This window comes from Loxodonta africana, chromosome 22 (assembly GCF_030014295.1).
Source record: "Loxodonta africana isolate mLoxAfr1 chromosome 22, mLoxAfr1.hap2, whole genome shotgun sequence".
Taxonomy (NCBI): Eukaryota; Metazoa; Chordata; class Mammalia; order Proboscidea; family Elephantidae; genus Loxodonta; species Loxodonta africana.
In genome coordinates, this window is record NC_087363.1 from 29,901,035 (window position 1) to 29,961,982 (window position 60,948).

A 60,948-nucleotide genomic window follows, 5' to 3' on the forward strand; every position below is an offset into this window, starting at 1 on the left:
CTTTGTAAGAAAGTAGCCAAACTCTTTTCCAAAAGTGGCTGTACCTTTTTTCCATTTCCACCAGCGAAGTATGAGATTCCAATTGCTGTACATCCTTCTAAGTACTTGGCCATTCTTGACAAACCTTTCAAGTATTTGGTGTGGTCAGTCTTTTTACTTTTAGTCATTCTAATAGGTGTGCAGTGGTATCTCATAGTGGTTTTAATTTGCTTTTCCATAAGAACTAATGATGTTGAGCATCTTTTCCCGTGCTTATGTGCCTTCTGTATACCTTTGGTTGAACCCTGGTGGTGTAGTGGTTAAGAGCTACAGCTGCTAACCAAAAAGTCAGCAATTTGAATCCACCAGGCACTCTTTGGAAACTCTATTGGGCAGTTCTACGCTGTCCTACAGGATCACTATGAGTCGGAATTGACTTGAAGTCAACGGGTTTGGTTTTTTTTTTTTTTGGTTATACCTTTGGTGAAGTGTCTTTTCAAATATTTTGCTCGATTTTTAAAAAAAATTTTGTGGTAAAATATATTTAACAAAAAGTTTGCCATTTGAACCATTTTTAAGTGTACAATTCTGTGACATTAATTCCATTCACCATGTTGTGCTACCATCATCACTATACCCATTTCCAAAAGTTTTTCATCATCCCAAACAGAAACTCAGTATGCCTTCAGCGATAACTCCCATTCCTCTCTCTCCCCAGCCCCTGGTAACCACTAATAAATTTCTGTCTCTATACATTTGGCTATTATAGATTTTTCATATAAGTGGGATCATAGAATATTTGTCCTTTTGTGGCTGACTTATTTCACCCAGTATAATGTTTTTAAGGTTCATTCATGTCATAGCATGTCTCAGAACTTCATTGCTCTTTAAACCAAAAATATCAAACCCAGTGCCGTCGAGTTGATTCCAACTCAGAGCGACCCTATAGGACAGAGTAGAACTGCCCCATAGAGTTTCCGAGGAGCGCCTCGCGGATTCAAACTGCTGACCCTTTGGTTAGCAGCCGTAGCACTTAACCACTATGCCACCAGGGTTTCCATTGCTCTTTAGGGCTGAGTAATAGTCCCTTATCCGTATAAACCACGGGGAACGCTGGTGGCATAGTGGTTAAGAGTGATGGCTGCTAACAAAAAGGGATTTACGATGGGCCTCTCCATTCAAAAATGCCAATTCCAAGGATTAGAACTAGGACAAGGCATAAAATCAAGTTTGCCTAAAAGTAAGGACTCCTCTGTATCCCAAAGCAGCTGACCAACATACAGACCATGTCAGGCAAGATTCATGTCTTAGGTGTTCTTGGGGTGGGGAAATTTTTTGTAGGGTCTTGCACATCATGTCTCAAAGGCAGCATCAAAGATCTGTTGGGTGCTCATGTGTCAGCACTGCAAAGGGCATTTGAAGGAGACAGACAGGAAGGGGCAGGAAGGGGGGGGATGGTAAGCAAGATGAGGACTTAAGAATCCTACAGTCAGTATTAGCCCACTAGTCTCCCATTTCACATACTAGCCCTGAAGTCACATATCGGCATCTCCATACAGTCCTACAAAACTTCTTTGTGGTCTTCACTCAGTCTGCCCAGAATACCACACAGTAACCCCCTTTCTCTTCTAGGTTCACGACGCCACAGGGCTTCTTGGTCTCTATGAACGGTATCCAAGTTGATCTTGTTTGCTATCAGTTTTGATATGGTTGTTTTGATATGGTTGTGGCTTGTCACCTTTGTATCCTCAAGGATGATCTAGAACCTCACAGAGTCACGGGATGGCCAAGAGAACATCATAGGGTCCTTTCCACCTGTGTTCTTTCTTGGGATTCTTTTTCATAAGACCCTGGATCCTCTGGAAGAGATGTGCAGTGTGGAGTCTAGGGCGGCCTTGCAGCCTGTGCTGCGAAGGAATCCAGGACACAAGTGAGTACTTGAAAATAAGAATGCAACAGAGAAGTAGAAAGCCTCTCGGAGTTGGAGTGAAACTACTAGAATATCAGCTGGATGATGACTTTGAAATGGCCTGAGCCCCAGGCTCTGGTGGATTGTGAAATTGCACCTCTAGAATTCATCTTGATCCTTGGAAGGGCTTCAGACCACTTAGAGTCTGCTTATGGCAAAATTTTACTGAGCTTTGCTTTTTCTTTTTTTTTGCTTACTGCTGCAGTTTCACTTCTATCTCACCAGAGCTTTAGAGGTTTTAGGGGATGTGTGGACTGCAATTTATATACATATTGGAAAATCCCTTAAAATAAAAACATTGATCTGAGTCGGAGGTTATTTTTTCCTGGGGAAGAATGCATTCCTGGAGCAGTTCTGACTGCAGTAACATCTGCCTTCCAGTAGGGGATGCCTCAGGCTGCCCAGAGAATTAAAAAAAAAAAACGTTGCTGTGCAGTCGATCACGGCTCACGGTGACCCCGTGTGTGTCAGAGTAGAACTGTGTTGTGTAGAATTATCAGCGGCTTGTTTTTCAGAAGTAGATCACTAGGTCTTTCTTCTAAGGTGCCTCTGGGTGGACTGGAATCCCCAACCTTTCAGTTTGGAGCTGAGCTAGTTAACCAGATCATTAACCATTAGCACTCCCCAGGGACTCCACCCAGAGAATAAGCATAACATAACTCAGACCCAGCGCGAGGCTCCTAATATTCAAACCAAGTCTTATTAGGAGCTTCCCCGTGTTATCAGTGGCAGAAGACAGGCACTGCACACAATGAGAAACTGATAAATTGGAAAACTCGAGTGCACACCAAGTATTTTTTCTTATTTTCTTATGCTTCTTCACTCAAGTGCCCCTAAGTAAGATATCCAGGCTCCAATAGGCTGGGGGAGGGAGAAGGGACCTACCACCGGGCGCCCATCTTGGTGGAGGCTATGAGCAGACAGAAGAAGCAACCTGCTGGTGTCCAGGCGGCCTTTTCCATACCAGGCCCCATTTTGTAGGTCCTGTGGTTGTTGAAAAGTGACAAGGGCCTGGGGACTGGAACCGGGGGTGCTGATATGTGCACTTATGTAGTGAACAGCTTCATCTCAAGAGTTTTCCTTTTCTGTACTTCAGCTGAGTCAACTTAATAAACAAAACCTTCCTAGTAGAAATTCATTCTTATAAATACTAGGCATCTAAAGTTCTCTTAGCTGTTTCAATAGTAAGAATAATCTGGTATGATTTCACATAAAATCATAAATCTAAACTGCTCAAACACTTTAAATTAAAGTTACAAAGCTGTCAGTCTACTAGGCCACGTCTATCCTCCTGTGAAATATAAAACATCAGATACACAAAGTCACCTACTTAACATAAAAAAAAATTAATACTATGGGTCTCTTGAATATTTCCATGCTTTGTTCTAAAGATTCCTAGGTTGAAAGATGTTTACCCACCCGTTATGGATTGAATTGTGTCCCCCCAAAACGCATGTTGTAAATTCTAATCCCTATACCTGGAGATCTGTTGGTGTGGTGGTTAAGAGTTTGGTTGCTAACTAAAAGGTTGGCAGTTCAAATCCACCAGCCATTCCATGGAAACCCTATGAGGCAGTTCTACTCTGACCTATAGGGTCACTCTGAGTTGGAATTGACTGGACCTTTAAAAAGGGTTTGGCTTTGGTTTTATACCTGTGGTAATAATCCCATTTGGGAATGGGTTTTCTTTGTTATGTTTATAAGGCAGTATTAACGTAGGGTATGTCTTAAATCAATCTCTTGAGATATAAAAGAGCAGATTAAGCAAGGAAACAAGCAGGCAGAGATGGGGGAAGAGAGATGCCAAGCCACAGGAAGATCTCAGAGGAGTGGAAGCTGAAAAGAGACAAGGACTTTCTTCCAGAGCCGACAGAGAGCGAAAGCCTTCCCCTAGAGCTGGTGCCCTGAATTCAGACTTCTAACCTCCTATTGGGTGGGATTGGTGAGAAAATAAATTTCTGTTTGTTAAAGCCACCCACTTGTGGTATCTCTGTTATAGCAGCAATAGATGACTAAGACACCATCTAAGAAGGTCATTACCGTACCAGTTAACTGAAGCTATTTACTAGCAGACACTTGGGCTGGGAGGCTGAGAATCTTGTTTGAGACCCTGATGGGCAACACTAAAGACTATATATAATCCTTATATTACTGATTCTGTAACTTCGAGAAGGGGAATAGTTGGATGAAATGATACGATGTCTGGGATTTGATTTAAAATATTCCAGCAAATAAATACATAAATAGAGGAGTGACTACTTAGCCCACTTCCCTGGATTCAAGTTCTATGTTACCTAATTTTTCAAAAAGTCTGCAGCTCCTACCCTAGTTGCTCAGTTGATTGAGTTATGAACTCAAGGCACGTAAATATCATTATCCTTATAACTGTAGAGACTTTTGAGCTTGATGCTCTACAGTGGTGTCTTTTGCATTTAATTTTAAAGACATGTGAGCCTGATGGAATTCTGTGTTCTTTTATATCCTTAGGACCATATAACTCCTCCAACCAAAACCAAACCCAGTGCCGTCGAGTCGATTCTGACTCATAGCGACCCCATAGGACAGAGTAGAACTGTCCCACAGAGTTTCCAAGGAGCGCCTGGCGGATTCGAACTGCCGACCCTTTGGTTAGCAGCCATAACCCTTAACCACTACGCCACCAGGGTTTCCATATAACTCCTCAGGATTCTTGAAATCACATCTTGGATTTTGAATATTTCACGCGGCATCTGTCTCAAGGTCAGAATTTAGAGGTTCATTCTACAAACATCCCCCTTGAGTCAGAAAATATCTTCTAACCGCTATATTTGACAGCTCTTGGTATTCTTCATGATATCAATAGATGAGTTAATAGCAACATGATTGAGTAAAGAGCTCAACAGCAGTGCCATTCAGTTTCTCTTAGAATATTTCTTATTGGCTTTCCTCTTTCTGTGTCCTTATGAACTCACATCTTTTTACAGATTTAATGTATTTCAATAAGCCACAGTAATTATTCTCCTTTTGATGGTCAAATAGTCACAGCTCAGGCTAGCAAGAAACCCTTTAAGTTGGCTCCTGGGTCATTCGGAAATAAGCACATTAATCTTTTGAAAGCGTCCTTGTTTTCTGGCAGACACTCTAAAAACTGCTTCCAACTCCCAAACATGGAATCCTCCATTTCTCCAAAGAGCCCTTCTTAGCAGAGTAAAAGTATTTTACAGGAAAAACAGAACCATAAAATGATTTTGCTCCTGGACTACTGTAGTGAATAGAACTAAAACAGACATATTTATTTTTTTTCCCTGTAAACACAGGGTATTCATAATATTCAAAATTTAATTCTAACACAACACTATTTCTACTTAAATTCTTAATTCTGTAATTGTACTTCCTTTTCTTTTATACTGAAAATCCTGATTCCTAATCAAATATGTGTAATCCCTAATTATGTTTATTTGCATCTGATAATACAAGAAAATGGTTTAATGATTCTATCTTCATTATCTAGTGCCGCTGTAACAGAAATACCACAAGTGGATGGCTTTAGCAGACAGAAATTTATTCTCTCACATTCTAGTAGGCTAGAAGTCCTAATTCAGGATGCCAGCTCCAGGGGAAGGCTTTCTTTCTCTGTCGGCTCTGGAGGAAGGTCCTCTTCATCAATCGTCCCCTGGCCTAGGAGGTTCTCAGCACAGGGACCTTAGGTCCAAAGGATGTGCTTTGCTCCTGGCACTACTTTCTTGGTGGTATGCTGTCTTCCTGTCTCTCTGCTTGATTATCTCTTTTATATCAGAAGAGATTGACTCAAAATATGACCTAATCTTGTAGACTGAGTCCTGCCTCATTAACATAACCATCTCTAAACCTGCCTCATTAACATCATAGATGTAGGATTTACAACACATAGGATAATCACATCAAATGAAAACATGGTGGACAATCATACAATACTGGCAATCATGGAGTAGCCAAGTTGACACACATTTTTTCTTTAAGTAGTTAATACTTCTTTACATTAAGCTTTCCCTGTTCAGATTTTCCCTATTCAAATTCCCAATTTGAAATTCTGGCTATGGGTTTTGGGTTTTTTTAGGGAATAAAAAGAGCCCTGGTGGCTCATGGTTAAGCACTCAGCTGCTAACCAAAAGGTCAGTGGTTGGAACCCACCAGCCACTCCTCGGGAGAAAGATGTGACAGTCTGTTTCCGTAAAGATTCCAGCCATGGAAACCCTATGGAGCAGTTTCACTCTGTCCTAGAGGGTTGCTATGAGCTGGAATTGACTCAATGGCAATGAGTTTAATGGGTTTAGGGAATAGAGAAAGGAGCCCTGGTGGTGCAATGGTTAAGGGTTTCACTGTTAACTGAGATGGTTGGTAGTTTGAACCTACCTAGCGGCTCCACTGGAGAAAAGACTTGGCAATCTGCTCTGGTAAAGATTTTAGCCTAGAAAATCCTATGGAGCAGTTCTACTCTGTCACACCGGCTCACTGTGAGTCAAAATTGACTGGATGGCATCTAACAACACCACCAAGGAATAAAAGAGAATTCTAAAGAATACCCTAGGGCAGAGTAAGAGTACTCAAGGAAGGAATTAACTTGGAAGGAGGAAGGGTCCCTCTCCAAGGCTGGGGTACGGGCCTTCTTGGAGAGGGTGTGATTGCAGCCCACTGGATGCCAGAGAGGTTCACTGGGTTCCCCCAGACCAGAGCTGCTCCACAGTCAGTGGCTGAAGCTGGCAGGCAGGAAACCATGGGCCAAGACTGGCAAGCTGAACTCCCCACAATTGGGGTTGTTGTTGTGTGCTATTGAGTTGATTCTGCTCCTAGCAACTCTATAGGCAGTGACGTCGCTGGGGGAGGAGGGTGCGCGGACCACACAAGGTGACACTGCCAGAGGGAGTGACACCAAAATGACTGTCTATAAAATTTTTGTGCAGTGTTCCAGCAGAAATTAAATTTTTTTTAATAAAAAATCCCTGTAGTTATAACAACAAATTTTTTTTTTCGTAAGCCCAGCTAACACGTATCAATACACCTACAAGGCTAAAACTCTTACGCTACTTTACCTTTTGAACCTTCTAATGTGCTCAGGTCAGAACTGTCATTGTTACCCAATTACAATGACACTTTGAATCAACAAGCACAGGCTGTTGTTTTTGTTGCTTCGGGTGTTTTTATAGTTGCTGATTTTGTCACATGTTCTGGTGTTTTAGCTACAGTAATGTGGTAATTAGCATGGGGGGCGGTGACACCAACCCTAAAGACACCACTGCCTATAGAACATAGTAGAACTGCCCCGTAGGGTTTCCTAGACTGTAATTTAAGCTTTCCCGGAGCATTTTTTTCCCCAGCAGCCGCTGGTGGGTTCAGCCTAGCTTTAAACTGTAGTCACCAGGCAGAAGCTGGTAGGCAGGAATCTAAACTTGCCCTCCAGCGCCCTCTACCGAGAAAGCGTCTAGCTAAAAAAAAAAAAAAGAGTGAAAAATCTTCCAACATCCCTACACCAAAAAAACCCCAAACCAGTTGCCATTCAGTCAATTCTGACTCATGGTGACCGCATATGTTGCAGAGTAGAACCGTGCTCCATAGGATTTTCAAGGTTGTGTCCTTTTGGAAGCAGATTGCCAGGCCTTTCTTCTGAGGTGCCTCTGGGTAGGTTTGAACCTCTGACCTTTTGGTTAGTAGTTGAGCACTTAACTATTTACGCCACCCAGTGTCACAAGCAGGGCAATAAAAGGTTGATTTAGAACAGCAAGGAGTGAAGCTGATAACCTGCACGCCTACTCGAAAGATAGGAGGGTTTGCTGTTTTACTCTTGGGGGCTTTTTACAGGTATATAAAAGACTTCTCCCTGGGGGGGAAGAAGCTCCCAATATCCTTAATGAGGCTTTGTAACCTCTGCTAGGTGAGGATGACAAATTTAAGCCTTTATTTTTTAACTTTCATCTTCTCTTAGCTCTCTCTCATTTCATGTGGCCACGAGGGTTTCTCATGTATTTTCCCATAAATATCTCAGGAAATTATGGTCCCAGGGTCAATCTTGGAAAAACACCTGTTTGGGGTTCTCCCTAGTATAGCAATCCCAAATAATACAGAATGGGGACCAAAATGTTTACAATTGACTGACTTGAGGGAGATTGGAGTTGCCTTCCTGACCCAGAAAGGGGCACCCACAGGAAGTCTATATATAGCCTAAGGTGAAATGGAGTACACCTGGTTTTAGGGGGTCTGAGAGGGAGGGTTAACACAGAGGCTGGACAACAGATGGACCAACATGTCCAGTTTATGATGCTTCCCCGAAACAACAAAGCCTTTCAGAAAAGAAGACCAGTCCAGGGACAGAGCTTAGACATGGCATCACCAGGAGCAGAGGGCAGGGAGGAGGACAAAAAAGTAAGACATGAAGGGATCTCACCAGTGTGCACTTGTTGTGTGTCCGGAACTAACCTCTGTTCTGCTTGGAGTGGCTCCAAGCAGTCGCTGTTTTGTGTTGCGCCAGGTATGTTGACTATGCCACAGAGCACAGAGTCACAGTACATTTTAAACAAGGCACTGCCTCTTTTCAGGACTACATTGCAGAAGGTAGGAGGGGCATGCTTATCAGCCAGAGGCTGGAGACCAGCACACCCCAATTCCTCACACAATGAAACGACACAAATCTTTCTTTTTTAATTTTTATTGTGCTTTAAGTGAAAGTTTACAAATCAAGTCAGTCTCTCACACAAAAATTTACATACACCTTGCTATATAGTCCTAGTTACTCTCCCCCTAATGAGACAGCACCCTTCTTCTCTCCACCCTGTATTTCCATGTCCATTCAGCCAGCTTCTGTCCCCCTCTGCTTTCTCATCTCCCCTCCAGACAGGAGCTGCCCACATAGTCTCGTGTGTCTTCTTGATCCAAGATGCTCACTCCTCACCAATATCACTTTCTATTTTATAGTCCAGTCAGACAGACTAAAGAGTCTGAAGAGTCAGTTCTGGGAATGCTTCCTGTCTTTGGCTAACAGAAGGTCTGGGGACCATGACCTCCGGGGTCCTTCTATTCTCAGTCAGACCATTAAGTCTGGTGTTTTTATGAGAATTTGAGGTCTGCATCAGACACACATCTTTTGATGCATGGACACAACCTAAGACCTCCTCCGTGATTGTCTTGTGGTTATCCGGAGAGGAGAGGCCTTGGGACATTCAGGGAGGACAGATGAGACCTTATCCCATTCAGCAGTTAAGAGAAATATGGACTTTGTTTTAAGCTGGCAAACGTCAAAAAAGCTAATTGAAAGGGGATTTAAAACAAAAATTTGAAAAGAGGTCCCATATTTGCATAGTAAAATATTAGAGATCTATGAATAGGATATAGTGTATGCTAGTTCAGAGTTTAAACTTTAGAATATGTGACCTGAAGCTCTGTGGGTGATGGGGGCTGATTGCTTCTTGAGGGTAGGGTTCTGGAGGATGGTCCTCTGACCCCAGACTCCTTCTGCCTCTGTACACGTTCCCTTGGGCGCTCTGCAGTCCCATAACTGCCCGTTCAAGCTGTGCCCATGTCCTGTTCTGTGTCCCTTTTCGTCTCAGTTGATGCCACCAGTAGAAGACTCAAAGAGTAAGTCCACATGGCAGAGCAGAGAGTGCACAGGGCTGGTAGTCAAGGGGTCTTCTCTTCATCTGAACTCTGAAATCAGCTTGCTGTAGGAATAAGGACAAGTCCCCTCTCCTCTCTGGACCTCAGGGGCCTTACCTATAAAATTAGAGTTGGTCCAACTCCAGTGCCTAATCAGAAAAGGCAAAGGATCAGAGAGCTGAAGGAGCTAGGATTTGGGCGAAAGGTGAAGAGAATGAACAGTAAAGGCAGGAGTCCTTGGCCTGACCTCCTGGTATTGGCATTGAGGACAATGACTCACTCTGGGCCACCCATAACTGTCTATCATTCCTGGTCCACCACTCCCATTTTCTCCCTTGGTCTCCTTGGAAAGAGAATTCATGATATGTCATAGATGGATTGCCTTAGTCATTAACTTCATAGGGGCTATTGCCTAGGGCACAAAGAGTCATGCCCGTAATTGGGTTGTATCCAGTGAGTTAATCCTCTTGTTTGAAAGCTGTAAGAGTCCTGACACACCTGCGTGGACACAATTCTCCTGCGTCCTACCCAAGCCCAGGTGTGTAGCCTCCTGGGCACTTTGCATTGATCAATAGTATGTTGTACACATTCCAACTTCCATTGTCCTCTCGCTGACCCTCATGTCCGTCTCTCCATTCAAAACTCATCCATTCTTCAACTCTGCTCAAGTCTGTTCTCCACTAGGCAACTTACTCTGTCCCTTCTCTAAGTCTATAATTCTTCCATCACCAAGCAGCTTTATGTTCCCCTCTCCTGGGAGTGTCCTGCCCTCCATTAGTTGTCCGTAAATGTTTGACCATGGTGATCATGATAATATACCACTCATTCATGATCATATACAACTCCGGACCATCTCCTGTATAACCTTTATTACCTTCCCTCTTTTTTAATTTTTTTAAATTAAGTATGCACCACCAAAATGGCAGGGCTTGTACTTTATAATATAATTGTATTTTCTAATATAATTCTATTTTCAGAGATTACTAGAGAAAAGAGTTTACATCCGAGATGAAAACCTTCTTCCACACATTATATTCTTGACAAGAAACCTTCAAGAATCCCCTGATTAGCCTCAAAAGTCATTAGTCTTTATCCTAAACTAGAGGAACCAAGGAGTCCCTGAGTGATGCAAATGGTTAATGCGCTCAACTACTAACCCAAAGTTTGGAGGTTCAAGTATACCCAGAGGCCCCTTGGAAGAAAGACCTAGCTATCTCTTCTGAAAAATCAGCTGTTGAGAACCCTATGTAGCAGGGTAGTTCTCTGACACACGTGGGGTTGTCATGACTCAGAATCAACTCAGCAGCTGGGTTTTAGAGAGAATGAAGTGTCAATTCAGACCCTAACTAACATGTGGGGTGACTTCACGTCCAAATTTCATACCCTCAGATCTTCCCAGAACATTCACATACAGGTGGGACCTAGGTAGGATAATACACTTCAGAAACAATTCCTTTTGATTTCTCTAGAAGTGACCCTCTCAGGGTGAACTTGATCGGACTTTCCTTACCTGAAATCAAAACATAACGTAAGCATCCTTTGACCTATCTCACTGATCAGAGCTTATGACTACAGCTCTTTCCTTTTCCTTTGAGAAAAACCTAAAAGTATATGATAGCCAAAGGCAATTCAACATTTCTTCACTGCCCAAAGTTGGCAAACAACCATCATCAAGTCCTAGGTGAGGAGTGTTGGGACTTCTCCCAGTGAGTGAGAGGCTAGATGACCAGCTGCCGGAATGCCACACTGACTAGAGGCTGGACCTCACAGAGACAAAGTGGACAAGCCCAACTCCTAGAGCCCTTGTCTTGGGACTTGGTCAACTCCTGTCTTCCAGGTTTTCTGTGTACATATCTTAACTAAGCTGTAGGGTTTCCAGGGTCAAACGGCACCGTTTCTCTTCTCCTGCGCCAGTCTCGGATGCTATATAGCCTAGGGCTCGACGTTTAAGGCCCCCTTTAAAAAAAATCTCATTGTCATCGAGTCACTTCTGACTCATAGTGGCCATATAGGATAAAGCAAAACTGCTTATAGCGTTTCTAAGGCTGTAAATCTTGACGTAAGCAGGGCAACTGGTGTATTCGAACCACCAACCTTTTGGTTAGAAGCTGAGCACTTAACCACTGCGCCATCAGGGCTCCTTTAAGGGGTGCTCAGTAACCACCAAATTCTTTCATCCTCTCATTGTCATGCTTTAAATTTTGTACTAGAAATAGAGTTTCGGGAATATGGAGATATGATTACAACATGGTTACGACAGGTTCCCTGCCTGAACAAAACCCATAGCATCAGAATCCAGGAAGACTGACTTGTAGTAATGGTTATGATACAGGGAAGGGTATTGGCAGTGTGATGGAGGTTCAGATGAGGAAACCACATTTTATACGGGGAGATGAATTAAGGAGAGAGGACTCAAAGGATAAGGTAAAAAATGAATTTCTAAAAGTTCAGATAAGCAGACCACTCCACCTAACAGTAGAATACACATTTTTCTTAAATATACATGGAACATTCTCTAGGGCAGACAAGCTATTAGGCCATAAAACAAGTCTCAATACACTTAAAAGACTGAAATCATGCAAAATATGTCCTCAGAGTACACTGGAATTAAGTTAGAAATCAACAGTAGAAGGAAATTTGGGAAATTCACAAATATGTGAATTTAATTAAACAAAACCAAAACCAAACCCATTGCCCCTGAGTCGATTCGACTCAGGGACTCTATAGGACAAAGTAGAACTGCCCAGAGGGATTCCAAGGCTGTAAATTTTTATGGAAGCAGACTGCCACGTATTTCTCCTGTAGAACAGCTGGTGGGTTTGAACTGCCAACTTTCTGGTTTGCAGCTGCGTGCTTAACTGCTGTGCCACCAGGGCTCCTTGGAAATTTTTTTAAAAAACACTCCTAAATAACCAATGGAACAAGAAGAAATCACAAGGGAAATTAGAAAATATTTTGAGATGAATGAGAATGAAAACACGCATACCAAATTTAAGAGGCTCAGAGAAAGCAGTGCTTAGAGGGCAATTTACAGGTGTAAATGCTTATATTAAAAAAGAAAAAATATCTCAAATCAATAAACTAATCTTATACCTTAAGAAATTAGACAAAGGATAGCAAACTAAACCTAAAGCAAGCAGGAGGAAGAAATAATAAATGTTAGAACAGAAATGAATGAAAAGAATAACAGAAAACAGAGAAAATCAATGAAACCAAAAGTTGTTTCCTTGAGAAGATCAACAAAATTGATAAAGCCTAGCTAGACTGATCAAGAAAAAAGAAAGACTCAAATGACTAAAATCAGGAATGAAAGAGAGGAAATTGCTACAAAATAAAGAGTTAAGAGGGAACACTATGCATATTCGTGCCAACAAATTAGATAAAATGAACAAATTTCTATAAGGACACAAACTATAAAAACTCAAGAATAGAAAATTTGAACAGAGCTGTAGCAAACTAATTAGTAACTTAAAAAAAAAAAAAAAAACTTCCCACAAAGAAAATCCCAGAATCACATGGCTTCACTGGTGAATTCTACCAAACATTTAAAGAAGAATTAACATCAATCTTTCACAAACTCTTCTAAAAAACAGAAGAGGCAACACTTCCCAACTCCTTCTTTAAGACCACTATTACCTTGACACTAAAGCCAGAAAAATACATCACAAGAAAACTACAGATCAACATTCCTTAAGAATAGAGACACAAAAATTCTCAACAAATACTAACAAATCGACTTCAGCAATACAGAAAAAGGATTATGCCTGATGCCCAATTGGAATGTATCCCAGGAATGCAAGATGGGTTCAACATAGAAGATCAATCTATACATCATATTGATAGAATAAGGAAAATAAAACACATGATCATCTTAATACCTGCAGAAAGGGCATTTCACAAAATTTGATATTCTTTCATGATAAAATCTAAGCAAACTAGGAACAGAAGGGAGCCTCCTCAACCTGATGAAGGGCATCTATCAAAAACCCACAGCTAACATCATACTTAATGATGAAAGCAGAAAGTTTTCCCCCTGAGATCAGGGAAAAGAAAGAGATAGCTACTCTCACTGTTACTTCCATTCCACGTGGTACTGAAGGATCTAGTAAGGACAATTAGAGGAAAAAAAGAAGGGAAAGAAATGAGGGAGGGAGGAAAGAAAGGCATTTAGATTGGAAAGGAAGAAGTAAAACTCTATTTGCAGATGACATGATCGTATATACAGAAAACTAAACAATTGGGGGAAAAAAACAGAAATGAGTTCAGCAAGATTGCATGATACAAGATCAATACACAAAAATCATTTGTATTTCTTTACACTAGCGATGAAAACTCTGAAAATGAAGTTAAGAAAACAATTATATTTACAATAGCATCAAAAAGAATAAATACTTAGGGATAAACTTAACAAATGAAGAATAAGACTTGTACTCTGAAAACTACAGAACATCATTGAAAGAAATTAAAGAAGATCTAAATAAACAGAATGACATCTTGTGTTCATGGACTGGAAAATTTAACGTTGTTCAGACGGGGATACTCCCAAAACTGAATTACAGATTCGATGCAATCTCCATCAGAATCCCAGCCGGCCAAATGAACAAGCTAATCCTAAAATTAATATGGAACTTCAAGGGATCCAGAATAGCTAAAACAATCTGGAAAAAACCAAAGTTGCAGGACTCAACTTCCTGATTTCAAAGCTTACTGCAATGCTACACTAATCAAGACTATGTGGTACTGGCATTAGGATATATGTATAGACCAATAGGATAGAATTGAGAGTCCAGAAATAAAACCACACATGTTTGGTCAACTGATTTTCCATGAGAGTATCAAGACAATTCAACAGGGGAAAGAACAGTCTTTTCAACAAATGGTTCTGGGACAATGGAATATTTACAGGCAGAAGAACGAAGTTGGATTCCCTACCTCATAACATATACAAAAATTAACTTCGAATGGATCAAAGGCCTAAATGTAAGAACTAAAACTATAAAGTTCTTAGAAGAAAAATACAAACAAACAAAAAAAAACCAAACCCATTGCCGTCGAGTCAATTCCGACTCATAGTGACCCTATAGGACAGGGTAGAACTGCCCCATAGAGTTTCCAAGGAGCACCTGGTGGATTCAAACAGCCAACCTTTTGGTTAGTTGCCATAGCACTTAACCACTATGCCACCAGGGTTTTCCTTAGAAGGAAACATAGATGTAAATCCTGTGATCTTGGATCAGACAATGCTTTCTTAGATATAATACCAAAAGTTCAGGGGACAAAAGTAGCAAGAATTAAATTGGACTTCATCAAAATTAAAAACTCTTGTGCTTCAGAGGACACTATCAAAAAAGTGAAAAGACAACTACAGAATAGAAAAAAATATTTGTAAATCATGTATCTACAGGAACTAATACCCAGAATATGTAAAGAATTCTTGCAACTCAATAATACAACAATAAAAAGACAAATCACCCAACTTTAAAATGGGCAAAAGATCTTAATAGACATTTCTCCAAAGAAATACACAAATGGCCAAAAAGCACACGAAAAGATACTGAACATCATTAGCCATCGATGAAAACCTCAACGAAATACGACTTCACACCCACTGAGATGGCTATAATCCAAAAGATGAAAATAACAAGTGTTGGTGAGAATGTAGAGAAATTGGAACCCTCATACATTGCCAGTGAGAATGTAAAATGGTACAGACACTTGGGAAAACAGTATGGCATCTCCTTAAAAAGTTAAACTTAGAGTTACCATACACCCAGCAATTCTACTCCTAAGTATACAGCCAAGAGAATTGAAATTTTATGGCCACAGAAAAATTTGTATACAAATGTTCACAGCAGCATTATTCATAATAGCTCCAAAGTAGAAATAATCCATATGCCAAGCAACCAATTAACGAATAAACAAAAAGGTGGTATATCCATATAATGGAATATTACTCGGCTATGAAGATGAATGAAGTTCTGGTACATGCTACAAGATGGATGAACCTTGAAACATTATGCTAAGTGAAAGAAGCCAGACACAATTCCACATATTATAAGAGACTCCATTTATATGAAATGTCCAGAATAGGCAAATCCATAGAGTAAGTAGATTAGCGGTTACCAGGAGTAGGGGAGGGGGAAATGCGAGTGACAGCTAATGGGTGTCAGTCATATCTGGGATGATGAAAATGTTCTGAAGTTAGATAGTGGCGGTGGTGGCACAAATTTATGAATATACTAGAAATTGTAGAGTTGTACACTTTAAAAGTGTGAGTTTTATGGTTTCTTGAATTATATCACAATAAAAAAAAACTCAGATAAATCATGGAATCAGAATCATGGCATGATATAATTAATTCAGAACAAAGTGAGACTGACTACCTTCATCCGATTACTTGCTGCAATATAACGGAGAAAAACAGGGCACAAAATTCAGTAGATTTGAGTAAGTCATTGTGCAAACGTTTTTGGGATTCTTGCCACCCTATGCTTCAGAGTGTGCCAAGCTGGATGTTGTTCAGCCACTCTCCAAGGGTCTTAGAAGCTGATGGAGAGGCTTAGAACAGCACACAGTGGACAGAAGGCCCAAAGATGGCTGGTACTGGACATGCCAGGGCAGGCCACAAAGCTTTCACTTCCAAGAGTCCCAGGCAGGCCTTGAAAAGAGAACGACTAGACAGGTGAAAGCTGAAAGGCTGCCCAGGAGAGAGACACCTGAATAAGTTATAGGATGAAGCCACACCTTGATCTCCCAGACACTTTGAGACAGGGAAGAGATTGCGCTAGCTGAATTAAATAAGGGCTACATTTCAAGGCCCTGTGTGCTCAACCAGCTATAATTAAATCTAAACCTAAGTGCAGGCCACCATACAACCGTTACTGCTGGCACCCGAGAACTACTTGTGATTAATAAACTAGGTGCTCAGGCAAGATAAGGGGCTGCATTTCAAGGCCCTGTGTGCTTGACCAGCTATAAATTACTGATAATCCTCCTGAGTTGTTTTTCAAGGCCTCACCAGGTGCAGAGCATGTGCAGTAAAAATCAACGTGGCCTATGAATAACCTTCCACGTGAGACAAACATGAGCAGGGATCCCTCACCAGGGCTCAAACCAAGATCCAGAAGCATCACGCATGCACAACATCCCAGAATAAGTCCTGTTCAACATCCCAGCAGCCTTTGTGACCGACTCCATCTTGGTACCAGCAACCTCTGCAAGGAAGTCCATCTTGGATTCTAACTGCGCATGCGTTTGATTTTCATAATCCCTCCCCTTCTCCTAGAAATCTCCACCCATCTAATGAATAAAGATAATGCCTTTTTTCCACCTAAGAACTTGTATAAACCGTAGGAAATCCTTTGTTCAGTGAGATACTGGAGGCTAGCGTAGGTGGAAACCCCTCTTCCTCTCCCTCGAGAGCATTTTACTTTCTTTTTCTGTCCCAAATAAACCTTTGTTCCTGTGGAACCTCTGAGCCTCTCCTGGTCATTCCTGGTCAGAAAAAGGTGAGAACCTAGGCAGGGCTTAGTCCCAAGCTGGGAAGCCTTGCCCTGTAACAATATTGTTTTAAGGATCAAAGACACTTTAATATGCCAAGTGCCTAGCACTGGGCCTAGGGAATGTCAGACACTGAGCATGTGGGTGTTTGTATAGCAGGCTGTTTGGGCAGCTGCATGTGGTTCTGCTTGCTTCTGGTGTCAAGTACATGAAGGGAAGGGGGAGGCCAGGGACAACCTACTCACTATAGTTCACAGATCCCAAGGGTTGCAAATACTAGTGAAGTAAAAATTAGCCAGAAAAGATAATATCCAAACCCAAACCCATCGCTGTCGAGTTGATTCCAATTCAAAGTGACCCTATAAGACAGAGTAGAACTGCCCCATAGGATCTCCAAGGCTGTAATCTTTCCTGGAGCAGATCGCCAGGTCTTTTCTCCCGTGGAGCAGCTGGTGGGTTCAAACTGCTGACCTTTCACTTAGCAGCTCAGCGCTTAACCACTACTCCTTAGAAATGATAAGTCTTTTAAAACCATTGATGAACTATCCTTAAGCAACAGCATATCCAATCCCCACAAAAGTCATAAACATGCACAGTACACTTAGCCCAGGTTCACTGACTTGTGACTTCCCTCTGATCAGCCATTTTGCACTCAGCAATAGGCTAAGCTTACTAGCTATTTTTTCATACTATTATTTTAATACTTACGATCCTTGAAAAAATGTTTCTGACTCTGGTAAAGTGGAGCGACAGAAGGGCTTTGGTGGCTAGCACCTGGCTGCCAATTCACTGAATCTGCGCAGGGCAGATAATCTCTCTTCTCTGGTTTACTCTGAAACCAGGCAGACAGGTTCCTGTCAGTGGGCAAAAGCATCCCACAGGAAGAGGCTTTCAGGGCACCAATTTAGGTGAAGCGTCTGTTTGCATAACCCATTTTTCTCCCAGAGCTGTGGCAGGAGAGTAATTGTCTATCCACCTCTGGCAGAGGAGGGAATTATCCTGTCCTTATTGTGATTTCAGTCTAATTTAGATGTCAGCTACATTTATGAGCCCTCAATTCATTAAGCCACCAAGATAAACAGATGGTGCCCTGTAATCAGTGTGAGGACAGGAGGACCTGAAGAGCTTGGAAGATCACCAAACCCAGCGCCGTCGAGTCGATTCCGACTCATAGCGACCCTATAGGACAGAGTAGAACTGCCCTATAGAGTTTCCAAGGAGCGCCTGGCGGATTCAAACTGCTGACCCTTTGGTTAGCAGCTGTAGCACTTAACCACTATGCCACCAGGGTTTCCTCTTGGAAGATCAGTCAATAAAAATCTATTTGCAAAGCCATTGAATAAGGCAGAGCCTCACAGAAGAAGCATCTCATTCTCTAAGAATTTAGCAGACTGTAAAAATAGCCCTAAATCAAATCTGTGAAACATTTCATAACATGGAGGAACCTGGAAGGCATTATGCTGAGTGAAATTAGTCAGTTGCAAAAAGACAAATATTGTATAAGACCACTATTACATGAACTTGATAAATAGTTTAAACTGAGAAGAAAACATTCTTTTCTGGTTACAAGAGGGGGGAGGGAGGGCGGGTAGGAGAGGGGTATTCACTAATTAGATAGTAGATAAGAACAACTTTAGGTGAAGGGAAAGACAGCACACAGTACAGGGGAGGTCAGCACAATTGGACTAAACCAAAAGCAAAGAAGTTTCCTGAATAAACTGAATGTTTCGAAGGCCAGCGTCGCAGGGGCAGGGGTCTGGGGACCATGGTTTCAGGGGACTTCTAAGTCAATTGGCATAATAAAATCTATTCGCAAAACATTCTGCATCCCACTTTGAAGAGTGGCGTCTGGGGTCTTAAACGCTAGCAAGCAGCCATCTAAAATGCATCAATTGGTCTCAACCCCCCTGGATCAAAGGAGAATGAAGAACACCAAGGACACAAGGTGATTACAAGCCCAAGAGACAGAAAGGACCACATGAACCAGCGACTACATCATCCTGAGACCAGTAGAACTAAATGGTGCCCGGCTACAACCGATGACTGCCCTCACAGGGAACACAACAGAGAACCCTTGAGGGAGCAGGAGAACAGTGGGATGCAGACCCCAAATTCTCATAAGACCAGACTTAATGGTCTGACTGAGACTGGAAGGACCCCGGTGGTGATGGCCACCAGACATTCTGTTGGCCCAGGACAGGAACCATTCCCGAAGCCAACTCTTCAGACATGGATTGGAATGGACAATGGGTTGGAGAGGGATGCTGGTGAGGAGTGAGCTTCTTGGATCAGGTGGACACTTGAGACTATGTTGGCATCTCCTGCCTGGAGGGGAGATGAGAGGGTGGAGGGGGTTAGAAACTGGTGAAAAGGACAAGAAAAGAGACAGTGGAGGGAGAGAGCAGGCTGTCTCGTTAGGGGGAGAGTAATTGGGAGTGTGTAGCAAGGTGTATATGGGTTTTTGTGTGAGAGACTGACTTGACTTGTAAACTTTCACTTAAAGCAGAGTAAAAATTATTTAAAAAAAAAAAATGCCCTAAATCATGAGGAGAGACAGAGCCGGGAAAGCAGAGGGGCAATCTGTATCTAAGGCAGGTGGGGAGAGGGCCCTGAAAAGGAGGCTGTGTGGGTGATAATGGGGATCAGACAGCCCCTGGCACCTCATAAGAAAGGCCTGGCGATCTGCTTCTTAAAGTCCATAACCTTGAGAATTCTGTGGAGTGCTGTTCTACTCTGCACACATGGGGTCACTACGAGTCAGAATCAACTCAACAGCACCTGGTTTTTTTGGTTTGGGCCCTGCTTCTGCACCCCTGGTAGCTGTGAATGCAGTTGGCATCACTGGTCCCAGGTGCTCACTTCTGCAGACAGCTGTGAGCCATACAACCAGTTTTTTTTACTGGAGGCCTCCTATGTGCAGACCACCACCGGACGGACGCTGGGGTGATATAAAGATGGATGCAATATAAGCTCTGTAGCCAGGAGCTTGTAGCTCAGTTCCATACAGAACCCTGGTACTCAACGTAAAACCAAGTACCAGGGCCAGGTAGAAAACCCCAGGTAGAAAATCGTAAGTTTATCCTTTCTACTGGAATAAGCTCTTTGTCTGTGGCAGAGCTTCTGCTCCGGCGATCAATGCTGTTTTTGTGTAATCTAGTCCAATGTCTGTACACATATGTCATAAAAATAAGTCAATTTTTTTAACTATATAAATTATATAAAACTACAAATTTTCTAACCAAGGTATAACACATAAACCAAAAAAACCCAGCGCCGTCAAGTCAATTCCGACTCATAGTGACCCTGTAGGACAGAGTAGAGCTGCCCCACAGTTTCCAAGGAGCGCCTGGTGGATTCAAACTAACGGCCCTTTGGTTAGCAGCCGTAGCACTTAACCACTATACCACCAGGGGTTCCCTAAGATATAACACATACATGTCCTTCAGTAGAAAATGACTAGGCAGGATTTGGTCTTTTTAATATTCAGTTTTATAAAATATAACACATATAAAACTGAATATTAAAAAGACCAAATCCTGCCTAGTCATTTTCTACTGAAGGACATATTCAATAACAAAATATAAACCCGTTGCCGTCAAGTCAATCCCGACTCATAGTCTAAAATTACATAAGTTTTTAAGTAGCAATGGTTGTGCTTTTAATTCTGGATCAGAATCTCTTCAAAACAAGGAAATGGGACAGGAAGGGTGCAGCTAAATCAGGGGCGTTCTCTGTCCACCACCCCATCTGTCCATCTCACCTTACTCCCGCTCAAACGGGAGAGGCTTCTCTGAGGAAGGAAGTGACAGAAACCCCCTCCTGGCAGTGAACTTCCAGGGAACAGGGCCCCTCTTTGGTTCATATCTGAATCGTTGGCATAGACTATTCAGTAACTATATGGTGAAGTGATGCAATGCATTGAGGATTGTGCCAGGGGACTAGATCTGTGACTAAATTGGAGTCTTTCACCATAAAATAAGATTGCCAAGTCCTCTATTATACAGCTATGAATTATATGCCATGGGCTCAGGATTTTAAAAACCTTTTATCCAAAACTGAGTTAAGACGCATGTAGGAAGCATTCCTGCTATGTATGATAAAAACCCCATACTCTGATGATGTATCATTTCAGCTCCTTAAAAGCACAAGTTGGGCTCCTCCTGGTATCTCTGTAATGTTAAAGAAAGAGAGATGTAACAGCTGCAGGGACTGGAGGACTTAAAAGATAAGTAGTGATAAACAGGAACTCAGCTATGGTAACTGAAACAATAAAAGAGTCCATTTCAATATGAAGAAGTGATCTCTTTCTGATTATTACAGTACTCAGAAACCAAAATCTTGGTAAAAGTTAGTGATAAATACCTGAAACATAGGTAATCAGATAATGCAGAAAAAAAAATTTTTTTAAATGGGGATCCTACTACACTTTATATGATGTTACAAGAAAACAATGGAGATCACTGACAAGCTATTACATCTTTCATAACACAGACATAATTAATAACAAATACACAACATATATTATTCCTTTCCCCTTATTGTGTCATTTTGAAGTATACTTTTCTGACTAATGCTAGCACAACGATGCAGAAGACTTTAAAAAAAAAATTATCTGGATTCTCAAATGCAAAATTAAACCACCTGTAGTTCATAGAAAGGCAGCGCAAGAAGTGTCTAATTGATGGCTGCCCCCACTGTTTCCCACTGTTACCACAACTTCTCAGGTCAGAGCCACCTGCCGTAGATAGCCAATTCCTGAGAGGGGTGAGGTGAGTAGCAAGAGCTTTAACGTGTATGGATACACAGGAGACAGAGTGGAATGATCTCCTCCAAAGCCTGTCTCCCACAAATGGAGACTGGCTCAAAGATTTATTGGGCAAAATCAAGGGTTTCAGAAACTTGTGGAATGTCATTCTCTCCTGGGGTGGTTTCGGTGATCATGGTCCCAAGGTATCATCTCATCTGCCCAGGGAGTGACTGGTCTCCTGGGGTGATTTCGGTGGTCATAAGACTTTCTTAGATCATATCTTTTGTTTATATAATCTGAAAAGGACATTAGTCATTAGTAAAAATTCAACAAAGAAAAAGGAACTGAGCAGTCAAGAATAAGTTTAGAAGAAACAAAAATGGTGTAGGTCCTGTTCATGTCATGGCCGAGCAGCCTGTTCCAATCCCCCCTTTTTGTTGTGAGTTTCTCAATCTTGGAAACACGGCGTTGAGTCTCTCTAGCTGCTTGCTGCTGGATGCGGGCATAGAGCCCTGAAGGTTAGAGGAGTGGAACTCTCGTGTTGTCTGAGCTAAACTATTATATCTCTCTTGTATCTATATTGGCCCTTTATTAGGCTGTCGTCTGTCCTGTATGATGGGGGATGGATTGAAATCCCTGATCAACCATCATTTGGAGCTAGAACTTTTGAATCACTTGAAATGACTCTACCCTTCAGGGAGAAGGCACCAACTCATTAAGACATACATCAAGACACATAAGCTTGTCTAGAAAGAGGAACAATGCAAACAAAGGTTAAAATAAAAATAAAAGAGATAGAGCAAAAACAGTTCTTAATACCTATACAGCACTTGTTTTTATGTTATTTACCAGTCTTTGTTTTGTCTCTTGAACAGCCATTTAAGTCCTTTAACTTCGTATTTTCAAAAAGGCAAAAGTGGGAAGCGGACAAGCATGTTGTTAGATCCATGTCTGTCCAAATCCAAGGAATATTATAGAATAGGCAAGAATGGGAAACCAGATCAGCATGTTGCCACTGCCATGTCTGTCCAAGTCCTAAGAATATTAAAAAAAAAAAAAGAATATTACAGGGTACAAAATGGGCAAAACCATTAAAAGTTTTACCTTCTCACAAACTGGCTACACACTGTGATCTTACATTTTGAATTGCCTTTCTTAGCAATCATTGGTAGAGCTGGAGCTGGGCTCACAAGGACACATCAACTGGGCTCTGAGATGAAAACAACAGAATAATCTCAGAAGATATCTTTTAGGGAACCTTTTTCACATAAGCCAGAACACAAAAGACTTTCCACTCTCATCATTTTCTATTAGCATTTAGTGAATAGAAATTTATTGGACCAATGAAGACCCTTTTGTTAGTGAAACCTGCACCAATGATTGTTAAGAAAGACAATTCAAAACGTAAGATCACAGTTTCTAGCCAATCTGTGAAAAGGTGAAGTTTTCAATGATTTTGCCCATTTGTAATGTTAATGTATACTGATGACTGTAACATTCTTTGAACTCTGGCAGAAGTGGCTGGGGCAGCATGCTTGTCCATCTTTCCATTCTTGCTTATTCTGTAATACTCTCCGGACTTGGACAGACATGTCTGTGACAGTATGCTTGTCCTTTTTCCCATTCTTGCTGACCCTGTAATATTTCCTCGGATTTGGGCAGACATTAGGTCTGGCAGCATGCTTGTTTGCTTCCCATTTTTGCCTTTTTGAATATACGCCAAATAAAACTTTCTTTTTGCTTTACTAAACTTTGTGATTTTTTTTCCCCTACAACAGCTAATGGCATAGCCAGCAGGATATCTGAAGCTATGAATCTAGCTGAGCTTGAGGAGACCTGGACTGTGGAGCAGAAGCTGGCAAAAAGAGGTCCTATGTTCTGGACCTACGTGTTCCCACTTCATGTCCCCTCGACACCAACCGGGTGAGTGCTCTTGGAAAATGAGCCTTTGCTTATTCTTCTTTGTTCTTTCTCATGTTTTCTAAAGTTTTGTTCACTATATTTGTTTGAAAGACCAGTTGGTTGATTAAGGAGAATCTTTCTTAGATTTTTCCTTGATCATTTGACTAAGAGTGATATTTGCTAACTCTTTGGTAAACTACAGTTTAGGTCCAGATTCAGACTTTGAAACATTAAAGAGGTAATTCTATTTTCAAAGAGGTCTGGATCACCATAAGCTGCAAAGCTCAGGCCTTTTTGTGACTCAGAAAATCTGGACAATAGTGCTCTGTTTTGTAAAATCTGGCTGTTCCTGACCTGTTTAGCCAAATTCTCAGGGGGCGAAGGGAGAAGTGGTAGTTCCTTACCTTTTTGATGAGATAGTTTCTCAATGAAAAATCACAATGTTAAAATTGAAATCATCAGTAGCTTTAAAGGACTTTCCAACTGGAAGAACTAGTATATTTAAGGCCTAAAATAAGAGACTAGTTCTCTAGCTGGCAGAATGAATTAAGCTCAAAAAGAAGAAAACCAAAAGCTTAAACCTTAGAGCTTAATATCTTTGACTGATCCCCCTATTACTGAGACACTGGTTTGGGGTTCATATTTTAAAACACTATAAACTGAGTATACTACAAGTACTTTGGAATTTCAGTTACCATTTTAAGAAAATTAACTTTTGTGTTGTCTTCTTCTCTTTGGGAAATTTGCTTGATGCTCAGGTTTTGTCAAAAGTTCTAATATTCCTCCATCTGAAGCTCTAGCAAGTTAATGTTTTATCTAGAACCTGTTTTTTCCATTGAATTGAGTCAATCTTACCAAAAATTGCTACATACAGTTTAAGAAACTAGGATCTCCAAGTCCTTGTTTTGTGCAGTATTTTTGTGTGTGTGTGTGTGTGTGTGTGTGCAGCTATCTGTCCATCTCCTTTTGTTCTAAGAGCTTGCTTCTGGTCTACAGCGTTGTGTCTAAATTTCTGTTTTGTACCAGGTTAGAGGCTATGGTTAAGAATTGTTCCTTTTTTTTTTAAGGCTATCTTAGAACCTCAGTACTTTCCTTGTTCAGAAAAACTGTGTCTTGTGTCCGTGTTACCATTCAGATTTTTAGTAGCTACTTGGAGAAACTTTGACAAAAACTGGTCTATTTGAAAAGTACACCAAGATCTTTATGTTCTGTATGTCAGTCTTAAAACCAAAACCTTTCTAAGCAACTTAAGTTAGACATTGTATGAAATGTGTTTTATTTAAAGAAAAAAGGATAGTTTTGTCTTAAAGTAGCAGTTTCAGAACAGCAAAAGGGAAAGAAATAAGTTATCTTTTGCTTTTCAAAACTCCTAGGCCAACCTAAACATATGTAAATGGAGTGACCTAATCTTATCTTCCACCTCCATTTAAAAGGTAGGTAGGGTGGGGCAAGATCAGGCCTCCTCAGCACCCAGCCCTCAGTCTCCAAGGTCAAATAGAAATCACAATGAGACACACCTAAAATGGCCTGGAAAAATGTTTCTAGCTGTAGCCAGAGACTTAAGGTTATATTCATATCAATGAATCAGCCAGTTGAGCAGAGACTTTGTGATTTCCAAAGCCAGTTGATAAGATTGGGAAATAGTAAAAGTCGAATGAAAACTTACAATATTTAAAGAAACTTTACTTCAGTTAGTTATGTTTTATGGAATACAGGCTTAAAATAATCTAAGATCTTTTAGGTAATAATCGGTGTTAAATTAATAGGTATGTGTCATAATTTAAGCTTATATACTTTTGCTTTTTATACCATTGAGACAGATAGGGATAACTGTGCTGGAAGTTATCTAGAAGTTAGGTAAACAGGAACCACACCCTGCCAGCATGAGATGAGGCTGAAACAACCCATGAATTACTTTTTTCTTAGTGTTTTTCTAGTCTCTTCCCCCTTTACAGGCTCCCGCATACGCAAAAGAACAGTGTGACCACTGTTTAACCTTCCTTAGCTCTCTGGAGATGGTGATGTAGTGCCAAAGATCAGTGTGCTTGCACTATATCCCATAATAAGTGATGCCAAGGGGTGCAGAGAGGACTCCATCTTGAATATCAGCGGGTTCCATCTTGGATCCCAGATGTGCATGCAACCTTGATTCTGAGAAGTGTCCGCCCCTTGAAAGAAGCCACTAAATAGTCATTACTCTATTGTCTCCAACAAACCCATTTAAGCCCTAGCCTTTCTTCCCTTTTCCAGTCTTTTAGAGAGGCTTAGATCCCACTGACTCCTTTTGCTTGACTCAAGCAAAATAAAGCTTGCTGAAGATAAAGGTTGTTTTTCATGTGTATTCTTACTTGGGAAAAGACAAGGACCCTTTGTGTCAGATTGGCGACTGATAACACCATGAGAGAAAGGATATATATGTGTGTTTATTTGGGTCAGCTAATGAGCAAGTTCATTTTTGCCATTTTAAATGGAGGTACTATAAGGTATGCTACAAAGACAATGTTTAAGAGGTTTATTGAAAAGAAATTTATATGATATGGTCAAAAGTTTTATCTGTCTGACTGAAGTTTAATGGCTTAATTTATGAGATTTTTCAGGAGCTTTAAACAGCATATAAAACAAAGAATTAGGTTTCTCACTGTTAAAATAACAAAATTTTCCTTGATTACTGACTTGAAGAGTTTATCTGTTTTTTGTGTAGTCTGCCTAGAAGACAAAACTTCAGCCTCTCATTAGAGTAAGATTCCTGAGTCAGAAACCAAGCCACATGGATTTAGGAAAAAAAAAAAAAGAAAAGCTAAGGTTTTTATTTTAAGGTCTTTGGTTAAATAACTTTTGTTTCATGGTAACTTATGATAAACGCCTGGTAAGTTTGAAAGCCATGAAATTTTTTTTGTAAGGAAAAGTGCTAAAAAGATTTATTTAACATGTTAGAAATTACATGGAAGGTGTTGTCAAAATCAAGAGAAGTACCTAATTCTTTCTCTTTGGGTTAAAATTTGTATTTCGTCTTATGTTTGCCTAACACTAAACAGAATTCATAATATCATGTATTATGTCATAACTTTATTTTTATTTCTAACTTCATTGAAACTTTTTTTTTTTTAATCTAGCATCATCAAAGCCAATAGTTTGATGGAAGGATTCAAATTATTTACCTATGAAGTTATTTTTTATTACTATTCAGGTATTTAGAAACTTGATAATCTTGGTATATTCTTAGTATATTCTGACTATGGTATTATGTTTCAAGGTTATTATGAAGTTCTTTAAAAATATGGTTAATGATTATATTTAGAAATATTTTTTATCTAAAGTTTTCAACTGATTTTATTTGACCTTTACGTTATGCTTAAGTAATTTCTGTCAGGTCTTTCACTATTAAGAGTTATGTTTATAAATTAATCATGGCCATATTAAGTTTTGTCACCTGCAGATAAGTTTATACTTTGCTGATTTTCTGAAAACGTTTGGCCAGACTTTTAACAAAAAAGATGGACTATATTGAACTTATGAAAAAGACTGACTAGACTCAATCAAGATTTCCAGAACTCTTATGCAGAAGCTGATGGGTTCACAGACTACAGTCAATCCAGAATCACGTGTAACAGAAATTAACTACGTAAGACTCAGTAAACTATGGGTTTTACGCGAGATTGTTGCTGACATTTTAAAGTCTTTCTTTCTGGAAATAAGAAATGCCTTAAGGTCCTACTTTCTAGATATAAGAAACCATTTTCTTTTCTCCTAAATTATCTAATGGGTTATTTTAACTCTTGAATTAAAAGTTCCTGGTAAACTTAGCAGTTATAAGTATCAGAACCAGAAAAGTGTCTGAAATTTGAGCTATGATTTTACAAATTAGAATAGCATTAGGTTTCCTATTAGTTCTTTCAAGAAATAGTTTCTGCGTCAATAGATAAACGTTGGTGTATTTATATTAATGCACAATCTGGGGTTTTGCACAGTGCAGTTGCTGCTGAGGCACATGAAAAGCTGTTGCTGGTGCTGCTTATGCATAAACAAACACCTCATGAGATTTGTTTCCTGTTTCAAAGGCCTTAGAGTCATGGTTTCATTGGTTATTTCAGGCAACTGGCCTAACGTTAGTGTTCCTACTCTACCTCCTGATTTGCTGTATAGTGCCTGAGATCTTAAAAACCAGATAGTGCCCAATTACCACTTAGGATTTTTGATCAAAGTTTCTATAAAAAGATCATGATCCAAAGGAGGGAACCATGAAAGAATTGTAATCCTCCTGGAATCCAGATTTCTGGCTTTCATGGAAGTTGGGACAACCTACATAGCCAACTGCCTTTGTGTGTCCTTCTGAACCTCGAGCTTTGAGGAAAAACACTGATTCCTGAAGCCACTTTGAGTCAAACAATTGTCCAGATAAACTGGCAAGACCCTTTTGCTTTGGACATTGTGCTTTTTTTTTGAAGAATTTGGTCTGTTTTGAAAAACTGATTCCAAAGATCGGACAGAGAGTTATGTTTAGGGTAAATCAGTAAACAGAATTATGTTTAGGATATATCAGTAATTGGTTTAATCAGTCTTCAAGACAATGTTGTACAAAACACCTAACGTTTATAATCAAACTTTCACCCTCTTGCTATACAGAAAATTATGTATCTTAAAAAAATCAGGTTGTGAGATCGACATCATGGCTCAGGCTCCATTTGTCTTCGATTCCACTTCTACTTTTGAGAAAGTGATCCATGACTATTAATAGGTAAACCAAAGAGGGGCAGCTTGCTTGGGAAGAACACTTAGTATGCTTTAGACAGATTAACTGGGGACCTCCAACAAGAAGCCCATCCTATATTATCTTGCTAATCAGGTTATTAATAGAAACTTGTTTGTCACATGTAAATTTTTCTATACCTTCTGTTTTCTCTTGACAGATTTTGAGTGCCCTTTATGGATATATGTTTTTGTGTGGTAGATGCAAGTAGTTTAGATGATCCCTTTCCAACTGACAGTGAATTTACATGGACAATCTCTTATTTAGATTCTTGGTGAATGTGTGGGCAATGCACTTTGGGAACCTTAGGATTACCTTTAGATCTTCACAGTAATGATGCCAGTAAATACTGGAAAGGTAATGTTAATTTAGTATGCATTGTAAAACGAGAGTCAGAAGAAACCCCACTGGTCCAACACTCAGGGTATGGTTGGTAACCTTAGTTCCTACTTGTGGTATATTTGATTCGGAAAAATCTTTTATAAGAAATTTATCAATCACTATGGGAGAAATAACAGACAACGTTGCTAGTGGGATGTGAACACAACAGTGATCTCTGACCTCATTAAGCCGAGGGGACATGAGATAACAAAATACCTTAGATTTTATTAGTCCAAGAATAATGTAGTCTGTGCTGTAACAAATACCTCTTGTTGCATTTAGATAAATAACACAGGAGAAGTAGAACAAGATACAAATAGAATTTGAGAACAAGTTACTTGGTTACACACTGTAACACCCTTACAAACACCAGATTTATTTGGTTGGTTTCCATCAGGAGTAAGTACATGGGCTACTGCAAATAATATTCTTAGTCTACATCCTCACAGTACAAACTACACTTTCTTGGGGTAGTGAAAAAAATCTCAAGTCTATTTCATGTCACCTTGGTTTAATGAGGTCAGAGAGCTGTTCTGCTTCCATCCCTCTAGCAATTTCATCTGTTATTTGTCCCATGGTAATTGATAAATTTCTTAAAAGATTTCACTAATTCAGCTATACTGTAAGTAGGAGTTAAAGCTACCAACCATATCCTCAGTGTTGGACGAATAAGATTTCTTCTGACTCTCCTTTTATAATGGGCAACAAATTAACATTTATCTTTCTAGTACTTACTAGCCTCATTACTATGAATATCTAAAGATAATCTTAAAACTCTCAAAGTGCACTGTCCATGTATTCCCCAGTAATCTAAACAAGAGGTTGCCCATGTCAATTCACTGTCAGTTGGAAACTGATCATCTAGTTTAGTTAAATCCACCACATGAAAAAACATATATCCATAAAGCACATGAAGTTTGTCTAGAGAAAACAGAATAGAAAAATTCACACATGACAAACAAGTTTCTATTAAAGAATACATGATTAGCAATACAATGCAGGATGGACTATTCCTGTTGGAGGTCTCCAGTTAATTTAAAACATACCAAGTGTTCCTCCCAAGGGCAAGCTGCCCCTCCTTGGTCCATCTCTTTAGAAAACCTGGTTTCTTTAAGATACATAATTTTCTGTATACCAAGAGGGTGAGAGTTGGATTGCAAACATTAGAGAGGTATTTCATACAGCAAGGAAAAAGGAACTGAGCAGTCAAGAATAAATAAGTTTAGAAGAATAAAAGTGGCGTAGGTCCTGTTCACGTCATGGCCGGGCAGCCTGTTCCTCCCAACTACGGACCAACAGAACGCCCGCCAGCACACGTTCGTGGCGGATAAGCAACCGGAGAGAGGAACGGATAGGACGCTCAGTCGCCCCACAGCCTTCAAAGCCCCTGAGAGCAGGGATGCGCTTCCACTTAAGCCCCAGGCCTCCCAACGGTGGGCCCCAGGCGAAAGCCCTCGCCCCCGGCCCCACTGCCCCGCACGACATTACGCCGGAAGCCAGCGCCCGGGACACAGCGTTCACGGTGTTTGCTGCAGCCACCGCCCGAGGGATAAGAGCAAGAGAAATTTGAGTTACCGGCAGACCACGGGTTTTTGAGAGTCCCCGCACGAACCCCGGACTCTGCACGCTCCCCTCTGACGTGGCCCGTAGGCGAGAGTGGGGGCCGTCGAGCCACGCCCGCCGCCCGCGCCGCTCCAGCCAATCCAAGGCCGTCTCTGAGCCGCCCCGCCCACGCGCACAAGCACGCACCCACCGGGCCTCCTCCCCCGTGCCGGTTGCTGGATTTTGATTGGCTGGGGCCGGTAGTGGGCGGGACGGAGAGAAGCCGGCCGGAGAAGGCTTGCAGGCCGGGGTTAGAAGCCGGTGGCGCTTTACGCAGCTTGTTACCTGTGGTGAGTGAAACGTGAGGAGTTATTGGGCGCCGTGGGCTCCCAGCGTCCGGGCGGGAAGAAGCGAGGGAACTCCTGGCTGGGCCTAGAGGACCTTGAGGGATTGGGGCCGCGGGGCTGGGAGTAGGGGCGATGCCTGGGATCGCGGTACAGTTGGCGCCGCTGAGATCCGACCACGAGGATCCGGAGAGGCCAGGGGCCTGCAGACAAGGTCTGGGGTCGTGTCGGGTGAGAACATACGGGGCGAACGAGCAGATGAAGCGGAAGCTGACGGACAGAATGAATCCCTGCCGACCGGGCAAGACCCACTGATGGGCGAGTGATGAGAGATCTGTGAAGGGGGGCTGGGGCCGGCTTGGGGAGCAGGGAGCCGGTAGCCAGGAGCGTCCCGGAGCATGCTCACTTGAGAGCGGGGGCTGAGCGGTGGGTCAGGAGGGATAGGCAGGGGAGGACTCTGGCCTTGGAGTCCTGACAAGGTCACAGGAAGCGAGAGAGGAGGAAGGTCGAAAGATTGAAGGGACGGCGAAAAACAGAGGTAGTCCGCCGTCTGCCTCCTCTCCCCAAGCCGTGCTTCCAACCACCCTTTGCGCCTTGACCTACCTGGCGAAGGTACGAGGGCCTCGGGCCCTGAATGAAGCATCCCTGGCGGAGTTAAAATTTATTCTTGAAAGTAAGCCTGGGGATGGGAAATTACAAAGCAGGGTATGAGCTTAGAAGTGGGAGCAGCCGGAATGGCTTGAGCAGTGTTACTGCTAGTCTTCCTCTCCTGACTACCCCGGGTGAATGCAGCTATTTTCCTCTTCAGGGTAATCCCTACCGAAGGCATCTAGGCTTCCGGAAGTACCCAGGCACTTTGGAGTAAGACCGGTTTGAATGAAAAGTTCTGGCAGATGGAAGTAGTACCGTTCTCCAGCATGACAAACATGTTTGGAGCAGTGTAGACCAGGAGTCGCTATGAGTTGGAATCGAGTCCATGACAACGGGTTTTTGGTTTAGACTAGGGGTCTCTTACTTTGGTGTGCACCAGAATCACTTGATGGCGCTTCTTAAAATACTGGTTCCAAGAGCCCTGCCCAGACCGTGTGAATCAGAATCTCCAGGGTGGGGCCTCGGCAGCCATTATAAACAAACTTGACAGGTGAGTGATGCAAAATCGAAGTTTTAAAACATTGCTTTTCTAGATAGAGTTCCTGTGACCAAAAAGACAGGCTGTGAAGATCCTTCAGCCTGTTACATCGCCTGATGCCAGGGGCAGCCCATCTTCCATTATACCTCTTCCAGGTTCCCATGCGTTGGAAAGGTTTTCAGTAGTATCTTACTAGGCTTACTGAATAGTTCCTTTTCTCCAAACTCGCTTTAAATATCTGGTTATTAGTGCCTCTTTTGGAACCTGTTCAACTTTCAGACAGCAATCTGGGTCAGTGGCAGCAGCTGGATGAGAAAATGATGATAAAGGAAAATCTAGCAGTGGTGCTAGTGAAAAAGAATATTTTCAAATCACAGTTAAAATTGTTAGGTGATTTAAGTCCCCGGACAGGAAGAGGCTATATAGTTTTACACGTGGCTTACATTTTTTTCAGTTCAAAGAGAGATCCAGGCTTCTGTTAAGGAATGAATTTCAATGTTTTTCATATTAATATGCACCAACATCGTAACACTGGTGATTTGGCAATATATTGTCTATCAAAGGAACCCTGGACTGAGTATGAAGAGAACTGGGTTCTAATCCTCTTCTGCCAGAGATGTATTCCTCCTGTTAAAAATTCATGTAACTGCTTAGAACTCATTTTATTTGTAAAATGAAGTTATTGGCATGGATTAATCATCTGGGTCGTCCCTTACTTTCAAATTTTGAATTTCTCATTGTTGACCCTAGTACTTTAAAAGCTAATCATCTTCAATTCAGGTAGCTGTATATTGTGAACACTTGGGAAGCTTCTAGATGGTAATTAGGAAGACAGTTATCAAAATCTGTCCAGAGAGTATGTCATAAATATATACTATATTAGAATTTTAAGATGGTATAAAGATACCATTTGAACTATAAGGTAACGACTCTGATGTAAGTGTTGGATTTTTAATATTCATCTTTATTAATATTATTCTGAATGTGCACATGAGTTTTATGGATCAGAGAAAGTTTATCATTACTCACTTAGAGCAAATAATGATGACTTGGCTCCCCACACCCTGATTCTTACCCCAGGGGTAACATTCTGAAAGCCAGGTCAAATGTCCTACTCATACAAACTTTCGAGTCTGTGTCATAGGTAAAGAATGGAGAACCATAGCTGTTCTCCTTGTGTTCGTTTATATACAGAAAAGAGAGAGCCATCCCCCTCCCTTCCTGAAAGGAGGGGCCAAAACCCTTTTGCTTCATTGAGACAGGATGCAAAGGATCTTCGGTTATCAGCCTATCCTTTTAGAATGTAAATGCATCCTTCCAGTGTACAGATGAACATCTCCCCCCCACTCACCAAAAAAAAACCCATTGCTGTGGAGTCGATTCCAACTCACAGCGACCTTATATAGTATGGAGTAGAACTGCCCCATAGAGTTTCCAGGGAGCACCTGGTGAATTTGAACTTCTGACCTTTTGGTTAGCCAAACTCTTAACCACTGTGCCACCAGGGGGTCTCTCCAATTTTTAGACCTAGAGATACCTCCAAGGTCTGGGCTTTATACTTTCCCTCCAGCCTTCCTGGCACCTTGGGACTTAACCTAAGGATGTAGTTTGGGCTGTAACCATTTGGCCCTCAGAACAGAACAGGTAATTAGACAAATAGCTACAGATCTCATTCTCAAAGTATTTATGATTTGATATGAAGTAAAATGCTCCTAGGGAAAGTGGAAGCAAACAATCTTTATATTGTATGTATTTCCTTGTCTCACAAGGCTAAGGCTTTTTACAGGAACACAGAAATTGACAGAAGTTTTATTCCAAGACAAGAATTTGGTTATGTGTTGTATTAAGACTTGGTTATAGGTAATAGAAGGGAGCCCTGGTGGCACCGCGGTTAAACACTCGGCTGCTGACTGAAAGGTCATGATTGGAACCCACCAGCCCACCAGCCGCTCCCTGGGAGAGAGATGTGGCAGTCTGCTTCCATAAAGATGATAGCCTTGGAAACCCTATGGGGCAGTTCCACTCTGTCCTCCAGGGTTGCTAGGAGTTGGAATCGAGTCAGTGGCAATGGGTTTTATAGATAATAAAAATCCACTAGGATGGGTTTAGGCAAAACAAATGGAATTTATTTAAGGCTACATGTTGTGCAAGCTTTTTGATTTTTATTTTGTCTGCCTTTCTTTCTGCCTATTAATGTGCCAGTAACCAGGAATGCATATATAATTAAGATTCTTAGCTGTCTAGAGGGTGGAGGTGTGGGGGAAAAACTTATATAGAGATAACAAAAGAATTTATGCGAAAACAGCGTGCTAACAGAACTTAACTCTCCTGAGGGAAGTAAGGATAAGCTTCAGAAAGGTAGTGATGTTTGAGCTAGATAAAAAGAATGAGGATCACTGACAGGAGGAACTAAATCTGTAAATCATAGAGAACCATAGAAAATTTTTAGATGGAAGAGTAACACAAAGAAAGAAATGTTTAGCAACATTAGTTTAGCAAAGAACAGAAATTGAGGTGATCTGTTAGGTAATTAGTTATCCAGATATGCAGTGATTAGAGGAAAAAGTACCAACATTCTTGTTTTTAATGATAATTCCCAAATGATTTCTTAGTTGAGGAAAAATTAAGGCAAAGGTGGAAAACATGTCTTTACGTCTACAGAAGAAGTTGCTAGTTTTTAAAACTGGATTATGTTATATAATAGTTTTGTCTCATGTTTTCAAGGAGCCAACTCCTACCCTCGTTATCATGTCTTCTTTCATAAATACAACAGAAGAATTATAAAAGAAATAAGTACCTACATACATACAGTTTGGCATATTTCTTACTGAGTGATTAAGCTCTACAGAGGTGTATAATTATTACTGTTTTCACTAAATATTCCTAAATAAATTACCTGAGAATAATTTTGCTTGTTGAAAAATATGACTTCTTAATTCATTCAGCAAACATTTTGTTGTGTGTTTATTGCCTGCAAGGCATCACACCAGCAGTGGAGATAGATATGAGCAGAGGAGATCTAGGCCCCTGGCTTCAAGGATTCTAGCAAGAGAAATAGGCAAGTAAACAAGCAGCTGTGATAAGGGTTATAATAGAAAAAAGGTCCTTTTGTTGTTAATTGCTGGCAAGCTGGTTCCTGACTCTTAGCAACACCATGTACAATGGAACAAAATCCTGCCTGGTCCTGCACCATTCCCATGATGGGTTGTGGATCGGGCTGTTGTGATCCATAGGGTTTTCATTGGCTGATTTTAGGTCACCAGGCCTTTCTTCCTAGTCTGACTTAGTCTAGAAGCTCCACTGAAACCTGTTCAGCATCATAGCAACACATGAGCCTCCACTGAAAAATGGGCAGTGGCCACAATGAGTTGCATTGGCTGGGCCTCCTTCATAAAAAGGTGAGAATTCTACCACTGAACCTCCAGTGCCCCCACGGGGTCCTATGGCACCGCATAACCAAAGCACTTGTAAATGTATAGAGTCAGGAAGCCATCCCAGAGAAGGTCAGTTAAGGTATGGGAAGGGTTAGCCAGGGAAGAGTATCTAAAGGGGATGGAAAGTGGCGAAAGGGAAGAAGAGTGTTAACAGGCAGAGGAATCAACTTGTGCAAAGGCTTGGAGGTATGGAGAGCACCTGAAAGTTTAGTGTGGCTGAGGTGTAGGATTGGGCAAGACAGTTGGAAGGAAGTTTTTTGATAAACAGTTAATGTCTTTGAGGAGCTTATGATTTGGTATGAAGGCAGCTAATAAACATCAGCCTAAAATAAATACAATATTTAGTCTCTCCATCCAGTCCATTTATGCAGACTCTTCAAGGCCAGTCCCATCTTTTCTGAAACCTTCCATACCTGCTTTAGCTAAAAGGTATCATTCCCTCTGAAATCAGTCTACATGGTCTCTATTACACTAAAAAATACACTATTGACAATTAATCACACTCTGTCACCTCTTTAAAAAAAAATCTGATTTTGTTTATGCTTCAGCTGTTTTCAAAAAAGGTGAGTTCCCCGAAGGCTCCTCCTTGAGTCTTGTATATAATAAGAGCTTAGCAAGGAGGAATTTATTCAACTGGGAGGTAATAGAGCACAGAAAAAAAAGCTGAAGCTCTAGTTCTAATCGTAGTTCTCTCCTATCTAACTGACACTGCACAACTGCTCTGGTTTAAGGTTTTCTCCTCCGTCAGATGACAGGATTCAACTCTTAATTCTCAGTGAGGGTGGGGGGCTGGAAGGATGAATTCACTTTTCAAACTAAGCACACACCCTTACCTCTAGACTTCCTGCAATTCTGGGGGAGACCTTAACCACCACGAACCCTCTTTGGGTTGCAAGGTGTTGCATAAGAGCTATTATCAAGGGGAGTGTGATGCACATGAAAAACTTAGAAGTGAAGGTAGGATTTTATCTGGGCAGTGGGATGAGAGTTGATACTAATCAGACTTGTGTAGTTATATACTATGTTTGACTCCCTTATTTTATCTGTGAGTAAAGTTTATGGGTAGTTCAAATCAATTCAATGAAGGAGGAAGTATATACATAGTTACTATGACTAAGGTGAATTATATTTATTATTGCCTGTATGAAGGAAGATGATTGAAAAGGGAGGAGTCTTTGCAATAATGGTTATAACCTGCTGCCGCTGAGTCAGTTCTGACTCATAGTTATCTCATAGGACAAAATAGAACTGCCCCATAGGGTTTCCAAGGAGTGCCTGGTGGTTTTGAACTGCTGACCTTTTGGTTAGCAGCCATAGCTCTTAACCACTGTGCCACCAGGGTTTCCAAATAATGGTAATAAATTTTTTCTTCCGTCTTTCTATCATCAGGGTAGCATCTTTTTTTTTTTTTTTTTTTGCCTCACTTGAATAATATTATAAAGGAAGGTTCAGGGAGAACAGTGTATCCACTCTAAGACAGAAGCCGGAAAAATATAAGATATGTAAAGGAAGGCAGAGCTGCAGCTTGTTATTGTTGTTAGGTGCTGTCAAGTTGGTTGCTGCTCACAGTGACCCTGTGTACAACAGAACGAAACGCTGCCCAGTCCTGCATCATCTTCACAGGCGTTTCAATGTTTGAGCCAGGGCTTTGAACTGGTTTGTTCAGATTTGAATCCCTACTGAGAATTTGCATTTCAACCCCAGATATAATGATCAGAATTTGCATTTTCACAAGATCCTCAAGTGATTCTTATGTATAATAAATTTTGAGAACCACTGCTCTACTAGTGGTTCTCAGAATTGGTCCCTAACCAGCAGCATTAGCGTCGTCTGGGAACTTGTCAGAAATGCAGATTATTAGCAGGGGTTCAAACCGGTTCAAAGCCCTGGTTTGAGCCCATCCGTGCAGCCACTGTGTCAGTCCACCTCATTGAAGGTCTTCCTCTTTTTTGCTGACCCTCTGCTTTAGCAAGCATGATGTCTTTCTGCGGGGACTGGTCGGTCCCTCCTGATAGCATGTCCAAAGTACATGATATGACACAAAGGGTTTCTGAGGCTGTAATCTTTACAGAAGCAAAGTGCCACATCTTTCTCCCTGCAGAGCAGCTGGTGGGCTCGAACTGCCAGCCTTCCGGTTAACAGCTAAACGCGCTTAGCTACTGCACCATCAGGGCTCCTTGGAGCTGCAGCTTAGAAGATATTCATTAAGAAGCCCTCAGGGTATTTCAGTTTTATACTGCAATGATGTTGAAAACGGTAACCCTGAGTCATAAAAAATAAAAAGGTTATATTACGTATTTTTAGCAACTGTATTTAAAATTGAAGCTTTGTTCTTAAAAGGAGTAAATGATGAGTTAGGTAGAAATTTTGGCTATTCACAGTGACCTTTATCTTTCCCGGAAGACCACCACCATCAATAATAAAGATTAGTGTAATGGGTTGGAAACTATTGAGAGTTGAGAATTGAATCCAAGTAGCTTGGTGGAGCAAATGAGTCAGTAGCAGTTGAAAGGAATTAAGATTATATTTACTGCAATGAAAAGTGCTTAGTAGGAGTTCCAACATACTGAGGAGGCAATAAGGAATATCAGTTTGGCCTGAGTAATTTAAAGCTGTCAAGTCGAAGTGATTAAGGGTAAAGAAAACCAGAAAATTAATAGATGCTATTTTAATTGATAAAAGTAATTTCCTTTTTTTTTTTTTTTCTTTTAACAGTGTGAATAAAAATGTTTAGAAAAGTTCATGGATAACATATACAGGTTTTGCATAGAAATTAGGAATTTTTAAGTACAGGCAGTCCCCAGGTTACAAATGTCCAACTTAAGAACAACTCACATTTAGAATGGACTGCCATAAAACCTATTATATTAAAAATCTGAGTTAAATACAATGGTTTGGAATAATCAATGCAGGCATTACTTTGTGATGCTCATGAAAATACTGCATGGTTTGGAAGTGTTAAGTGTTTTATATGTATTAAAAAAACAAAAAAAAAGTTGCCTTCAAGTCAATTCCGACTCATGGCGACCCTATCAGACATAATAGAACTGCCCCATAGGGTTTTCAAGGAGCGCCTAGTGGGTTCGAGCTGCTGACCTCTTGGTTAGCAGCAGTAACTCTTAAACCACTATGCCACCAGGGTTTCCTTTATATGGATAGAAAGGTAAAATAGATATACTATACGCTAAGACAAACATTTGACTGACGCTGAAGAAGAATCATAGGTGCCTGTTCTGACTTACCTACAAATTCAACTTAAAGACTGAGGAACTGATCTCTTTCTTAACCCAAGGACTGCGTGTACACCTAGGCATTTTATAGTGTTCTAGATGCTTTTAATTATAGAATCTCATGAAAATTCTCTTTCAGGAAGATTCTTCAACCAATCGCCATGTCATCCAACGCAGATGTTTCTCTTCCTTCATATGATGAAGATCAGGGATCCAAACTTATCCGAAAAGCTAAAGATGCACCATTTGTCCCCATTGGTAAGCTTACCTTTAACATTCTAATAATCTGTTGCAAGCCTGAATACAGCAGACATACAGTAAACTTCTTCATCAAGCACATCCTGAAAGCATTTATTTTCAAGTATGTTTTTTTTAGTTGTTGAAACATGCTGAGATTGGTATGATATAAATCTAACTAAAAAATTCTTCTGTGTGTATCCGCAGACGTCTCATTTTATTGATTCCTACTTCACTGAGTGTGTAGTAGAGTGCAAAGAACACTGGATTGGGAATCAGAAGCCCCAGTTTTAGTCCTGGGTTTGCTACCAACTACATGCAGCAGTGGGAAAGTCTATAATCACACTGAATCTTAATTTTTTTCATTCACTATCACAAAGGAAGGATTTTCTAGATTAATAAAAACAACAGCTTTGATTCTGCCAAATTCCTAAAGCTTGGAAATCTTTTTTTTATAGTTTTTAGGTATGTGTTCAATACAGTGCATTTTAATAGGTCTATACATCAGTTTAATCAATTAAGCCTATTCCCTTCCTTTAAACATGCCTCTTTGAAAATCGTTTAACGTAAACTTATTTGACCTATTTTGCACAGTCCTCTTTCTCTTCTGATTTTAAGACAAGAGTAAAACATGTCTAAGGAAAATATATTAGAAGTAAAAAAATGTACAAAGATACAAGATCAAGATACAAAAATCAATTGTATTTCTACACAGTAGAATGAATAATCTGAAAATGAAATTAAGAAAGTGATTCCATTTGTAATGGCATAAAAAAATACCTAGCAACAGATTTAGCAAATGAAGTACAATACTTGTACACTGAAAACTATAAAATATTGCTGAAAGAAATTGAAAAAGATCTAAATAAATAGTTCATGTTCACAGTTTAGAAGACTTAATATTGTTAGAATGGCAATACTGCACTTTCCAAATTGATTTACCGATTCGATGCAATTCCTATTAAAATCCTAGCTGACTTTTTTGCAGAAAATGACAAACTAAAATTTATATGGAAATGCAAAGGATCCAGGATAGTCAAAACAATCTTGGAAAAAAAAAAAAAGAACATTCCACTTTTTAGGTCCATTTGTTTAACCATTGTCCTTGCCCTATCTGTGACATTGGAGTTGTTCCCATAGTGTTGCTATAACATATACCTAACACACACATCGGGGTCTGTTTCTTAACTCCGTTTGCTGCTTCGTTCTATTATGTCTAGTTGTGTACCAGAAACTTAATGGTATGTTTATTTTCAAAAAGAGCTTGCCTGTTTGCTTTGGAATTGGCTTGACAAGTCTTGTTCCCCTGTCCCCAAAAAAGTGGGGGAGGGTTCATTTTATTGGAATTTACATTTGGATTGCATTTAATTAATTTATAAATTTCAGGAGGATTGACATTTTGGAATGTGGTATGCCAATACATTTTTATTTAAGTCTTTTGTGTCCTTAAGTATAAGTTCATATTTTAAATTTCTCTAGGTTTTGCACATTACTTTTTAGACATTCCTAGATATATTTGTTGATGCATTCATGAGAGTAATTCTTTCTCCTATTGGTTCTAGTTGGTTTTCATTTGATTCTCGATTTTCTCTGTACATAGTTATATAATTTCCAAACTAATAATGTTTCTTCCTAAGTTATGCTTATAGCTTTTTTTCATGTCATTAAATTGTTTGGTATCTCCAGGCAATAGTAATAGTGTTTGCATGCATCCTTCCCTTATTCTTGACTTTAATGGGAATGCTTCTAGCATTTCAACATTAAGTACAATTGATATTTGCTATTGGTTTCTGGAATATATTTTATTATTCTAATTTATTAATTTTTACAATATTTATTGAAATGATGATATAGTTTCATCCTTTGTGAATTTTAATACATTTCATTATGTGGAATGAATAATTCCCAAAGTAAAAACCTAATAATCATGGTCAGTAATATTTACAGTTGTTAAGTTATGATTTTATTTAGGAATTTTGCATCTGTTTTAAATTGCTCAATAATTATTTTCTCATATTATCCTAATTTTGTTTTGCTATTAGGGTTTGTTTGCATAGAAAATGTATTGGGAAGCTTACCATCTTTTTAATGTTCTGAAAAACATTAAATAACACACAAATTAAAAATGCCCTAAAAATTTATTAGAACTTGTTGATAAAACTATTTGAGTCTTTATCTTTTGGACTGCCCTAAATCTTCATTGTCCCTTCAGTTCTTTCCATGGTTATTGGTATAAACCCACTGCCATCAAGTCGATTCCTACTCATAGTGACTCTACAGGACACAGTAGATCTGCCCCATAGGTTTTCTAAGAGTGGCTAGTGGATTCAAACTGCCAACCTTTTGGTTAGCAGCCGAGCTCTTAACCACTGTGCCGCCAGGACTCTGGTTAATGGTACAGTGAGGCTTTTCTACCACTTCCTGAGTCAAATTAAGTGCTTTGTTTTTTCTTCAAAAATCATTAATTCCAAAATCCATATAAATAGAACAAAAGAAAAGAATCACATGATCGTCTCAATCCATGCAGAAAAGGCATTTGGTAAAGTTCAACATCCATTCCTGGTAAAAATGCTCATTAAAATAGGAATAGAAGGGATATTCCTCAACATAATAAAGGGAATCTATACCAAACCAAAAGCCAACATCATTTTCAGCAAAGAGTGGCTGAAAATATTCCCCCTGAGAATGAGGACAAGACAAGGATGCCCTTTATCAGCACTCCTATTTAATATCATACTGAAAGTCCTAGCTAGAGCAATAAGACAAGAAAAAGAAATAAAGGGCATCCAAATTGGAAAGGAAGACATAAAAAAAATCCCTATTTGCAGATGATATGATGCTATATATAGAGAACCCCAAAGATTCCACAAGAAAACTACTGGAACTAATAGAAAGATTTCAGTAAAGTAGCAGGATAGAAGATCAACATAGAAAAATCAGTTGGATTCCTATATACCAACAAAGAGGACTTCAGAAAGGAGATCAGGAAAACAAATACCATTTATAATAGCCCCTAAAAAGATAAAATACTTAGGAATGAATCTAACCAAGGACATAAAAGACCTATTCAAAGAAAACTACAAAACACTATTGCAAGAGACCTACATAAATGGAAAAACATACCATGCTTATGGATAGGAAGACTCAACATTGTGAAAATGTCAGTTCTATCCAGAGTGATCTACAGATACAATGCAAAGCGAATCCAAATACCAACAATATTCTTTTTTTTTTTCTTTTATTGTACTTTAGATGAAGGTTTACAGAACAAACTAGTTTCTCATTAAACAGTTAGTACACATATTGTTTTATGACATTGGTTAACAACCCCATGACATGTCAGCACTCTCCCTTCTCAACCTTGTGTTCCCTATTAGCAGCTTTTCTGTCCCTGCCTGCCTTCTAGTCCTTGCCTCAGGGCTGGTGTGTCCCTTTAGTCTTGTTTTGTTTTATGATCCTGTCCAATCTTTGGCTGAGGGGGAAGCCTCAGGAGTGACTTCATTACTGAGCTGAAAGGGTGTCCAGGGGCCATACTCTCAGGGTTCCTCCAGTCTCTGTCAGACCAGCAAGTCTGGTCTTTCCTTTTGAGTTAGAATTTTGTTCTACATTTTTCTCCAGCTCTGTCCAGGACCCTCTATTGTGATCCCTGTCGGAGCAGTTAGTGGTGGTAGCCAGGCACCATCTAGTTGTACTGGGCTCAGTCTGGTGGAGACCATGGTAGATGTGGTCCATTAGCCCTTTGGACTAATCTTTCCCTTGTATCTTTAGTTTTCTGGGCTCTTCCTTGCTCCCAAAGGGGTGAGGCCAGTGGAGTATACTAGATGGCCGCTCACAGGCTTTTAAGACCCCATATGCTACTTACCAAACTAGAATGTAGAATGTTTTCTTTATAAATTATATTATGCCAATTGAACCAGATGTTCCTTTGAGACCATGGTCCCCACAGCCCTCAGCCCAGCAATTCTGTCCCTCAGGGAGTTTGGGTGTGTCTATGGAGCTTCCATGACCTTGCCTTGTACAAGTTGTGCCCAGCAGCATTCTTTTTAATGAGATATAAAAACTAATCATTAACTTTATATGGAAAGGAAAGAGGCCCTGGATAAGCAAAACATTATTGAAGAAAGAGAACTAAGTAGGAGCCGTCACACTGCCTGACCTCAGAACCTACTATACAGCCACGGTAGTCAAAACAGCCTGATAACTGGCACAATGACATACACATAGACAGGTGGAACAGAATTGAGAAACCAGATGTAAAACCATCCACCTATGGTCAGCTGATCTTTGACAAAGGACCAAAGTTCATTAAATGGGGGAAAGACAGTCTTTTTAACAAATGGTGCTGGCAAACTTGGATGTCCATCTATAAAAAAAGAAAGAGGACCCATACTTCACAGCATACACAAAAACTAACTCAAAATTCAAAGACCTAAATATAAAACCTAAAATGATAAAGATCATGTAAGAAAAATTAGAGACAATGCTAGAGGCCTAGTACATGGCAAAAATACAATACTAACCATAATTAACAATGCACAAACACCAGAAGACAAACTAGACAACAGGGAGCGCCTAAAAATTAGACACTTATGCTCATCAAAAGACTATCAAAAGAGTTAAAAGAACCTGCAGACTGGGGAAGCATTTTTAGCTATGACATATCTGACAAGGGTCTAATCTCTAAAATCTGTCAAATACTTCAACACCTCAACAATAAAAAGACAAGTAATCCAGTTTAAAAATGAGCAAAGGATATGAACAGACACTTTAACCCTAACCAAAGAAGACATTCAGGTAGCTAACAGACACGAGGAAATGCTTACAATCATTAGCCATTAGAGAAATGCAAATAAAGCCTCCAGTGAGATCCCATCTCACCCTGACATTACTGGTACTAATGAAAAAAAAAACCCAGAAAATAACAAATGTTGAAGAGGTTGCAGAGAGATTGGAACTCATGCAGTCCTGGCGGGAATGTAGAATGGTACAACCACTATGAAAAACGATATGGCACCTCTTTTAAAAAGCTAGCAATAGAAATACCATACAATCCAGTAATCCCACTCCTGGGAATATATCCTAGAGAAATAAGAGCTGTCACACGAATAGACATGCACACTCATGTTCACTGCAGCATTATTCACACTACCAGAAAGATGGAAACAACCTAAATGCCAATCAGCAGATGAATGGATAAACAAACTATGATACATATACAAAATGGACTACTACGGAAGGATAAAGAACAATGATGAGTATGTGAAACATCTTACACATGGATGAATCTGTAGGGCATTAGGCCAAGTGAAATAAGTCAATCACAAAAGGACAAATATTTAATGAGGCCACTATTATAAGAACCCAAGAAAAAGTTTACAGACAGAAAAAAACAATCTTTGATGGTTATGAGATGGGAGAGGGGAGGGGAAATTGCTAAATAGATAAAAATAGATAGTAAACCAAAAAAAAAAAAAAAACCTGTTGCCGTGGAGTCGATTCCAGCTCATAGTGACCCTATAAGACAGAGTAGCACTTCCGCATAAGGTTTCCAAGGAGCAGCTGGTGGATTCAAACTACCAGCCTTTCAGTTAGCAGCTAAGCTCTTAACCACTGTGTCACCAGGGCTCCAAGTAGATAACAGACAGGAGGTGTTAACTTTGGTTAACTTTAGCCAAGCACAACTTGGCCAAGGCAAAGTCATTAAAGCTTCCTAGACACATTCAAACACCTCGAGGGACCAAATTACTGAGGCTGAGGGCCAGGGACCATGGTTGCGGGGAACAGCTACGTCATTTAGCATAACATAGTTCATAAAGAAAATGTTCCACATCCTACTTTAATGAGTAGCATCTGGGGTCTTAAAAGCTCATGAACAGCCATCAAAATATATTTATTACCCCCATCCCATAGGGAGCATAGCAGAATGAAGAAGATATTAGTCCAAAAGACTAATGGACCACATGAACTAAGTCTCCACCAGCCTGAGCCCAGAAGAACTAGATCGTGCCTGGCTACCACCACTGATGGCTCTGAGAGGGATTACAATGGAGGGTCCCAGACAGAGAAAGAGAAAAACGTAGGAGAAAATTCAAATTCACAACTTTACCGACACTGGAGGAACCCCCAAGACTATGGACCCCAGACACCCTTCTAACTCCAGGAGTCCACCTTTTATCCAAAGATTAGACAGACCTGTAAAATAAACAATACAAGGAACATGCTTCTTAGTTCAATCAAGTATAGAGACCAGATAGGCAACACCTTCCCCAAAGCAAAGAAGGCAGGAAGGGACAGGAAAACTGGATGAATGGCCATGGGGAACCCAAGGTTCAAAGGGAAAGGGGGAGAATGCAACCAATGTCACAAAACAATTTGTGTATAAACTTTCAAATGAGAAACTAATCTGCTCTGTAATCTTACCTAAAGCACAATAAAAATTTTTTTCAATTTTTTTAAAAAATCATTTCACCTAGATTTTCAAATTTAGTTGACATAAAGATATGCAGAGTAATCTATTTTTTTAATTTCTTTACTGTTTGTGGTTATAGCCTCTTTCCCATTTCTAATGTTGTGTACTTATTTTCCCTTTTCTTGATCAGATATCCTTGAGGTTTATCTGCTTGTTTACGAGTTTAAGAATCAGCACTGATTTTATTTCTGAGTACTAAGGCCGTTGTTTGATAGTTTCCTAAAATCTGTTTTTACTATAATCACTGAACCCAATTATTTATTTAAGATGTGTTTAACTGCTAAGTGGTTAGGGATGTGTATGTGTGACTTTTATATTTTGATTGCTACATTTTGGTTTTATGGTATCGTAGTCCAGGAATATAGAAAGTACCCGGGTTACGAATGTCCAACTGATGGACAACTCATATTTAAGAATGGACTGCTGAATAGGAAATGAGATGGGCGATATCACAACAGACCCTACTGAAATTAAAAGACTCCTATCAGATTACTGCAAAAAATTGTACTCTAACAAATTTGAAAACCAAGAGAAATGGATGAATTCCTAGAAACATAATACCTACCTAAAGTAACACAAACAGAGGTAGAACAACTAAATAGATCCATCAAAAAAAAAGAGATTGAAAAGGTAATCAAAAAGCTCCAAAAAAAAAAAAAAAAAGCCCTGGCCCTGACAGCTTCACTGCAGAGTTCTATCAGACTTTCAGAGAAGAGGTAACACCACTGCTACTAAAGGTATTTCAGAGCTTAGAAAAGGACAGAATACTCCCAAACTCATTCTATGAAGCCAGCATATCCCTGATACCAAAACCAGCTAAAGATACCACAAAAAAAAGAAAATTACAGACCTATATCCCTCATGAACTTAGATGTAAAAATCCTCAACAAAATTCTAGTCAATAGAATCCAACAACATATCAAAAAAATAATTCACCATGACCAAGTGGGATTCATACCAGGTATGCGGGGTTGGTTCAACATTAGGAAAACAATTAATGTAATCCACCATATGAATAAAACAAAAGACAAGAACCACATGATTTTATCAATTGATGCAAAGAAGGCATTTGACAAAGTGCAACACCCACTCATGATAAAAACTTTCAGCAAAATAGGAATAGAAGGAAAATTCCTCAACATAATAAAGGGAATTTATACAAAGCCAACAGCCAGCATCATCGTAAATGGAGAGATTCTGAAAGCATTCCCCTTGAAAACCGGATGCCCCTTATCACCACCCTTATTCAACATTGTGTTGGAGGTCCTAGCCAGAGCAATTAGGCTAGATAAAGTAATAAAGGGCATCCAGATTGGCGAAGAAGTATCTCTATTTGCAGATGACATGATCTTATACACAGAAAACCCTAAGGAATCCTCCAGAAAACTACTGAAACTAATAGAAGAGTTGAACAGAGTATCAGGATATAAGATAAACATACAAAAATCAGTTGGATTCCTCTACACCAACAAAAAGAACATCGAAGAGGAAATCACCAAATCAATACCATTTACAGTAGCCCCCAAGAAGATCAAATACTTAGAATAAATCTTACCAGAGACATGAAAGACCTATACAAAGAAAACTACAAGACACTACTGCAAGAAACCGAAAGAGACCTACGTTAGTGGAAAAACATACCTTGCTCATTGATAGGAAGACTTAACATAGTAAAAATGTCTATTCTACCAAAAGCCATCTATAGATAAAATGCAATTCTGGTCCAAATTCCAACAACATTTTTTAATGAGATGGAGAAACAAATCACCAACTTCATACGGAAGGGCAAGAGAGCCCAGATAAGTAAAGCATTACTGAGAAAGAAAAACAAAGTGGGAGGCCTCACTCTACCTGATTTTAGAACCTATTATGCCACCACAGTAGTCAAAACAGCCTGGTACTGGTACAACAACAGATACTACATAGACCAATGGAACAGAATTGAGAATCCAGACATAAATCCATCCACATTTGAGCAGCTGATATTTGACAAAAGCCCAAAGTCAGTTAACTGGGGAAAAGACAGTCTTTTTAACAAAGGGTGCTGGCATAACTGGATATACATCTGCAAAAAAAAAAAAAAGAAGACCCATACCTCACACCATGCATGAAAACAAACTCAAAACATATCAAAGACTTAAACATAAAATCTAAAATGATAAAGATCATGGAAGAAAAAGTAGGGACAATGTTAGAAGCTCTAACACATGGCATAAACAGTATACAAAACATTACTAAAAATGCAGAAGAGGGAGGCGGAGCCAAGATGGCGGACTAGGCAGACGCTACCTCGGATACCTCTTACAACAAAGACACAGAAAAACAAGTGAATCGATCACATACATAACAATCTACGAACCCTGAACAACAAACACAGATTTAGAGACGGAGAACGAACTAATACGGGGAAGCAGCGATTGTTTTCAGAGCCTGGAGCCAGCGTACCAGTCAGGTACGGCACAAGCACAGAGAGCTGTTCCACCCCCCTGAACTAACCCCAGGAGGGGGACCAGTTGGGTCACGCGGGCGGCGTGGGACGCAGCCGGTAGGAGAAGTCCCCGGGAGGCAGCGACTGGTATTGGAGCGGGGAGAACAGCGTCCCAGCCGGGACACTCGGTCACAGCACAAGCACGGGGAGCTGCTCCACCCACCTGAACTAACCCCGGGAGGCGGCCCCACTGGTTCGCGGAGGTGGCACGGCAACGCGGCTGGAGGGATGAGAAGTCCCCGGGAGGCAGCGACTGATTTTGGAGTCGAGAGTGCACCGTCCCAGCAGGGGAGCCTTGACGCAGGGCATCGGGCTGCAAGCGGAGGATCTGACCTTGACTCCAGCGGGCCAGGCCCCCCGGGGGCAATCTCCACACAGCCAGCACACATAGGCGACGCGCCCCGCAGGAATCTCAGATATAATAGTCATTCCAAGCAAGACAAGCAACTCTGGCTATATTCTGAGGTGCTACTCTCCTATCTCTCTGTTCCCTCCCCCACCCTCCCCAGGCGGCTTCATTAACATCCGAATAGCCTGAGCCTGAGGAAGAACTCTGATAGGGATCTGACTGCATTTTTTTTTTTAGCGGATTTTCTGGAAAAACTAGTTTCCCAGTGATGGCTCGGAGACAACAATCCATATCAAACCACTTAAAGAAGCAGACCATGACAGCTTCTCCAAGCCCCCAAACAAAAGAATCAAAATCTTTCCCAAATGAAGATACAATTCTGGAATTATCAGATACAGAACATAAAAGACTAATTTACAGAATGCTTCAAGACATCACAAATGAAATAAGGCAAACTGCAGAAAAAGCCAAGGAACACGCTGATAAAACTGTTGAAGAACTCAAAAAGATTATTCAAGAACATAGTGGAAAAATTAATAAGTTGCAAGAATCCATAGAGAAACAGCATGTAGAAATCCAAAAGATTAACAATAAAATTACAGAATTAGACAACGCAATAGGAAGTCAGAGGAGCAGACTCAAGCAATTAGAATGCAGACTGGGACATCTGGAGGACCAGGGAATCAACACCAACATAGCTGGAAAAAAATCAGATAAAAGAATTTAAAAAAATGAAGAAACCCTAAGAATCATGTGGGACTCTATCAAGAAGGATAACCTGCAGGTGATTAGAGTCCCAGAACAGGGAGGGGGGACAGAAAACACAGAGAAAATAGTTGAAGAACTCCTGACACAAAACTTCCCTGATATCATGAAAGACGAAAGGATATCTATCCAAGATGCTCATCGAACCCCATTTAAGATTGATCCAAACAGAAAAACACCAAGACATATTATCATCAAACTCGCCAAAACCAAAGATAAACAGAAAATTTTAAAAGCAGCCAGGGAGAAAAGAAATGTTTCCTTCAAGGGAGAATCAATAAGAATCAGTTCAGACTACTCAGCAGAAACCATGCAGGCAAGAAGGGAATGGGACGACATATACAGAACACTGAAGGAGAAAAACTGCCAGCCAAGGATCATATATCCAGCAAAACTCTCTCTGAAATATGAAGGCGAAATTAAGGTATTTACAGATAAACACAAGTTTAGAGAATTTGCAAAAACCAAACCAAAGCTATAAGAAATACTAAAGGATATTGTTTGGTCAGAGAACCAATAATATCAGATATCAGCACAACACAAGGTCACAAAACAGAACATCCTGATATCAACTCAAATCCGGAAATCACAAACACAAACAAATTAAGATTAATTAAAAAAAAAATACACATAACAGGGAATCATGGAAGTCAATAGGTAAAAGATCACAATAATCAAAAAGAGGGACTAAATACAGGAGGCATTAAACTGCCATATGGAGAGTGATACAAGGCGATATAGAACAATACAAGTTAGGTTTTTACGTAGAAAAATAGGGGTAAATAATAAGGTAACCACAAAAAGGTATAACAACTCTATAACTCAAGATAAAAGCCAAGAAAAACGTAACGACTCAACTAACATAAAGTCAAGCACTATGAAAATGAGGATCTCACAATTTACTAAGAAAAACGCCTCAGCACAAAAAAGTATGTGGAAAAATGAAATTGTCAACAACACACATAAAAAGGCATCAAAATGACAGCACTAAAAACTTATTTATCTATAATTACGCTGAATGTAAATGGACTAAATGCACCAATAAAGAGACAGAGAGTCACAGACTGGATAAAGAAAGACGATCCATCTATATGCTGCCTACAAGAGACACACCTTAGACTTAGAGACACAAACAAACTAAAACTCAAAGGATGGAAAAAAATATATCAAGGAAACAATAAGCAGAAAAGAAGAGGAGTAGCAATATTAACTTCTGACAAAATAGACTTTAGACTTAAATCCACCACAAAGGATAAAGAAGGACACTATATAATGATAAAAGAGACAATTGATCAGGAAGACATAACCATATTAAATATTTACGCACCCAATGACAGGGCTGCAAGATACATAAATCAAATTTTAACAGAATTGAAAAGTGAGATAGATACCTCCACAATTATAGTAGGAGACTTCAACACACCACTTTCAGAGAAGGACAGGACATCCAGTAAGAAGCTCAATAGAGACACGGAAGATCTAATTACAACAATCAACCAACTTGACCTCATTGACTTATACAGAACTCTCCACCCAACTACTGCAAAATATACTTTTTTTTCTAGTGCACATGGAACATTCTCTAGAATAGACCACATATTAGGTCATAAAACAAACCTTTGCAGAGTCCAAAACATCGAAATATTACAAAGCATCTTCTCAGACCACAAGGCAATAAAACTAGAGATCAATAACAGAAAAACGAGGGAAAAGAAATCAAATACTTGGAAAATGAACAATACCCTCCTGAAAAAAGACTGGGTTAAAGAAGACATCAAGGAGGGAATAAGGAAATTCTTAGAAAGCAACGAGAATGAAAATACTTCCTATCAAAACCTCTGAGACACAGCAAAAGCAGTGCTCAGAGGCCAATTTATATCGATAAATGCACACATACAAAAAGAAGAAAGAGCCAAAATCAGAGAACTGTCCCTACAACTTGAACAAATAGAAAGTGAGCAACAAAAGAATCCATCAGGCACCAGAAGAAAACAAATAATAAAAATTAGAGCTGAACTAAATGAATTAGAGAACAGAAAAACAATTGAAAGAATTAACAAAGCCAAAAGCTGGTTCTTTGAAAAAATTAACAAAATTGATAAACCATTGGCTAGACTGACTAAAGAAATACAGGAAAGGAAACAAATAACCCGAATAAGAAACGAGAAGAACCACATCACAACAGAACCAAATGAAATTAAAGATTATTTAGAAATAATATTATGATTTATTTCAGATTATTATGAAAAATTGTACTCTAACAAATTTGAAAACCTAGAAGAAATGGATGGATTCCTGGAAAAACACTACCTACCTAAACTAACACATTCAGAAGTAGAACAACTAAATAGACCCATAACAAAAAAAGAGATTGAAATGGTAATCAAAAAACTCCCAACGAAAAAAAGCCCTGGCCCAGACGGCTTCACTGCAGAGTTCTACCAAACTTTCAGAGAAGAGTTAACACCACTACTTCTGAAGGTATTCCAAAGCATAGAAAATGACGGAATACTACCCAGCTCATTCTATGAAGCTACCATCTCCCTGATACCAAAACCAGGTAAAGACATTACAAAAAAAGAAAATTATAGACCTATATCCCTCATGAACATAGATGCAAAAATCCTCAACAAAATTCTAGCCAATAGAATCCAACAACACATGAAAAAAATAATTCACCATGATCAAGTGGGATTTATACCAGGTATGCAAGGCTGGTTTAATATCAGAAAAACCATTAATGTAATCCATCACATAAATAAAACAAAAGACAAAAACCACATGATCTTATCAATTGATGCAGAAAGGCATTTGACAAAGTCCAACACCCATTTATGATAAAAACTCTTACCAAAATAGGAATTGAAGGAAAATTCCTCAACATAATAAAGGGCATCTATGCAAAGCCAACAGCCAATATCACTCTAAATGGAGAGAACCTGAAAGCATTTCCCTTGAGAACGGGAACCAGACAAGGATGCCCTTTATCACCGCTCTTATTCAACATCGTGCTAGAAGTCCTAGCCAGGGCAATTAGGCTAGACAAAGAAATAAAAGGTATCCGGATTGGCAAGGAAGAAGTAAAGTTATCACTATTTGCAGATGACATGATTATATACACAGAAAACCCTAAGGAATCCTCCAGAAAACTACTGAAACTAATAGAAGAGTTTGGAAGAGTCTCAGGTTATAAAATAAACATACAAAAATCACTTGGATTCCTCTACATCAACAAAAAGAACACCGAAGAGGAAATAACCAAATCAATACCATTCACAGTAGCCCCCACGAAGATAAAATACTCAGGAATAAATCTTACCAAGGATGTAAAAGACCTATACAAAGAAAACTACAAAGCTCTACTACAAGAAATTCAAAAGGATATACTTAAGTGGAAAAACATACCTTGCTCATGGATAGGAAGACTTAACATAGTAAAAATGTCTATTCTACCAAAAGCCATTTATACATTTAACGTACTTCCGATCCAAATTCCAATGTCATATTTTAAGGGGATAGAGAAACAAATCACCAATTTCATATGGAAGGGAAAGAAGCCCCAGATAAGCAAAGCAATACTGAAAAAGAAGAAGAAAGTGGGAGGCCTCACTTTACCTGATTTCAGAACCTATTATATAGCCACAGTAGTCAAAACAGCCTGGTACTGGTACAACAACAGGCACATAGACCAATGGAACAGAATTGAGAACCCAGACATAGATCGATCCACGTATGAACAGCTGATATTTGACAAAGGACCAATGTCAATTAATTGGGGAAAAGAAAGCCTTTTTAACAAATGGTGCTGGCATAACTGGATATTCATTTGCAAAAAAATGAAACAGGACCCATACCTTACACCATGCACAAAAACTAACTCCAAGTGGATCAAAGACCTAAACATAAAGACTAAAACGATAAAGATCATGGAAGAAAAAATAGGGACAACCCTAGGAGCCCTAATACAGGGCATAAACAGAATACAAAACATTACCAAAAATGATGAAGAGAAGCCCGATAACTGGGAGCTCCTAAAAATCAAACACCTATGCTCATCTAAAGACTTCACCAAAAGAGTAAAAAGACCACCTACAGACTGGGAAAGAATTTTCAGCTATGACGTCTCCGACCAGCGCCTGATCTCTAAAATCTACATGATTCTGTCAAAACTCAACCACAAAAAGACAAACAACCCAATCAAAAAGTGGGCAAAGGATATGAACACACATTTCACTAAAGAAGACATTCAGGCAGCCAACAGATACATGAGAAAATGCTCACAATCATTCGCCATTAGAGAAATGCAAATTAAAACTACGATGAGATTCCATCTCACACCAGCAAGGCTGGCATTAATCCAAAAAACACAAAATGATAAATGCTGGAGAGGCTGCGGAGAGATTGGAACTCTTATATACTGCTGGTGGGAATGTAAAATGGTACAACCACTTTGGAAATCTATCTGGCGTTATCTTAAACAGTTAGAAATAGAACTACCATACAACCCAGAAATCCCACTCCTGGGAATATACCCTAGAGATACAAGAGCCTTCATACAAACAGATAATGCACACCCATGTTTATTGCAGCTCTGTTTACAATAGCAAAAAGTTGGAAGCAACCAAGGTGTCCATCAACGGATGAATGGGTAAATAAATTGTGGTATATTCACACAATGGAATACTATGCATCGATAAAGAACAGTGACGAATCTGTGAAACATTTCATAACATGGAGGAACCTGGAAGGCATTATGCTGAGCGAAATTAGTCAGAGACAAAAGGACAAATATTGTATAAGACCACTATTATAAGATCTTGAGTAATAGTAAACCTGAGAAGAACACATACTTTTGTGGTTACGAGGGGGGAGGGAGGGAGGGTGGGAGAGGGTTTTTTATTGATTAATCAGTAGATAAGAAATGCTTTAGGTGAAGGGAAAGACAACACTCAATACATGGAAGGTCAGCTCAATTGGACTGGACCAAAAGCAAAAAAGTTTCCGGGATAAAATGAAGGCTTCAAAGGTCAGCGGAGCAAGGGCGGGGGTCTGGGGAACATGGTTTGAGGGGACTTCTAAGTCAATTGGCAAAATAATTCTATTATGAAATCATTCTGCATCCCACTTTGAAATGTGGCGTCTGGGGTCTTAAATGCTAACAAGCGGCCATCTAAGATGCACCAATTGGTCTCAACCCACCTGGAGCAAAGGAAAATGAAGAACACCAAGGCCACACGACAACTAAGAGCCCAAGAGACAGAAAGGGCCACATGAACCGGAGACCTACATCATCCTGAGACCAGAAGAACTAGTTGGTGCCCGGCCACAATCGGTGACTGCCCTGACAGGGAGCACAACAGAGGACCCCTGAGGGAGCAGGAGATCAGTGAGATGCAGACCCCAAATTCTCATAAAAAGACCAAACTTAATGGTCTGACTGAGACTAGAGGAATCCCGGCGGCCTTGGTCCCCAGACCTTCTGTTGGCACAGGACAGGAACCATCCCCAAAGACAACTCATCAGGCATGAAAGGGACTGGTCAGCGGGTGGGAGAGAGACGCTGATGAAGAGTGAGCTAATTATATCAGGTGGACACTTGAGATTGTGTTGGCAACTCTTGTCTGGAGTGGGGATGGGAGGATAGAGAGAGAGAGAAGCTGGCAAAATTGTCACGAAAGGAGAGACTGAAAGGGCTGACTCAATAGGGGGAGAGCAAGTGGGAGTAGGGAGTGAGATGTATGTAAACTTATATGTGACAGACTGATTGGATTTGTAAACGTTCACTTGAAGCTTAAGAAAAGTTAATAAAAAAAATGCAGAAGAGAAATCAGATAACTGGGAGCTCCTAAAAATCAAACACCTGTGCTAATCCAAAGATTTCACCAAAAGTGTAAAAAAGACTACCTACAGACTGGGGAAAAGTTTTTAGCTATGACATTTCCGATCAGCACCTGATCTCTAAAATCTCCATGATTCTACTAAAACTCAACTACAAAAAGACAAATCACCCAATTAAAAAATGGGCAAAAGATATTAACAGGCACTTCACTAAAGAAGACATTAAGGCTGGTAACAGATACATGAGGAAATGCTCATGATCATTAGCCATTAGAGAAATGCAAATCAAAACTGCAATGAGATTCCATCTCACTCCAGCAAGGCTGGCATTAATCCAAAAAACACATAATAGTAAACATTGGAGAGGTTGTGGGGAATCTGGAACACTTATACATTGCTGGTGGGAATATAAAATGGTACAAACACTTCGGAAATTGATTTGGCGCTTCCTTAAAAAACTAGAAATAGGACTACCATACGATCTAGCAGTCCCACTCCTTGGAATATATCCTAGAGAGATAAGAGCCTTTACACGAAAAGATATGTGCACACCCGTGTTCATTGCAGCACTGTTTACAATAGCAAGAAGTTGGATACAACCAAAGTGCCCATCAATGGATGAATGGATAAATAAATTATGGTATATTCACACAATGGAATACTACACATTGCTAAAGAACAATGATGAATCCATGAAACGTTTCATAACATGGAGAAATCTGGAAGATGTTCTGCTGAGTGAAATTAGTCAGTTGCAAAAGGACAAATACTGTATAAGACCTATTATAAGAACTGGAGAAATAGTTTAAACAGAGAAGAAAATACTCTTTGATGGTTACAAGAAGGAGGAGGTAGGGAGGGAGAGGGGTATTCACTAATTAGATAGTACCCCAAAAACCAAACCCGGTGCCATTGAGTCAATTCCCACTCATAGCGACCCTATAGGACAGAGTAGAACTGCTCCATAGAGTTTCCAAGGAGCGCCTGGTGGATTTGAACTGCTGACCCTTTGGTTAGCAGCCGTAGTACTTAACCACTATGCCACCAGGGTTTCCAATTAGATAGTAGATAAGTTTTACTTTAGGTGAAGGGAAAGACAATACATAATACAGGAGAGGTCAACACAGCTGGACTAAACCAAAAGCAAAGACATTTCCTGAATAAAGATGCTTCAAAGGCTAGCGTTGCAGGGGGCGGGAATTTGAGGACCATGGTTTCAGGGGACATGTAAGTCAATTGGCATAATAAAATCTATTAAGAAATCATTCTGCATCCCACTTTGGAGAGTGGCATCTGGGGTCTTAAACAGTAGCAAGCGGCCATCTAAGATGCTTCGGTTGGTCTCAACCTTCCTGGAGCAAGGAATAATGAAGAACACCAAAGACACAAGGTAATTATGAGCCTAAGAGACAGTAAGGACCACATAAACCAGATACTACATCAGCCTAAGACCAGAAGAACTAGATGGTGCCCAGCCACAACTGATGACTGCCCTGACAGCGAACACAACAGAGAACCCCTGAGGGAGCAAGAGACCAGTGGGATGCAGACCCCAAAATCTCGTAAAAAGACCAGACTTAATGGTCAGACTGGGACTAGAAGGACCCCTGAGGCCATGGTCCCTAGACCTTCTGTTACCCCAAGACAAGAATCATTCCCAAAGCCAACTCTTCAGACAGAAATTGGACTGGAATATGGCATGGAAAATGAAGAACAAGCTTCTTGGATCAAGTAGACACATTAGACTATGTTAGCATCTCCTGTCTGTAGGGAGATGAGAGGGCAGAGAGGGCCAGAGGCCACCCTAATGGACACGAGGAGAGAGAGTGGAGGGAAGAACTAACTGTGCTATCTCATTAGAGGGAGAGCAATTAGGAATGTATATAGCAAGGTGTACGTAAATTTTTGTATGAGAGACTGAGCTGATTTGTGAACTTTCACTTAAAGCATAATAAAAATTAATTAAAAAAAAAAGAATGGGCTGCCATAAAACCTATTGTATCAAAAAATTGCGTTAAATACAATGGTTTCGTAATAATGAACACGTACTATTTTGTAGCACTCATGAAAACATTGCTTGGTTTGGAAGTGTTTTATATTCATAGAAAGGTGAAATAATATACTAAGGCAAACATTTGATTAACTGGCACTAAATAAGAACCGTTTATGTACCTGTTCCAAGTTACACCTACAAACTCGATTTAAAGACAGATTTAGGAACAGATCTTCTTCATAACCCAGGGACTGCCTGTATAGCCTCTTTGGAATTTGAAATTTTCTTTGTGGCCTAATACATAATCAGTTTTGTAAAAACCTCATAGGCATTTGAAAGAATATGTGATCTCTGTTTTAAATTCAAATATCTTATTAAATTAATGGTTATTTAATGATGTTCAATTCAATAGCTTTACTTTAGGGTTTCTTTATAATTTTCTGAGATATATTTTTCCATTTTTAGTATCTTCTAATAGAGTTTGCCTTATGTTCTTAACAATTTTTGCTTCGTTTATTTTTATACTATATTAATTGGATTATTTAAAAGTTTATGACTTGTTTTTTATGGATTAACATTTTTATTATTATAAAATGTCTGTCTGTATGACATGGTTGAAGAATTTTACCTAGAAATCTATTTTGATAGCAATTAGTTTTGCCACTTCTGCTTTTTCTTTTTGTTTGTATTACCTATCCTTATCTTTGCCCATCCTTTTATTTTCAACTTTTCAGTGTTATTTTAATCTTCCATGCAAAGCATATATCCAGGTTTTACTTTTTAACCCAGTAGAGGAAGATAACCCATTCATATTTATTTTAACCGTTCTGTTAGATTTATTTCTGCCATCCTACTTTGTTTTCTTTTGTGTTGTTACCCATTCTTTTATTTTCGTTTTAATGATTTGAAAATTCTGCAACTATTTCTATACTACTTTACATTTTTATTCAGCATATGTCTTTTCAAGTATTAAACCGAATATAAATGCATATAAATTAAGACAAGACCTTTAACATACTTGTATTATCCAGATGTTTTATGGTAATAATCATAACCTTATTTCCAGATTAATTTTTCTATAATACTACCTTGTCAGTTTTCAAGAAACCAGATTTTACTGGCCTTCTTGCTCATTATATCTCACATATTATGTTTATTTCTTGAACTGTCCATTTTTCATTTGACTAGATTACTTCCTCTGTTATTGTTAGGTGCCATCGAGTCGATTCTGACTCATAGCAACCCCATGTCAGAGTAGAACTGCCCCATACAGTTTTCTAGGCTATAATCTTTACAGGGGCTGCTCACCAGGTCTTTCTCCTGAGGAGCTGCTTGGTAGGTTTGAACTGCCAGCTTTTAGGTTAGCAGCCAAGTGCTTAACCATTGGGCCACCAGAGAGCCTTTACTTACTCTAGTTCTTCTTCTTTTTTTTTTTTTTTTAACATAAGTACGTGGATGGTAGACTTTGGAAACATGCAAGGTCATATCCTGAGTGTTTTTTGCCCACTAAATGAATGAGAGCTTGACTAGGTGTACAATTCTAGGGTCATAATCCTTTTACCTCAGAACTCTTACCATTGATCTAGTACTGTCTCCTGTGAGTGTTTTACTTACAGTCTTCCTAGTACCGTATCTCAAAGTTTGAAGTGTACAGGTGCGACCAATCTCTGTTTCTCAGATAGTAATGTAGGGGATTTTCTCTGCTATATTAACTGATTCCCTTCAGGGAGAGGAGGAGGTCTGGAATTCTTTTAAAGGAATTTATCAACTGGCTCCACAAGTCCACATTTTTAAAGATTATCCTGATTTTTCTGAATCTGTTACTATTTGCCAGCAATTATAGATTGTTGGTTCTGAGGGGAAACAATTATAAACTCCATTTTTATGATCGCTAATTAATGACGTGATAAAATAGAGGAGAATACAGTAATTGGTGGTGACGTCATCATGATCCTCTCCCCACCCTCACGCATCTAACACCCATGTGACTATTTCTTTTACAGGAGTGGCGGGTTTTGCAGCCATCGTTGCGTATGGATTATACAAATTGAAGAGCAGGGGAAGTACTAAAATGTCTGTCCACCTGATCCACATGCGAGTGGCAGCCCAAGGCTTTGTTGTGGGAGCAATGACTGTTGGTAGGTTCCTAGAGGAGATTTTAAATTTTTGGTTACCTGTTCATGCATTTCTATATAAACAAAACAAAGTCAATATTTTTATCTGACCCTGTAGCAGTTTGCAGATACCACTTAAATGCATTTTAATATAAAACTTGAACTAATAAAAATCATTCAATTAGTGATGTAGTTTTATTGCCTATGGTACAGTGTGTACTAGGATTTTAGAGGAAGAAAGAAAAAACAATCCTGCTTAGCTCTGAGTTTACGATGTCACTGAAGAGTCTATTTGCAAATAGGGCTGGTAGTGGAATCCAGTATCTGGGATAAATATGTGATTGCTATGTTCTTGAGTTTCTGAAAGTAGAAGAGATGTTTAAAGTGTAGGTATTGCATGCAGTTATTGGCTTTGTCATTCGTTGACTTCGTCTGGTACTGTGAAGCAAGAGTAACTCCTTTTAACATTGCCAGATAAATATTGATTGTGTTTTAAACCAAATGTTTTTAACAGTGTGAGCTAGTTATATTAGCCCTAAGCTACTTGGGAAACTATAAAGTTTTAGAAACTTAAATTGTTTGAGAAGGCAAGAGTGAGTGACCTTGGTCTTACTCCCCTTATAAATACTCCGTCCTAGCGCGGGTGCTACTTTTAGCTATTTTATGAACTGTTTCTATTTTCTTAATATTGAAAACATTATTTGAGTATTTAACTATCATTCTTTTTCTTTAGGTATGGGCTATTCCTTGTATAAGGAATACTGGGCAAAACCTAAGCCTTAGAAGAAGAGATGCTATCTTCATCTTGTTAGCTTTGCTTGATTAGACGCCTCATTTCGAAGTTACGTGTTTATGTTGAAAATAAATCATTTAAGTGCGTTCAGACAAGGATGCAGTATTTTGAATATAGGCTTTCTTTATTGCAGGCTTGACTAGCCTAGTGACCAAATTGCTAGTGCCTAGGTCACTAACTAGGTCATCAGGGGAGTCAAGTTAGCAAAAAGAAACCTGCCACCCAAATTCACTTGACAGTGATAAAATGCCCACATTCTTAAACTTTTAGGATGAAATTCTAAAAAAGACAGCCGGCCAGTACCGAAGTACTTCCAGTTGCTTTGGATGTCATGTGAGAGTGCTATGTACGCCTTTTTCTGCCTGCCTTGTAGACTCGTTGAGTACCTCAGTTTCTAGGGCTGGTTGACTCTTGACGAACCCTTTCAGCAAAGTAGATGAAGTAGAACATATTGTCCCCTACAACTGAAAATGTTTGCGTGTTTAAATTAAATCTAAAGAGCTAGTAACAGCTGCTTAGTAGTAGTATTTATCTTAGAATCATACACATGAGAATAACTTAATTATGGATTCCAGTTTAACTCTTTTGTAATCACAGAATTATATTTTTGCCGCTGTCATGTTAGAATAATTTTTAAATGTCATCTTGAAATAGAAATGTGTATTTTAATTGCTAATCCAAAAGTAAATGAAGAGCACTTTTTAAATGTATGCAGTCTTTTTGTTTTCTCTGTAAGAATCATAAATGTTAAACACAACCTATATTGGAGGTGATTAATGATTTCATGAGCTAGCTGGTTTGGTCAAACATCATAACTTAGAGATACTACAGAATGCACTTGTGAAATTCACCTGTCTAAACCCAAGCTTACATTCCATGGTACTAACGCGGTATATATATTGTCATTAAAGTAAATGAACATATCAAATGTCTTCTGTTTTAGTTTAACCAAAAGGAAAAATAAATCATTCCCCAAACTAGCACAAATATTAAGTTCCAAGAAAAGTGATGTAATGTTTTGTACCTTTGCGAGGAACCAGCTAAAGAGTATCTGCCAAATAGCAATAATGGCTAACATTTATTGAGTACCTTCTGCCACAGGCTGCTCTAAGCACTTTTCATGTCTAACGTCACTGAAGCTTCCTAACCACCCTAAGAGGTAGAAACTGTGGTTGGTCCAGTATTCCCAGTGCTTAATACAGTAATAATGGGAAGAGCAACCATTTACTGAGTTTACTAATGGAGCTCTGGTGGCACAGCGGTTAAGAGCTTTGCTGCTAACCAGAAGGTTGGCAGTTTGAATCCACCAGCTGCTCCTTGGAAACCCTATGGGGCAGTTCTGCTCTGTCCTACTGGGTTGTCCCACAGGTTGAGTCAGAATTGACTCAATGGGACA

At 39.8% G+C, this 60,948-nt stretch overlaps 1 protein-coding gene across 4 annotated transcripts; it reads left to right on the forward strand.

Annotated features, from left to right (window-relative positions):
* Window positions 1-23,571: 23,571 nt before the first annotated feature.
* Window positions 23,572-60,480, forward strand: HIGD1A (HIG1 hypoxia inducible domain family member 1A). Of its 4 annotated transcripts, none has more exons than XM_064274722.1 (4): window positions 23,572-23,720; window positions 38,646-38,764; window positions 58,649-58,783; window positions 59,493-60,480. In XM_064274722.1, the coding sequence occupies exons 1-4, from the start codon at window positions 23,608-23,610 to the stop codon at window positions 59,540-59,542; spliced, it is 417 nt and encodes a 138-aa protein (XP_064130792.1). In that variant the 5' UTR covers window positions 23,572-23,607; the 3' UTR covers window positions 59,543-60,480. The 4 variants fall into 4 exon arrangements, with proteins under 4 accessions (XP_064130792.1, XP_010588205.2, XP_064130793.1 ...); XM_010589903.3 differs by lacking the exon at window positions 23,572-23,720 and adding an exon at window positions 30,637-30,719; XM_064274723.1 differs by lacking the exon at window positions 23,572-23,720 and adding an exon at window positions 30,667-30,719 and having other exon boundaries at window positions 38,650-38,764.
* Window positions 60,481-60,948: the final 468 nt, after the last annotated feature.

Bases quoted from the DNA above. Each gene is read 5' to 3' on its own strand.
- HIGD1A (XM_064274722.1), top strand. From the start codon at position 23,608: ATGAATCTAGCTGAGCTTGAGGAGACCTGGACTGTGGAGCAGAAGCTG. The intron at 23,721-38,645 runs GTGAGTGCTCTT...ATTCTCTTTCAG, and splicing joins GTCCCCTCGACACCAACCGG to GAAGATTCTTCAACCAATCG. The intron at 38,765-58,648 runs GTAAGCTTACCT...TTTCTTTTACAG, and splicing joins TGCACCATTTGTCCCCATTG to GAGTGGCGGGTTTTGCAGCC.